This window comes from Lathyrus oleraceus, chromosome 7 (genome assembly GCF_024323335.1).
Source record: "Lathyrus oleraceus cultivar Zhongwan6 chromosome 7, CAAS_Psat_ZW6_1.0, whole genome shotgun sequence".
In the NCBI taxonomy this organism is placed as follows: domain Eukaryota; kingdom Viridiplantae; phylum Streptophyta; class Magnoliopsida; order Fabales; family Fabaceae; genus Lathyrus; species Lathyrus oleraceus.
In genome coordinates, this window is record NC_066585.1 from 56,281,702 (window position 1) to 56,353,790 (window position 72,089).

Below are 72,089 nucleotides of genomic sequence, written 5' to 3' on the forward strand. Positions count from 1 at the left end.
AAAATGAACACTTTTATTAATGATAATGGGAACTTGAAACAAAGCCCAACAAAATACACTTTTGTCTTGGGCAGAACGAAAGAATTTTTGAAATGACAATAAAATATTACTTAGAAACATGAACAATTGTAGGAACATCAACGACTATCCAATTTTGGCAGACCATCACGTGTGTCACGAAGCTTTGTACATCCTCTTCGGGGGTTTCTTCAATAACAACATTTATTTCAGGTTGAGTAGGGTCAATGAATCCTCCACTTCAGAAAGTCTCTTGAATAGAACAGAGAATCGTGTCCTATTGAGCACCCTTTGAAGATGTAGGCGAGAAGCCAAGGCCTTCACGAAATTTGTTTTCAGGGAGACTCACAACTTGTCCCCATCCACTTGTTGAACCATCTTTGACTAACTATCATGCATCATCGAAGGAACAAATGGAAGCTCCATTCTCGTGTACATTCTTGTTAGTAATAGATAGAGTTTGAAATTAGGTTCCAACCTCGTCCTCGGCATCGACGAAAGAAAATGATGATAGGTGACTCACCACTAAAGCTTGTTCTCCATATACTGTGACCAGTTTCCCCTTCCTTACAAACTTGAGGTTATGGTGAAGAGTTGAAGTGACAACCATTGCCTCATGGATCCACGGGCGACCCAACAAACAATTTTAATAAGCATGGATGTCCATCACTTGAAAGGTGAGTTGAAAGGTATGTGGATGAATGGTCATGGGGGGATCCACCTCGGCGGTGACAGTCTTTCTAGAGTCGTCAAAAGCTTTAACAATAACCCCACTAGGTCTCATAGGATCTCCTTGAAAAGTCAACCTAGACAAGGTTAATTTTGGCATGACCTTGAGCGGAGAACCCGTGTCCACCAACACACCGGATAGAGAATCAGTAAGGCAATTCATGGAAATATGCAAAGCCATGTTGTGATTCTTGCCTTCTACTGACAATTCTTCATGAATAAAACTCAAATTGTTACAGGCAGTTATGTTGGTGACGATGCTGTCAGATTGGTCAATCGTTACGTTATGGTTGACATAAGCTTGCTCAAGAACCTTTTGTAGAGCCTTCCTATGAGCCTCAGAACTCATCAGCAGGGATAAAATAGATATCTTGGAAGGGGTTTGTAGGAGCTAATCTACAATTTTGTATTCGCTTTTCTTGATCAATCTCAAAACTTAATCGAACTCTGAGTTGATATTAGCCCAACTAGGCTCTCCCACAACATCAGGTTTATTGTTCACAATCGACACCTCAACTTGCGTTTTCTTCCCAACTGAAGTTTCAACATTTCTTGGCGGTGTCGTAGCGAATACACGTCCGCTTCTCATGACCCCACTTACATCGGCGATGTTAACGATGAAAGACATAGAGGGTTGAGGAACCTCCTTTCTATCTTTGATCATGGTAGCCTGGTACTTGTAGGGTACGACTTTGTCAGATTGGTATGGATTTGGGCCTGGTAAATAGATAACCAAAGGCGAAATCATAGAGTTGTGACTATTGACTGTAATCTACAAGGGTTCAGGAATGTTGAACTGAGGGATTATAACATTGACATCGTTCTCGAGATTTTTAGGATAAGAAACAATGATAGTTATTGCATCCAATAATTTTTGGATATCCTGTCATACAAGGGGACATGCATGTGGGTTTATTGAAAAAATTTCACAGGAAGTATAATCATTTGATAAAACAAAAGCAAGCCGAAACAAACTTTTGTGCATCCTAACCAAAGATCCTCTCACGAATCTCACACTGTAGACTTGGTAATTACCCTTACAACCTTCTACCATATTGATAAGGGCTTCCTCATGTTGGGGTAAAGGATCAGCTTGTACCCTGTTGACTTGAGTGAAGTTCAGGTCCCTATCAACTCGGATAATCCCTGTCTATTTCTCTTTGCAAATATTCCCTTACAATACGAAAACCACAAAGAGTTGTATGGAAAATAATGCAAGCTGCATAGTTGTGTGGTGTCATATGGATGACCTCAGCCAATTTGAGGTGCATCTCAACCAGATCTCCTTATAAATAACGTACATTGTTAAACCTTGAAAGTGCCAGGACAACCTTCCACCATGTTGATAGAAGCTCATCCATGTTGAGGTAGTGGATTGACTTGTACATTTGGGTTGACATCTATGAAAGACAGAATGCCATTTTTGATCAATCTTTGGACATCAGACTTCAAGCCATAACAATCTTCTAAATTGTGTCCGGGTGCCCCTTGGTGGTAGGCGCAAAACAGGTCAACTTTGTACTAATATGGATGTTTCTCTGGAACAGGGGAGGAGGTTTAGTTTGAATGTGCTTCTTGTCGACCAAATATGGGAATAGTTATGTGTAAGTCATAGGTATCAGATCGAATTGCGACCTTCTTTAAACTTGATTATTGTTGTATTGTGGAAGAGTCTATTGTTGAGGCCGTTGCTGCGGTTGTGGGATATTTTGCTGAATGTATTGGGGTTGTTGTTGTGTAAACTATGGTTGTTGTTGTCTTTGTTGAACTTGTGGTTGAGATTGTTGTAAGAATTGTGGCTGGTAGGATGGAGCTACCACTACTAAGTTGAGAATTGGAGTAATTGCTGCAATATGTTGTTGTTGATATCTCTGCCTTGGTCTTCTGTGTACCACCGCACTGACATCTTTCTCTTTCTTTTTAGGGAACCTAACTCCTAACTTTTTGAGGCCACTAGATGAACCACCTTTCTTAACCAGTCGTCCCTCACAGACAGCTTCTTCGAGATGCATCCCCATATTCACCATGTCGGTGAAATCACTTGGTGCACTTGCTTTCATTCGTTCATAGTAGAAAGAACTTAGAGTCTTCAAGTAAATCTTAGTCATTTCCCTTTCTTTGAGAGGAGGAAAAATCTGGGCGGTAACCTCGCGCCATCATTGTGCATATTCCTTGAAAGTTTCCTTGTCTCTTTGGTACATAGCCCGAAGTTGATCTCTGTCTGGTGCCATATCGACATTGTACTTGTATTGCCTGATGAAAGCTTCACCTAGATCATTGAATGTGCGGATATATGCACTATCCAAGTTCATGTACCACTTGAGAGAGACACCAGTCAGACTACCTTGAAAATAGTGAATTAGTAACTGGTGGTTGTAACACCACAAAATTTGCCCTCCTCTTCTTGAGACTAGTTTGGGGCATTGCATTTCATGTTTTAGGGCATTAGGCATTGCATTTTGCATCTCATATGAAAATGATAAGGTCATCCTCCAAAGTCTTTTCAAAAGATGGGGAAGTTAGGTGATTCAAGCCTGAGGGTCTCTATGAATTGATCATCAACCATCTTAGGGTATGGGCTCCAATTAGGGTTTCTTGATTCTTCAAAGGTTTTGAGCATCATCTTATCTGCAAGGATATATCACCATCATCATGGCTATATCATCATCAAGGGTTTCAGAGTTCATCCTCAAGTTCCTCTGGATTAGGGTTGTGACCTTTGGTCCACCCTAATCAATGCAGTTCTTCCAACTAGGGTTTCTCAAAGAGATGAGGTTTTTTCTTGGGATGAGGATCACATGATTATTATAAGGAGCTTACATGATCTAGGGTTTCATTTTGAAGCAATTTCACCAAGTGGTAAAGGCTCAAGTTGATCAAGACATCTCAAGGTCATCTGAGGACCAATAGTCAACTGTGCAGTCAACTGAGGGCTATCAGGTGGGGAAATGAGTTGAGACACCTCAATCATGTTCAAATTGGGTCTATTCATTATTCTACACATCCATCTTGAAGATTCAAAGGTCATGGCAAAAGTTACTAAAAATGGAAAATGACCTATAATTCAAAGTTTCCAAATTTGGGAAGTTTTTGGTCCACTTTCAACTTGACTTTTCAATATCAATTCAAATGGATTTTTGGTGAACATGAAAGTTGTAGATCTTTGTCTCCCCTTTCCAAAAAGTCCTAATTCATGTCCATATGATGAATGGTTGAGGAATTATGGTCATTTGATCACAAAGTGTGCATGGAAATTCAAAATGGCATAACTTTTGATATAATGCTTCAAATTGGTTCATTATTTTTGCAAAGTGCTTCTCATGTTCAAGGCATCTCAAAATGATATCATTTGACTCAATTGTGCAAGCTAAGCCTCAAGGAATCATGGTCAAAAGTCACATTATTTCACATTTGTTCTAAGGATGATATCATGCTACAAATCAAGATTCACAAAGAACCGAGGCAAGGCTTCACTTCAGCCTTCTTCATAGACCATATTTGAGTAAAAATGAGCCCTTGCCATGCATGAAAGAGGCGTGTATGTTCCTTGTTTCACACATGTTCAAAATGAAGCAAATCTTCACCATTCATTCTTGGCTTAAGATGCAAGCAAAACAACCTTCAAATCCTGACCCTTGGTTGCTCTTGAGTGGATTAAAATCCTAGCATGGGGCTGAGCACGTGCATTATGGCCATGGGAACTCAATTTGCATTTTTGCAATTTGCATAACAACTCACTAATCATGATTAGTAAATGGCTAAAGTGATTATCAGTGTTATTAGCAAGAAGTATAAGTAGGGAAACCCTAATCACAAGCCTCACAACTACCATTTCAGATCTAGAATTCAAGAAACTCTCTCAAACTTTCTCTCTTCGAATTTGCTTTTTCTTCACACAAATCTCAAAGATTGTTGCAGATTCTTGATCCTCATACTTCACTGATCAAGAATCATCCATCGTTTGATGTTATTCCTCAAGAAATCAAGCAGTTCAAGTGCATTATCATGATGATCGGATTTGGAAATTGAGGCACATTCAAGAGGTTTCAGCCATTTCTTTTTGCATAAAGCTTCAAAGGAAGTTCAAAGGAGTTGATCTGGAGCAGCTGAGCTCGTGAGATCGTGATTCCATAGATCTCCAGTTTCAGGTGACTCCATTTTCACTCTCTCCTTTTGCTGTTTTTAGGTTATAAAATAGAGGATCTTGCTGTGTAGGTCATGAATATGTGGTTAGAATTGAGATTGAGTAAATATTAAGGATTTCATTGTGACTGGAAGTTTGGATCTGGAAACTTCTCCTCTTCGAATTGCAAAACCTAGGAAGAATTAGATGAATCTAGTATGATATTTGGAATCAGCTTGGAAATCTGAGTGGAATGACACCGGTCTGAGGAATTTCTGGAAAATTTTATGGTGGCGCCACCGCGGGAGCCACCGGGAACTCGCCGAGGAAGACGACCGGAGCGGAGCTCCGGCGTCTGTGTTATAATTAGGGTTTGCTGAGTGTGCGCCATGTGGTTCAATGCGTGGAAGATTGATTGGACGATGTTTGTTTGACTGAGGACACGCAGGCGTTGAATGCTGACTGGGGTGGGTGACTCAATTAGTGAACTGGTGCGTTCCACTAGTTTAAACGTGGACCATTGATCTCAGATGCGCGCCAGATCCAGTGGTCCGTGTTTTTTCCTAATTTAATTCAAATAATTCATTTCCCTCCTTTTTCTATTTTATATTTCAATTATTTTGGTCATTTTGTTTAATTCATAAAAAATCCAAAAATTGTCCAATTGAGTCCCAATTTTTTTTCATAATTTTGTATTTGTGTCTACTTTTTTATGGTGTTAAATTCAAGAATTTTTGATATCTGGATCTTTATGTGGGAATTTTTGAATCAATATTGTGCCAAATTGACCTAGTGCATTCAATGTATTGTGAAATCCTCAATTTTGAACCTTTTGATCCACTCTTTTGCATACATGACATTCATACATGGCATGAACTATTGGTCACTGGTTTGGGTTTTTTCTCACATGTTATCATCATTTTTGACACATAGAGAAGAATGTGACAATTTGTGTCACATTTTTGACATTGAATTGGTGCATTTTTGTTCACATAGCATTTGCATCATTTTGGACTTGATCTTTTGCATATTGAACATTCATGGCATAAGGAACTTATACGAAAAATCCCAAAGTCATTGCATGCATTTCTGATTTGATATTAATTTTCTAAAGTTGAAAGTTCATTTTGTGCATATTTTTGGTCATTACATTGCATAGGCAAGTTGAGACACTTGATCATTGATTTGATGTTGGTCTTTTTGAGGACATTGGAGGGAGTGCTTAAATGTGTGATGTGCAAAAGGATGGGTCCTGGATTGGTCATTTGGTTAGGTTTTGAAGCTTGTCTTTGTACTAGGGTTTTGACCCAATTTTAGGGTTTACTCTTGGTCCATTCTTTGACTTGGTTTGGGGTCTTCTTTGTAGTGTGAGCCTTTGCCTCTTTTGCATTGGTTTGATCCCTGGTTTGTGACTCATTAGAGATGATTTTATAAGCATGACCCTACTGACTTGTGAACTTTGGAATGGTTTGAGGCTTGTGGTGACTTGTTGAAGTGATTTAGGCTTATTTTGGAGCTTTTGAAGTAATTGAATGGTATTTGAGGTATGGTGGGTCTTTGGCCTTGGTGATTGATGTTTAGGGGTTCATATGGTTCTGTTTAGGGTTTGTGATCATTGGTTGGAGTTTATTTGGGGTTCTCACATCTTTTGGAGGCTTTAAGAAGTGTTTGAAGAGGTATGAAGTCATTGTGAGCAAGTTTTGAGTGCAAGCTTGTTCTGCTTGAGTTTGCAAGGGGTTTATGGTTGATTTTTGGATCATTGGAGTATGGATTATTGGGTGGTCATTTGAAGGACCCTACTTCTGACTTGGAGTGATCTTGATTCAATTCATCTCATGTCATTGTTTGTTTATGCTTTGTTGTGTTGATTGGATGTACATAAACTAACTTTGTCTCTTGTTTCAGGTTTGGATACTCATCATTGATGATTGGGTTTGTTCTCACCTTGTGAGATACAAAATGCATTGAGTTCTGACCTATTTTTGTTTTGTAGGGTTTTAATTATTGTGGTGAGCTCGTGAGCTCGTTTGAGTGCTAGGGCACTTATGCATTGAATTGTGTAACTGTTAGAGGGTTTCACTGCTGGTCTTCTGGTTTTATGACTGAAGTACTAACTGTTTAGTCTTTGTACAGGTACCTTAGTTGCTTACTTGCTTTAGCTCTTGCTTGAGCATTGGATTATGGTTGACACACCACTCAGGTAGTTAACTTCTTACTTCATGTAGTCTGGAGTCCTGTCACCTTTTTGGGCAGGCATTTTGCTGGCAAGTCCTCCTTCAGAGGCTCTGTTTGTGTTTGTTTAAAATTGTGCCCAAAGACCTCCAAGAAGAGGCATGTGTTATATTTTATAAGACCTCCAAGAGAAGAGGCAATTGACGGAAGGTAGGGATCTGTAACCGATTCCCCGTTATTCAGTGTGTCGTTCTTTATGCTTGCACTACGTGCTGATGCTTCTGAACATGTGCCCCAGATCTTTTGTCCAGAGTCTGTCAAGTGGAAAAGGATCCCACTTTCTGGATCCCCACGCTTTCTGTGTCATGAGCTCACCCTAGCCAGGGTTAAGAGCATGAGGTCTCATCCTCATTTAAACTTTGATCAGCTTCACCCTGACGTTCAATGTTAGTGGTTAAGAGCTACAGATTACCCCTTACAGTTTGGCTTGTTTGTCGAGGTTGAGCATTCCCTCTTGACTAAAGCCCACCCATTGTTTGAGCCTCTTGTATGGATATAGTGTGTGATGTTTGTTCACTTATGTTGGTGTGGTTATTTGCTTTCCTCTTCTCATCTCCATTTCTGTAGGAGCCGTATGATTAGCTTCGGAGGAAGTTGAACGTATGTAGAGTTTAAACTTGAGTTGACTCGCTTCCAGGGTGAGTTAAGTTCTTGTTAGATACCTCAACTTAGGGATATTGATTGCATGACAACTATTAGGCTTGAGTCTTAGTCTCCCTATTAGTTTGTTGTTTCCCCGGTCTCTGGTTAGTAGAGTGTTTTACCCCTGGTAAGGGGAACTACGTCGCCCTGATTCTCATACCAGATGAGATACGTAGGCAGGAGGTTGAGGGCAATCTCTCCGGGCACCCTTTTCTTTGTTTTCGCGTGTGTTCACCCTTTAGTTGTTTTCTTTTATATTTGTGTTGTTTCCTCTTTCCCTCTTCCATTGTTGAGTCTCTGTTTGTTCACCCTTAATCTCAACTTGTGTTTACCGTTTCGTGTTTTTGTTTCTAGCATTTGTTTTCTTTGGTGAGAGTACCCGTTTTTTCAGCGTGTGTGTGTTGCATGTTCATACCTTGGGGGATTTCTTCTGTTATTATTCGGGGTTCACTAGTTGGGGTTCACTTTGGTTACCTGTTATCCGTTCGGGGCTCACCTATATTGATTTGGGGAATTTCTTCTGTTATTACTTGGGGTTCATATTGGGGTTTCATTTATGGCGATTGTTATTCATTTGGGGTTCATCTTCGGGGTTCATTTGTGACGATTGTTATTCATTTAGGGTTCATCTTTGGGGCTCATTTGTGGTGACTGGTCGTACATATCGGGAGTTTATTCTGGATATTTGGTTACTTTGTTGGGGTTCGTTCTGATAACCTTTTTCTTTGGTGTTCGTTGGATAGCGTTTGTTATTGTTGGGAGTCGGGTGTAAGTCCATGTATTGGCATTCTGTTTCCTTTTGGGTGTTTCTTTTGACGTCTCAGCGCCCCTTTTTGGTGGCTTGTTTCAGCGTGCGTTAGCCGAGCTACGAGTGCTCTGATTCTCCTCTAGATAGAGAAGATACGTAGGCATAAGATGTGATGTCTTAGAGAGCATGTCTCCTTTTCCCGAACTACGTTGACTCTGATGTTTGTTTCTGACAAACTACGTAGGCCCAGGATGCAACATCCTGCCGAGTCCACTTCCTCCGTCTTCTTTCTCTCCCCCACCTGTTTATCATTCCAGTTTGTGCAGTTTCTTTGAGCAGTTTATTAGCAGCCCTTTCCTTTTCTTTGAGCTATCTTTTAAGCGTGGATCCCGTCGAGTACGGCGGACGTGAGGGGGTGCTAATCCTTCTCCTTGCGTAACCGACTCCCGTACCTTGTAATCTCTGGTCGTAAGACCGTTCCTTTCCCTTTCTTAGGTTAGTCCTGCGCTCCCTTTTCGTCATAGGATGAATAGCATCGGTGGCGGCTCTGTATTTTCCCCACCGGTTGTTTTTCGTGTTGCGACAGCTGGCGACTCTGCTGGGGACTGAAGTTGACCTCTTGCTGGTCCATCTTCCCTAAGCGAGTCAATCCTAGCGCTCTCTAGCGTAGTTTTTACTGCTTTATTTATTGCATTTGTGATTATTATACTGTGATTATATGTATATTTGCATATATGTTTGCATGCATCATGTTATCACTGTGCTAGATTCTGGACAGGTGTGGTTCCTCTGATTTGGGGGTGGGTGTTCTGAGTGGGGCTAAAACCCAAGCCCGAGTATACACCTAGGATTAGTGTGGTCTCATGTTTCCTCTCATGTTAGATCAACATGTTGTTGTGACGTAACATACCACAGCCGGACGAGGTTCTTTTGAGAGAGCTCTTCCTTGTGGAGTTTCCACTATGGTTGGGTTATCTCTTTTGAGCTGTTGACTTCGGTGATCGTTCTTTCCCGGATCTTTGGTTTAAATGATCTTATGAGAGTTGCACGGCACTCCCGAAAGGGCAAACCCGTTGAGTATCTCATCCAATTGTCGAGACCGATTATCCGCCTTAGGATGACCTTATTAGAATTCACCTGTGAGGGGAGGGGTTTGGTTCCTACAGGTACAGGTTCTGTTGGTGACTCTTTGATGGTGACTTTGGTTCGGTTCATGATCTGGGTTTCTATTTATAAGTTGGATTTATGGATATTTATTCCTGGCACGCCGGAGTTCTGTCTGTGGTATTTATTAGCGGGTTCCGTTTATTTCGGATCCCCCGGGTTAGATTTGGGGTTACTTGTTCAGATGATCTTATTGCTATCCGTTCAGTGACTTTCCTGTGATGATGGTGATGTATCCTCCGGTTCCTTTTATTTCGGAACCCCCGAGTTGGATTTGTGGTTACTTAGTCCCTTGGATGGTTGTGATCAGTTCTGAGACCGGAATCCAGTACAGTTGGTGTTCAGATGTCTTGGAGGATGGCACTATGAATTGCATTCATGCATATGCATCATTCCCATTTTGCATTTACCCGCATCTAACTCATGTTTATCCATATGCATGGTACATTCTTGATTGAGATTCTGGTTGAGAGACATCCTTGTTCCAGGTAATTGGACCGACTTAAAAGATGATGTTGTCTACAGTTTCATTGATCCAGAGATTAGCGTGCTGAAGGGTATGATAGCATTGATTACGCCTGACCATGTGGGGATGTTCCGTGAGGCTTATGGCAGTATTGCGAAGATGGTTTTCAGGCTCACAGATGGGGATAGGAGTGACATCCATACTCTTCTCCAGTTTTATGATCCAGGTTTGAGATGTTTTGTCTTCCCAGACTATTTGTTGGGACCTTTGATGGAGGATTGTGCCAGTATTCTGGGCATTCGGGTCAGAAACCAGATTCCTTTTTATGTTACTAAGGAAGAACCTGATATTGTTGAGATTTCTCGTGCTCTTTATTTGAGCCCGGAAGTGACTAAGAAAGGTTTGAAGGAGAAAGGAAAGTTGCCCGGTTTTCATCTGAGTTTCTTGGAGGTCAAGGCCAAGGAACATGTTGTTTTGGGTGATTGGAAGACTGTTTGTGCTTTGCTTGCCGTAAGCATTTATGGAATTATTATGTTCCCTAATCAGAAGAATTTTGTGGATATTAATGCCATCCGAGTGTTTGCTCAGAAGAATCCCATTCCTACCTTGATTGGGGATGTTTATTATTCGGTCCATAATCGGAACGAGAAGTGGCGTGGAGGATTGGTTAGATGTTGTGCTCAATTGTTATATAAGTGGTTCATGGGATACTTGCCTTCCAAGGGTGCCTTTGTCTTTCTTGACCATGCTGTAAATTGGGCGACCAAGTTGATGGGTTTGCGAGCCAAGGACATTGCTTGGACTCACATTGATGTGGCTGGACGGGACTTTATTTACAGCTGCGGGAGTTTTCCCAATGTGCCCCTTATAGGAGTTCAAGGGTGTATTAATTATAACCCGACGCTTCTTAAGAGACAAATGGGATTTGCTATGGAGGTTCCTCCCCTCGAGCGTGAGATTCAGGAGTCTTTCTACTTCCCGGTTGAGGGTAATCAGTCATTGTTGGGGAAAGTGTCTGATGCATGGCGCAACATTCAAAGGAAAGGCAAGATTCCTTTTGGTAGAGCTAATAACAGGTCTTTTCCTCCATTTGATAATTGGCTCAGAAAGAGGGTTGAGCTCTCTGGTCTGCCATTTCCTGTGGGTGATCTTTGGTATCCGTTGATTGAGGAGCCACGCTCTTCTGTCAGTATGAAAGAATTTCTTGAGATGAGGAGGGCAAGAGATCAACTGCAAGCAGAGAAGACTGAGTTAGAAATGAGTGTTGCTGGAATTCAACTGGCTAATCAGGAAGTCAAGGGGAAAGCAGAAGACCAGGCTAAGAGATATGCTCTGGAGGTGAAGCGTTTTGAGAAAGACACCGCCTATAACTGTAAGATCAGCCAAGCTTTAGAGTCATCTATGAATGAGCACGACCGTACCAAAGAGCAGTTGGCTAGAGCTTAGAAGGTCATTGAAGATGAAAAGAAGAGACAAGTCCTTGTGAAGACTCAGAGGGAAGCTAGAGCCAAAGCCCTTACCACAGAGTGGGAAGCGAAGATGAAGGTTAAGAAATAAGAGAAAGCGAAGATTATGGCCGAGAGAGATCACTATCTTGCTGAGAGGGACCATTATTTCTGTCAAATGAAGATTCATCAGAAAGAGGTGGGAAGACTTGAACAGGAGAACACTGAGCTCAGGTTCACTATGAAGTTTACCGGGATGGTTGATGAGGCAGAGCCTTCTGTGGGACCTTCTTCGGATTAGACTTTTATTGCAGTTGTTATCATGTGTTGGATTACCGTCAGGCATGTTGACGGAATTCACTTGCTCGTATTTCTTTCTGATTCTGGAAGATTGTAAAGATGATTTGTATTAGATATGATATATGACTCTCGCACGTGTTGCGCACTTTTGCTATATAGTGGTTATTATCATTCAGTGATTGATCTCAAAGCTTTATTTGCTTTTCCGTGTTACTCTAACTTAACACACACATGGTCGGGTGATATCTTTGCTAAAGCACAACTTTATGTTCCGTACGGCAAAGCCAGATGATTGATGTCAGAATGTTGCTGTCGAATTATTATCTGTCTCAATGAAGCCAGGATCGAAGGACAGAATATTCCTCATACGGATAGACATTGCATTCATGCATGAATCATAATAAGTTGTCCTCTATTTTGCAGGTGTCGGTTTCTAACGTGTTTGATTGTTTCAGGAATCATTGCTCGTGCACGCAGAGTCATCCCTCTGCACGTAGCTCGTCCGCACAGATACTTTACCAGACGCAACAAACCCAGACTGATGGATCCATCCAATGCTGACATTCTCGAGCTGAAAGAGAAGATGAGCGAGTTGATCAACGCCATGCAAGGGTTCTCCCTGGGGCAGAAAGCACTCGCCGAGAAAGTGGAGAAGCTTGAGCTGGCTTCAATTGCCAATAATGGCAATAGTCAAGAGGGTAACTCCGACAATGGTCCTGGTGGTTCTAGGGGTGGTGGCGATCCCAGAAAGAAGGCAACTAATGGTGGTGTAGTCATCAACAATGGTGGTGGTCTTGGTTTTGCTGCAGGCAGTGGCCCAGGCCATGTTGGCAACACTCTGAAGGAAACTCAGTTTTCTCCTTTCTTTGGGACTGTGGAGGATAAAGAAGAGGATCAATTATCTATGCTGAATGAGCAGTTCGGTCAGTATGGTGTTCAACCGCCGAACAAAGAGATTCAGGTACTAGCAGAAAAGATTAGGGCTCTGGAGAGCCATACCACTCCTGGGACTATTAACATGACAAATATGGGGCTGGTTGAGGGGATTGTGATCCCACAGAAGTTCAAGGTGCCCACGTTTGATAAGTACAACGGAAGTTCTTGCCCGGAAACTCATATTCAGGCCTTTGTTCGAAAGATATCTGCCTACACCAGGGATCAGAAGCTCTGGATGTACTTTGTCCAGGATAGCTTATCTGGCGGGTCTCTCGAGTGGTACACCAAGCTGAGATCGTCAGATATAAAGAGCTGGCAGGATTTGGGGGATGCTTTCTTCAAACAATACCAATTTAACACTGACATGGCACCAAGCCGTACCTAGTTGCAGGGTATGTCTCAAAAGCCGAACGAGGGGTTCAAAGAGTATGCACAAAGGTGGAGAGAGTTGGCTGCCAGGGTTCAACGCCCATTAGTGGATCGGGAGATGTCAGACTTGTTCATGGGTACTCTTCAGGGGACTTTTACTGAAAGGATGGTGGGATGTCCAGTTACTGGTTTTGAGGATATAGTAGTGGCTGGTGAGAGGATTGAAAGCTGGTTGAAAATGGGAAAAATATAAGGAAATGCTCCATCGTCTGGAGTGAAGAAGCCCTTCGGAAATGGTCAACGCAAGAAAGAGGGTGACTCGAGTGCTGTGTATGCCCAAAGAGGACACAGTGGGGATCATTACTACCAGCATACTGGTGCAGTAACAATTCTTGCTGGTAATCAACCCGTACAACAGCAACAGCAATAACAGCCACCTCAGCAGAGAACACAAAGGGTTGGGTACCAAGTTAGGGGAAGGATGGCAGATCGCCAATTTGATAGGCCACCCATGACTTATGCCCTTCTGTTGAAGAAGTTGAAGGATCTCGGGTTGGTACAGTTGAGGACGTTAGCTCCGTTAAGACCAGATCAGAGGCCTGCAAGTTATGATGAGAACGTCAAGTGTGAGTTCCATTCTGGTGCTCCCGGGCACAATATTGAGGGTTGTAAAGCCTTTAAGCATGTTGTTCAAGACTTGGTGGATTCCAAAGCCATCAATTTTGCACCAACGCCGAATGTTAATGCTAATCCCATGCCGACGCATGGTCAGATGATGGTGAATGTAATTTCTGAGGATAAAAGTAAAATCGGGGTGACGGATGTGGATCAGTTGAGGACCCCAATGTCTGTGGTCAAGAGACATTTGTTAAAGAATGGAGTTTTTCCTAGTTGTGATAATTATTGTGCTGCTTGTACTGTAACTGCAAATGGGTGTGTAATGTTGAGGGAGACGGTTCAGAAAATGATGGATGAGGGAAGTCTCCGATTCGAGAAAGTTGCTTTGGAGAATGAGGATATTTCAACGATAACCATTTATTTCGATCCTGTCCACTTGTCAGGGCCGGCAGATGTGGCTCCAATTACCATCACGGTACCTGGACCTATTCCGTATGAAAGTGATGGTGCTGTGCCCTGGGACTATGGTGGTGATGTGTATTGCAATGGGAAAAAGAAGGAAGATCAGGCTGCAGTTGATACCACCGTTTCAAAGGTGGACAATGCCGGGCTTAGTGGTTTCACTCGCAGCGGGAGGTTGTTTGCACCTAACATGTTGTCGCAACCTGAAAAATACAGTGCGTGAAAAAACAACCGGCGAAAGAAAATGACAGAAGAGTCGCCACCGTGCGTTATTCATCCCAAAGGAGGGAAAGGAAACGCTCGAAGTAAACCTGAAAAAGGAAAGGACAAGACGGGGTCTCGCAACCAAATCTTGGGTTCAGGAGTCGGTTATGCGAAGGGAAGGTATTAGCACCCATACGCATCCGTAGTACTCTACGGGATCCACTTTTGTAGTTCTTGTCTAAAGGGTGTGAGTTTATCTTGTGCTATTTACCAAAAAAAAAGGGTTAAATGAAAATGACTCGCGCGGATGTCGCATCCACTGCATACGTATCTCATCTGAATATGAGAATCAGAGTCTTCGTAGCTCGGCTGACCTATGGGTTAGGGGGATGTATGCTCGCTAAGACATCGCGTCTTATGCCTACGTATCTCATCTGGCCTGAGAATCAGAGCAAGCCGTAGTTCGGCTAACTACTGGGTTATGGATTGGGTTTTGGACGAACGATGTTACTACGCAATCTACCGAATGCTCGACCTTTGGAGACTTACTCGCCTGTAGTAGAAGGAGTTAACGTGTTGCTTTGGGTTTTAGGGTTTGGGATGCTCAAGGGCAAAAAGGCAGTCCTTGACGAAGGAACCGCGCTACCTGCAGGGATACGAACACATACAAAACAAACATGTATAAAGTAAATGTGCCAACAAGGGGCTCAGAAGTAAATAAACAAAAGAAAACAAATGCCTCCTATCGAGGTCTTCCAGCTAAGAAAGCGATAAAATGCGGAAAAGAGGTAAAAGTACCACACGGATAAAGATCCGAAGTAACAGCAATTAAAGGAGTAAGAAACCCAGGGAACTCCCAAGCTAATGCCATCAAAGAAAGGTGAGTCAGTACAGGTAATCGGAATGAACCTCCAGGGGGTATCCCACAAATAAAGTGGGAAAACCACGCAAACCATCTCTGCAAGAGTCTGTGAGCCCTCACAAAAACTCAACAAAAGGGTTAGTGAAACACGATAAGCATTTTTTTCATGAATAACAGTATGGTTTCAGAAACCTCAAACCCTGTGGCATACATTTCAGAAATCATGTGATTAAACATTCAAGGCATAGGTTTCACCCATTCATGCATAATTAAACCCGTGGGCAAAAACATAATGAAATTCATCCATCATACCTCATACATTCAGATGATCCAAATTAAGAGCATAAAATCATGGGAATGAGGCAAACCTGATGGGAGAGACCGGTTAAAATCAAATGGCACGACTGGGTTTGCAAGGCAATGTTAGGGTTTGCGTGAGATGAAAGTGTGTGAGTCAGATTGAATTTTTCAGAGCTTCCTGGGGGTTGCTCTGAGTTCTCTGTTAGGTTTCTCTCCAGGTTTTATCGAGGGTTTTGTTTCAAGGAAACCTCAGAGTATTTTGCTTCCCTTCCTTTTTCTATCTGATCTCCCTCTTTTATAACCTGATTTTCATGGCTTTGTGGGCTCAAATGAGAGAGGTCCAAGTCCAAGTTTTTTCTATTATATTTTATTTATTTTTTTATTATTATTTTTATTTTTATTTTTATTTTATTTTATTTTTATTTTTATTTTTATTTTTTTTTTAAAAAGTTTCTTGGATCTAATTCTGATTGACATGATGAAATGCAATATGAAATGCTAAATGAATGCATGAATGAGGAGGGCAGATTTTGGGGTGTTACAGCTGCCCCTATTCAATCATCAGCTAACCCGAGTAGGATGAAAGCGAACAGCTTATCAAACAAACGGGGTGAGCTGTGATTGAATACCAAAGACAGACCAAAAATTTGCGCTCCGAGAACACCACAAAAACGCGGAAATACACCGCGCTGTTTATTTTTCTTCCGATCATCTGGCTGGATCTGAATCAGTCTTCTGGCTTAATCTGGAGTTTCGATCCTCTGGCTGAACCTATACTCAATTTAGTCCTCTGGTTGGATATTAATTTTGATCATCGGGCTGGATACGATTTTGATCTTCTGGCTAGATCTTCTTCGATCTTCTGGCTAGATCTCCTTCGTTTCGATTCTCTGGCTGAATCTATTTCCTTTGATTCTCTGGCTGAATCTACTTCGATCTTCTGGCTAGATCTGAATTGTTGCGATTTTCGATCTTCTGGCTAGATCTTGTTTGTTTCGATTCTCTGGCTGAATCTACTTCGATCTTCTGGCTAGATCTGGATTGTTTTGATGATAAATTCCCATCATTAGGATCCCGCATCTGAGGCATGCGCTGGTTGACCCTCTTCTGAAATCTACACCCAACCTTCATATTAGATATGCAGCTTCGATAATATTCCACTTTTGGGCTTCATACATATTCTTCGGGCTAGAACATGTTGTAACGACTCCTCAATTGGGCTTGCTGGGGAAATAAAGCTTGTAGGCGACTTCACTGGGGAATCTTCAAATTGAGCCTTAGGCTGGCTTAATGGAACACGATTCTCAGGCTGAATCTTCGAAATGACCCTCAGGCTGGATCACTGGAACACGATTCTCAGGCTGAATCTTCGAAATGACCCTCAGGCTGGATCACTCACGCTTGATCCTCTGGCTGGATCTCATGACCTTGGTTGTAAAGTAATTCTTCAGTATGCTTGGAAGAACCTGTTTATCAGCTTATGTGTATGCTTGATATGATATGCATGCAAATGCAAATGTTATGCATGGTGTAAAAAGAAATCTGCTTGGGGAAGCAAACTCCGGTAGGGAACAGATTCCTGTATCAATCCTTGAATGCTCTGTGGGGAATGATCCGTCTGCCGGGACCAATGAGCCACCAAAAATAAATTGGCTGCTTGAAAAGTTGACCTTGCGGGGGGAGTATCAACTATGGAAACTTTGTTCGGCGAGGCTCTGTGAGGAGAGTCTGTGGGGAAAACACTTCCTGGAGAAATGTCGTAGGAAACAACCTTTGCTGGGGATATGAACTTGCTAATGGCCCTCAAGCTGGGGATTAACAAATCTGTTAAAAATAATCTGCTGGGGAATGAGATGAACACTGGGAACACCACCCTCTCATCTGTTGGTTATGCAACCACTCCGCTGTTGCTAGGAAGATACAGTCTGACACTGTCACCTCCGTTGGGGATATATAGTCTGGATACTGTCAACTCTGCTGGGGAACATGCTCTGCTGAGGAGAGACTTTTTCAACCGCTTGGGGATGAGGATTCATGACTTGGCATCCGGTTCCTGTGACCTGCAACCAAAAATACACGTATGCCTCGGGGGAATTACTCGGTTTGAATTCACCGTCCGGGATTAAGCACATTCAAAGAAATTTTAAATGTTTTCCTGTGCAAATCATCTGCAAAAGCCACCATTAATTTCATATGCAATATGTTTTATCAAAAATTCGGACATTTTTGCAAACAAATTGATAAATGAAAAATAAAGAGGCTCTTTAACTAAATTATTCGACTCTTACTGGGGAGAAAATTTGTGCCAGGAATAGGCGAGGGTATCAGGAAGCTGATCCCTGAAAAGAGGTGATCGCTGTAAAAAGAGAACTGTCCTAATGGCAATGGGGATACGGGGTCCCACCGAGTTTCGACTCTGCTATGGATCGTATGTCCTCAAGACGCTCTGCTCATCTTGCTTTCTGAAGTGGATGATTAGTCGATCTTTAACCTTCGAAGATTGCCGGATTGAATGAAACGGTGATATAACACTAATGAACTCAGATCACAGTCATTCGCTTATTCCCTAACTTTTGCCTGGATCGCCCCCTTTTCGGGTTTTCAATCCATCGGGATACCCATTTTTGCCTGAGCCGCCCTTTTGGGTTTTCGACTCACCAGGTGTACTCCTTTTTTATATCCCTAATTTTTGCCCGAACCTCTTTATTCTTTTTTTTTCTGGTTCGTCGGGATGCCCTTTTTTTGCCTGGACTATTCTTTTTATCGTCCAGCGGGTCTATTTTATGCGAAGTATTTTTTTTAACTGAGTCTGAGTTAATAGGGGACGGGAATCCTTCGCCATCCATGGTTGTTAGCATCAAAGCTCCGCCATAGAAAATCCTTTTAACCACGTGCGGACCCTCATAGTTCGGTGTCCATTTGCCCCTGTGATCTGTGTTGGGAGGAAGAAATCTTTTGAGTACCAATTCACAGACTTGATACCCCCGAGGGTGCACTTTCTAACCAAATGCTTTCTTCATTCGTCTCTGACCGAGATACGTCAATTCTGGGTACGTAGTTCCAGCATAGCACTATTTCCCGTTGGTTTGATTGATGACCAAAGCTGAATCCCCATATACATCCAGGGTTTTAATCTGTATATTGACGGCTTCCTCAAGTCTTAGGATACAAGCTTCGTATTCGGCTTCATTGTTGGTGCAGGGAAAAGTTATTCTGGCACCAAATGGCATATGAACCCCCTTCCGGTGTGATCAACACTACACCAACTCCGCGACCATTGACGTGGACCGTCCCATCAAACATCATAACCCATTTGGATTCAGGGTCAGGCCCCTCCTCCGGGAGTGATTCCTCTCAATCTTTCGATTTGAGAAACATGATGTCCTCATCAGGAAAGTCAAACCTCATAGGTTGGTAATCATCAATCGGTTGCTCTGCAAGATAGTCTGACAAGACACTTCCCTTGATGGCTTTTTGTGAAGTGTATTGGATGTCATACTCTGTCAGTATCATTTGTCACCTAGTAACCTTTCCGGTAAGTGTTGGCTTTTCCAAAATATACTTGACTGGATCCATTTTTGATATCAATAGAGTCGTGTGAGTCAACATATACTGTCTTAGTCGGCGAGCAGCCCATGCCAAAGCGCGACAAGTTTTCTCGAGCAATGAGTATCTTTGTTCACAGTCGGTAAACTTTTGCTAAGGTAGTATATTGCATGCTCTTTTCGACCTGACTCGTCATGCTGACCGAGCACACACAACCCATTGACCTTTTAACACAGTCAAGTACATGATCAACGGTCTTTCCTCTCGGCCTGTAGACTTGCCCCGATCTTGATCTCTTTCTTATCGTCTGCGGTACCGATGTTGACGGTCTCAATCACCTCCTGATAAGGTGTAATAGCTCGGTCCTCCTGTTTCAACAATCTGGCTAACCCTTCAGGCAATTCACAATCTTCCTCAACCCCTTCTTCGGCTTAATAGATAGGATTGTCGAAGTCATACTTGGCCATAGCAGTGTCGTTAGTAGTGAGATCCGGGTGGTCCGCTCTGCATGATGGAGGATCATGCTCTACCTTAGAATGAGAGATTTTTTTTTGGAAAGAAATAAAAAACGAAAAAAGAAACATTGCCATTTTTTTTTGTAAAAGTAAAAAAAACTGAAAGAAAGAGAACACAAAATTGTTTGCAAAAATCGTCCTTTATTGATGATAAAAATAATTGCGAAATGTAACTAAATGGATGGCCCTACAAATGAGCCGTTACACCTTGGGCAAAGTGTAAGACTTTATTATGCATGTAATAAAGGAAAACAATAAAAATCACTCTTTCAGTAGAGTAACCCGGACGGTTTTTTCAGACGACCAATTGTCGAGCTTTTCTCCCGGGACACACGGGCGAATCCAGCTATCTAAGTCACAGTCGCTGTCAGCCTTGTCTTCATCTGCAGCATTGACGATGTGGGGAGAAACCAAACCCCCGCTGGAGAGAGTACCGGTTTCATTCTTCTGAGATCCCGGTGCATACCCCAATCCAAACTTGTCTTCTTTGATGACTGGCTCCACAAATTTGCCCCAGCCTTGGGCATTACCAGCTTTAACCACTTCGACAGCTTGCTTGTAGGAAGAGATAGAAGTCCCGACCTTCTCAAACTCAGGTGAAAAGACAGCTTCGGGCGCGACCTCATTGATGTTTATGGCTTCGAAGCCCTGACACAACATCTCGTGCATCTCGCCGTCCATCTCTACATACTTAAATGTAGACAGGTGGCTAACAAAAATATCCTCTTCACCATAGACAGTGACGACCTGACCTTCTAGTTCATATTTGAGCTTCTGGTGGAGGGTAGAAGTAACAGCATCGGCAACATGAATCCAAGGCCGACCTAGCAGACAGCTGTAGGCAGGCTGGATATCCATCACATAAAAGGTGCTCTTGAACACCTGCGGTCCAATCTTAACTGGCAACTCAACTTCGCCAAAGACAGCTCTCTTAGAGCCATCAAAAGCCCTCACAACTAAGTTACTTGGCCTCAGGATGGTGTCATCGCAATCCAACTTCATTAAGGCTTTCTTTGGAAGAACATTCAGAGAAGAGCCTGTATCAACCAAAACATGGGAAAGCATCACCCCTTTGCACTCCATTGTGATATGCAAGGATTTGTTGTGATTCCTGCCCTCAGATGTCAGGTCATTATCGGTGAAACCTAGCCCCCGGCTAACGTTTACATTGGAAACTACCGACTCCAGCTGGTTAACAATTATCTCTGGTGGAACATAGGCCATATTCAGTACTTTCAACAAGGCTGCTATGTGCGCCTCAGAGCACAGCAATAGTGAGAGAATGGAGATCTTTGAGGGTGTCTGATTTAGCTGGTTGACTACCTTGTAGTCACTTTTCTTGATAATCCTCATAAACTCGTCCACTTCCTTCTCGAATGCGGTCTTAGGAGGATCTTCCTAAGTAGTAACCTCTTCGACGACCATCTGTTTCCCTTTAGCCTTGGCAGCTGCCTCGGCTTCAGTATTCGCGCGTAATGTTGATGGTGCAAATAGGCGTCCACTGCGAGTGAAACCACCAACCCCTCTAACATTGTCTACAGCGGAGCTACCAATGTCAATGTCTTCTTCGTTAACTTTCTGCCCCTGGCAGTAGATATCAGCCCCATAGTGCCACGGGATAGCACTGTCTTTCTCATACGGAACGGGTCCTGGTATTGTGATGGTGATCGGACCAACCAAAGTCGGTTGAGGGCTGTCAGAGTAAATTGCAACTGGTGCTGAACTTTCGATGTTCACCGCTGCTGGTTCTGTACTTTTTGGGAAATATATTGTTGTTGGAGCGAGTCTCTCGGGAACATATATTTCTTCAGGAGTGAAATAAAACGTCACCGTCGATACATCATTCTTCACTGGACGGGCCTGATCGAACTGAAGACAACCTTCATCTATCAGTTGCTGAATACCCCTTCTCAAACTGTCACATCCGTTTTCGGCAGCTTGACAATTTCTGCATTCTTCCTCACAGCCCGAGAAAATCTGTCCTTTCAGAAGTCGGTCTTTAACCACCGATAGCGAAGTCTTCACCTTAGTCACATCAGAAACCAAATTCAAAGTTTCCCCACTATCAACAACATTAATCCTCTGCCCGCCGTGAGCTGGCATCGGGTTCTGGATAACATTAGGCACCGGAGCAAAATTGATAGCCTGGGCATCTCTCAAATCTTGTACCTTTAACTGGAGAGCCTTGCAATTATCTGTAGTATGGCTAGGTGCGTTGGAGTGAAAAGCACATATGGCGTTGACATCATAACCTCTAGGCAAATTATTGGGATCGATTGGTGGGGCCAGAGTTCTCAACGTAACCAGATTCATGTCAATCATCTTGGGAAGTAATACTAAATAAGGCATTGGGATTGGCTCGATGACCCGAGCCGTCTGCCTTGGACGTTGTTGATAGTGTCTCTGCTGACCCGGATTACCTCCTTGTTGTTGATTGTTGTACCTGGGTTGTTGTTGCGGATGATATTGCCGTTGAGGAACAAGTGTTGGAATAGTGACTACGGCCACTTAATCTTGATAATAATTAGGGCGTCCTCTATCCCTGCCTCTGTCGGCATACACAATGCTCGCCTCGCCTTCTTTTCTTCGTTGACCGTTACCAGCAAACGGTCTCTTGGGACCTGATGAGTTGGAAGCACTATTGTCTTAAATTTGGCCCATCTTCAACAGACTCTCAATTCTTTCTCAAGCAATTACTATCTCTGCAAAGCTGATTGACGGGCAAGCATCCAATCTCTCAATATAATTGCCTTGAAGAGTGTTCATGAACATGTCCGCCATCTCCCTTTCAGACATAGGGGGTGGGACGGACACAACAATCTGTCTCCAACGCTGAGCATACTCTCTAAAGGTTTCCTTGGCAGTCTGAGACATACCTTGCAACAAGGTCCGATTTGGAGCCATGTCCAAGTTGTATTGATATTGCTTGACAAAAGTCTATGCCAAGTCTTTCCAGCTCTTGATGGTAGTACGAGACAAATGAGAATACCATTCACGAGAAGCTCCAGTTAGACTGTCTTCAAAATAGTACATCCACAGCTTTTCATCTTTCGTGTGAGCTCCCAACCTTCCCAGATAAGATTGGAGATGAGTGCGTGGGCAAGAAGCCCCGTTGTATTTCTCAAAAGTAGGGGGTTTGAACATGTGAGGAATCCTTACTCCCTGAACCAAACCAAGATTTGTGACATCAAAGCCTAAGGAATTTTGAGACTTCAAAGATTTGAGCTTCTGAGCAAGCTCATCCATACGGCGAGTGGTCTCGAGGGCCTCGTCGTGCAAAGAAAATTGATCATACTGATAATCTTCAGTAACGGGGCGCCCGTTAATCCGAATTCCTTGATTCATATTGTACCTTCCGCCAATACCATTTCCAACATTCCCTGTGTTGCCAACATTACTCGGGTTTCCATCAGCATTTGCGTTACCCGCGTTACCAGTGTTCACAAGGTCATCAGCGTTCCCAGGGTTACCAGGGTTTCCCTCAGCATTTGGTATCTCCACCTCCGGATCGGGTCTCGGTTGCTCAACCAATTCCCTCAGCTTTTCCTGGCCTTCTGTTATACCAGTCATCAATGTCATGAACTGATCCATCCTTTCACGCATATCAGCCATCTCTTTCTGTACTTGGTCCATCGATAGCTGTGGACGATTTTCCTTTGTCGGGTACCTGTGGACTCGCTTGGGACCAATAACTGCCTGATACAGGGAACAAACATGAGACACTGCGGTGACACCTGCAAAACAGACAAGGGTTAATATGCATGGTATGCGATGCACTGCTTGTTCAGTTTTAAGGCACCCCTGTTTTGAAAGGGAATACCCTGCAAATGAATAAGCATGAGATGTTGGATGCAAATATGCAGATGATGTTATGCAATGCAAAGGCATGTCAATCAGAATTGATGGATCCGCTTGAACATCTGTCAGGTTGCACTGCCTGGAGAGAAATTCATTGAGGAATATAATACAAGACCAAAACTCTGCTCCAGAAAACCGGGTTGGTTGGAGGTTAAGGTTTCCTGAATTTAGCCCGCCCCTCACTGGTAGGTTCTAAGAACAGAAGTTCGTCAGCTTCAGCCCTTCAGTCGCGAATAATACGTTTACCACTGAAGGTTTGGTATTATTACGGGACAAAAGACCTCCATTGACTCCCCTCAATAGGACATCCTAATAGCAAGTTCCCAGTCTCGGGATCCTCGGATTGAGCAGCAAGAATGCGCCCACTAGAGCTAACATAGTCACGTCTCGGAGGAGAGGCCTCGACTGAGTTCTCGAGAAATGGTCACCAGAGTCGACGATTTCTAGAAGAACATCCTGCCGTTACGAAACACCCGTAAGACATAATATATCCAAAAGAAACCTCGTCTGGGTGTGGTTCTTCACGAACGACTTAACAAAGCAACACGCCACGCAAGCCTCATGATTATCCACTCTAAAACCTGTGTGTACACTCAAGCATGGGTAATGGGCTTATCTCTCATAGAACACCCCATCCCAACAAACAAACAAACAAACAGATCCAACAGATACAACAGATGCATGCAAGCGGGTAAGCAAATAAATGTACAAAAGCATGAACACCCAATAGACAAGAAATCACACAAGCTAGGAGGGACTCGCTTAGGGAAGATGGACCAGCAAGAGGTCAACTTCTTAGTGTCCCCAGCAGAGTCGCCAGCTGTCGCAACCTGAAAAATACAGTGCGCGAAAAAACAACCGGCGAAAGAAAATGACAGAAGAGTCGCCACCGTGCGTTATTCATCCCAAAGGAGGGAAAGGAAACTCTCGAAGTAAACCTGAAAAAGGAAAGGACAAGACGGGGTCTCGCAACCAAATCTTGGGTTCGGGCGTCGGTTATGCGAAGGGAAGGTATTAGCACCCCTACGCATCTGTAGTACTCTACGGGATCCACTTTTGTAGTTCTTGTCTAAAGGGTGTGAGTTTATCTTGTGCCGTTTGCCAAAAAAAAGGGTTAAATGAAAATGACTCGCGCGGATGTCGCATCCACTGCATACGTATCTCATCTGAATATGAGAATCAGAGTCTTCGTAGCTTGGCTAACCTATGGGTTGGGGGTTGTGTGCTCGCTAAGACATCGCGTCTTATGCCTACGTATCTCATCTGGCCTGAGAATCAGAGCAAGCCGTAGTTCGGCTAACTACGGGGTTATGGATTGGGTTTTGGACGAACGACGTTACTACGCAATCTACCGGATGCTCGACCTTTGGAGACTTACTCGCCTGTAGTAGAAGGAGTTAACGTGTTGCTTTGGGTTTTAGGGTTTGGGATGCTCAAGGGCAAAAAGGCAGTCCTTGACGAAGGAACCGCGCTACCTGCAGGGATACGAACACATACAAAACAAACATGTATAATGTAAATGTGCCAACAAGGGGCTCAGAAGTAAATAAACAAAAGAAAACAAATGCCTCCTATTGAGGTCTTCCAGCTAAGAAAGCGATAAAATGTGGAAAAGAGGTAAAAGTACCACACGGATAAAGATCCGAAGTAACAGCAATTAAAGGAGTAAGAAACCCAGGGATCTCCCAAGCTAATGCCATCAAAGAAAGGTGAGTCAGTACAGGTAATCGGAATGAACCTCCAGGGGGTATCCCACAAATAAAGTGGGAAAACCACGCAAACCATCTCTGCAAGAGTCTGTGAGCCCTCACAAAAACTCAACAAAAGGGTTAGTGAAACACGATAAGCATTTTTTTCATGAATAACAGTATGGTTTTAGAAACCTCAAACCCTGTGCCATACATTTCAGAAATCATGTGATTAAACATTCAAGGCATATGTTTCACCCATTCATGCATAATTAAACCCGTGGGCAAAAACATAATGAAATTCATCCATCATACCTCATACATTCAGATGATCCAAATTAAGAGCATAAAATCATGGGAATGAGGCAAACCTGATGGGAGAGACCGGTTGAAATCAAATGGCACGGCTGGGTTTGCAAGGCAATGTTAGGGTTTGCGTGAGATGAAAGTGTGTGAGTCAGATTGAATTTTTCAGAGCTTCCTGGGGGTTGCTCTGAGTTCTCTGTCAGGTTTCTCTCCAGGTTTTGTTGAGGGTTTTGTTTCAAGGAAACCTCAGAGTATTTTGCTTCCCTTCCTTTTTCTGTCTGATCTCCCTCTTTTATAACCTGATTTTCATGGCTTTGTGGGCTCAAATGAGAGAGGTCCAAGTCCAAGTTTTTTCTATTATATTTTATTTATTTTATTATTATTATTTTTATTTATTTATTTTATTTTTTTATTTTTTATTTTTTAAAAAGTTTCTTGGATCTAATTCTGATTGACATGATGAAATGCAATATGAAATGCTAAATGAATGCATGAATGAGGAGGGCAGATTTTGGGGTGTTACACACGTTGAGAGGTGATGATGTAGAAAAAGAACAGAGAGATAAGGCCGAGGCTTTAGCCAGGGCAAAAGGAAAGCAGGTGGTGAATGAGGATATTCCTAGAGCGGCACAGGCGCCTGTTGAGCCGGAAAGTGAGTTTGACGCTGAAGCCGAGGAGTTTTTGAGAATTATTAAGAAGTCTGAGTATAAACTTGTTGATCATTTGCAGCAGACTCCGTCCAAAATTTCGATCTTATCTTTGTTGCTGAGTTCAGAAGGTCATAGAGATGCTTTGTTGAAGATCTTGAAGAGGGCCTACGTCCCGCAGGAGATTACAGTCAATCAATTAGAGACAGTGGTATCAAGTGTTAATGCCAGCCATGGGTTGGGTTTCACTGATCTCGATCTGACTATGAACGGGCGCAATCACAATAAGGCACTACACATTTCGATGGAGTGTAAAGGAGTTGTGCTTTCGCATGTTTTGGTTGATATGGGCTCGTCACTCAATGTGTTGCCTAAGAAGGCCTTGGCTAAATTGGACTGCGAGGGATTTATTTTAAGGCCTACTGATCTGGTGGTTAGAGCGTTTGATGGCTCTAAAAGGGCTGTGTTCGGGGAAGTTGAGCTCCCGGTAAAGATTGGTCCTGAGGTGTTCAAATCTATGTTTTGTTTCATGGATATTCATCCGGCGTACAACTGTTTCTTGGGCCGTCCATGGATACATGCTGCTGGGGTAGTAACATCTACTCTACATCAGAAGTTAAAGTATATCTTGGATGGGCAAGTCGTGACAGTTTGTGGTGAGGAGGATATTTTTGTTAGCCAGTTGTCATCATTTAAGTATGTGGAAATGGACGGTGAAATATTCGAAACACCAAGCCAGGCGTTTGAAAACGTCAAAGTGGAGAATGCCGTTTTCGCCGAAAGAGAGAAGAAGCCGTCCATTGCTTCTTATAAGCAGGCTGTGGAGGTGGTGAAAAGTGGAGAGGCCCCAGGTTGGGGAAGAGTGATAGATGTTGCGGTGAAGGAGGATAAGTTTCGGATTGGTTATCAGTCAGGCCAAGGCTCGTCTGGACAGAATAAAGGTCGTCGCCAACTGTTCACATTCACCAGTGCTGGAATGCTAGATCCAGGCCGTATCTGTGCTGTGGGTGAAGAGACTGATAGTGACTGCGAGCTCGACTCATGGATAAAACCGTGCGTACCAGGAATGAAGATCCAGAACTGGATAGTCGAAAAGATCATCACTGTCACTCTGCGTGAAGAGTAATATTTCTGTTTGTTAATTCTGTTTGCATGAAAGCCATACGTTTTTCCCGAAACGTAATGGTCCATTGTAAGGGCCACCTCATGTGTTTCATTTTGCATTATTTGCATCATTAATAAACGGATGTTTTTCGCATTAAAAGCGGTGTTCTCTGTTTTTCATTTATTTTTGCAGTTAAAAAATAATATAATAAAAATGGCAATGTTTATTTTCATCTTCCTTCCTTTTAATTTGTCTCGTTCCGACCCTAAAGCAATGCATGAATCAACATTCATGCAGATGCGATTATTCTCCGGATCTCATTGATGACAATTCTGTTACACCCCTATATGACCTCGACAACCCGATCTATCATGCCGAAGAAGAAGGCGAAGAAGATTGTGAACTGCCGGAAGAGTTAGCCAGGTTGTTGAAACAAGAGGAGAAGGTGATTCAACCGCACGAGGAGCAAGTTGAGATTGTTAATCTGGGCACCGAGGAGGTCAGAAAGGAAGTAAAAATTGGGCCGCTTTGGAGATGAATGTCAAGAGCAGAATGGTAGCACTGTTGAAAGAGTATGTTGATATCTTCGCCTGGTCTTATCAAGATATGCCAGGGTTGGATACCAATATTGTTGTACACAAGTTGCCATTGAGAGAAGATTGTCCCCCAGTAAAGCAGAAGTTGCGCAGAACTCGACCTGAGATGGCCATGAAAATCAAAGAGGAGGTACAAAAGCAGTTGGATGTTGGTTTCCTAGCCGTCGCTAATTATCCGTCTTGGGTCGCGAATATTATGCCGGTACCGAAGAAGGATGAAAAGGTGAGGATGTGTGTGGACTACCGGGATTTGAACAGAGCTAGCCCGAAAGATGATTTCCCATTACCTCACATCAATGTGTTGGTAGATAATACAACTCAATTCTCGGTGTTTTCCTTCATGGATGGCTTTTCTGGCTATAATCAAATTAAAATGTCGCCAGATGATATGGAGAAAACAACGTTCATCACACCATGGGGCACTTTTTGTTATAAGGTGATGCCATTCGGTCTCAAGAATGCCGGTGCCACGTATCAAAGAGCTATGGTGACTTTGTTTCATGATATGGTTCATCATGAGATCGAATGCTATGTTGATGACATGATAGCGAAGTCCCAAACAGAAGAGGGGCATCTGGTAGACTTGGCCAAGTTGTTTGACCGGTTGAGACAATTCAAATTGAGGTTGAATCCGAATAAGTGCACTTTTGGAGTGCGGTCCGGCAAGTTGCTGGGGTTTATTGTAAGTGAAAGAGGAATCGAGGTTGATCCTGCTAAAGCAAAAGCGATACAAGAAATGCCTGAATCGAGGACAGAAAAAGAGGTTCGTGGTTTCTTAGGTAGATTGAACTATATTTCACGGTTCATATCTCATCTAACAGCCACTTGTGAACCCATATTCAAGTTGTTGAGAAAAGATCAAACGGTCAGGTGGAATGATGATTGCCAAGCGACATTTGAAAAAATAAAAGAATATTTGCAGGAGCCTCTGATTCTGATGCCTCCTGTGGAGGGGCGACCGTTAATCCTGTACTTGACAGTCCTTAAGGGGTCTATGGGGTGTGTACTGGGGCAGCATGACGAGTCTGGTCGAAAAGAGCATGCAATTTACTACCTTAGCAAAAAGTTTACCGACTGTGAAACAAGATATTCACTGCTCGAGAAAACTTGCTGCGCTTTGGCATGAGCTGCTCGCCGACTGAGATAGTATATGCTGGTTCATACCACTTTGTTGATTTCCAAGATGGATCCGATCAAGTATATATTTGAGAAGCCAACATTGACCGGACGGGTTGCGAGATGGCAAATGATTTTGACTGAATATGATATCCGGTACACTTCTCAAAAAGCAATAAAGGGGGAGTGTATTGTCTGATTACCTCGCCCAACAACCCATTGAGGATTATCATCCGATGAAATTTGAGTTCCCCGATGAGGACATCATGATTCTCAAATCGAAAGATTGTGAGGAACCTATCCTGGAGGAGGGGCCTGACCCTGAGTCCGAATGGATTCTGATGTTTGATGGGGCCGTTAACTATAACACCCTAAAATTTGCCCTCCTCATTCATGCATTCATTTTTAGGTCATTTAACATTTCATATTGCATTTCATCATGTCAATCAGAATCAGAACCAAGAAACTTTATTTCTAAAAAAAAAAAAAAAAAAACGAAAAAAGAAAACGAAAAAAAAGAGAGAAAAAGAGAACGAAAAAATAAAATAAAAATTTAATTAAATAAATAAATAAATAAATAAAATATAATAGAAAAATCTTGGACTTGGACCTCTCTCATTTGAGCCCACAGGTCCACAAAAATCAGGTTATAAATTCAGAGTTTCAGTGAAACAAAATTTCATTCTATTCCTATTACCCTGGCTGGAGGAAAAAGATAGTGAGAGAAGAGCTAACAGAGTTCAGAGCAACTGCACAGAATCACCTCCGCCTCACATAAACCCTAAAGATTGTTTTGTAAACCTCACGGGTGCAACTCAATTTCAATCAAGCTCTCCAATCAAGTTTGCCTTATTCCCATAATTTTATGCTCTTAATTTGAATCATCTGAGTGTATGAGGTATTATGGGTGAATTTGATACCCTTTTGATGCATGTGTTTGACCAGAGGTTTAGGCCTCCTACCCTTGGTTGCTTTTTGTGAGCTTTTTGTGAATTGAAAGGGCATGATTCATGTGGTTACATTTTGATTTGGGGGCAACTCTTGGTTACCCTATTTTGTTTCTCTAACCTGTTTGTTGAGTTTTATTTTGTGAAGGCTCATATGACTCTTGCAGAGATGGTTTGCCTGGTGTTCCACTTTATTTGTGGGATACCCCCTGGAGGTTCATTCCGATTACCTGTACTAACCCATTTTCTTTGATGATGTTAGCTTAGAAGGATCTCAGGGTTTATCGTTCCTTTAATTGTTGTTACCTCGGATCTTCATCCGTGTGGTACTTTTACATTTTTCTCGCATTTTACTGCTTTCCTAGCTTGAAGACCTTGATAGGAGGCAATGTTTTTTTGTTTACTTTATGCAGGTTCCTTTGTCCAGGACTCCTTTTGCATGAGCATCCCTAACCCTACAAACCCATTGATTTTTCTTCTCCTAACACGTCAACTCCTTCTACTACAGGCGAGTAAGTCTCCAAAGGTCGAGCATCCGGTAGATTGCGTAGTGACGTCGTTCGTCCAAAACCCAATCCATAACCCCGTAGTTAGCCGAACTACGTTTTGCTCTGATTCTCAGGCCAGATGAGATACGTAGGCATAAGACGCGATGTCTTAGCGAGCACACATCCCTCCAACCCCTAGGTCAGCCGAGCTACGAAGACTCTGATTCTCATATTCAGATGAGATACGTATGCAGTGGATGCGACATCCGTGCGAGTCATTTTCTTTTGACCCCCTATTTTTAGTAAATAACACATTAGATAAACCCACACCCTTTAGACAAGAACTACAAAAGTGGATCCCGTAGAGTACTACGGATGCGTAGGGGTGCTAATACCTTCCCTTCGCATAATCGACTCCCGAACCCAAGATTTGGTTGCGAGACCCTGTCTTGTCCTTTCCTCTTTTCAGGTTTACTTCGAGCGTTTCCTTTCCCTCCTTTGGGATAAATAACGCACGGTGGCGACTCTTCTGTCATTTTCTTTCGCCGGTTGTTTTTTCGCACACTGTATTTTTCAGGTTACGACAGCTGGCGACTCTGCTGGGGACCCAGTTTCCCTAAGCGAGTCCCTCCTAGCTTTTGTAGGTTGTTTGTTTATTGGGCGTTTATTCTTTTGTACAGTTATTTATCTTTCAGCATTTACCTGCTTTATTGCATTGTGTACATATGACTGCCGTATCTGTTGGTTCTGTTTGAGAGATGAGTTCTATACCCGGACTCGAGTGCAATTAAGATAGGAGAATGGCATAGTCTTGTTGACTTGTGTGGAGTTATTCCTTAGCAAGTTGACTTGCAAGCCCATTCACTTGGTGGAGGTCATGTTGGGATCAATAATGTCACACAAGTAAGTTGTGGTTAGACATTACTTTTTCCAATATAGACCTTAGAAGCCAAGGACCTTAGTTTACCAAACCCATCTTGGCCTATTCGTAGGATGTAGTGCGAAAGTCGTTCAAGTGTAAGATTTGATACGATTGTTACGCGATACTACACTCATAAGAGTCTCTCTTGAGAATATTTTTGGAATACGAGTAGTCGTTCCTCCGATAATATCTGAAAGATGGGATTATGACTATGGGAACCTTTTTGTAGAACATGTTTCGCAGGTTTAAACCGTAGTACACTCCCTTTGGGTGGTTCTTAACCTAAACTTCATGCTCGTGACTTGCAACAAACCCTTGATTCATGGTTGATCCGTTCAGGTATCCTTAATATCAATGAACCTTAGGTGTTGATAAGGTGTAAACCATAATCCACCAAAGATGGATGGTTGATATTAAGGATAACATGATCCATCCCATGACCTTTGTTTGGTGTGCTTTGCTTGATCCTCTTAATTTCTCTCCAGGCAGTGCAACCTGACAGATGTTCAAGCAGATCCAGCCATCCTGATTTACATGCCACTGCATCGCATCACATTAGTTTGCATAACATCATCTGCATATTTGCATCCAACATCTCATGCTTATTCGCTTGCAGGGTATTCCCTTTCGAAAGGGGGTGCCTTAAAATTGAATAAGCAGCGCATTGCATACCATGCATATTAACCCTTGTTTGTTTTACAGGTGTCACCGTAGTGTCTAATGTTTGTTCCCTGTATCAGGCAGTTATTGGTCCCAAGCGAGTTCACAGGTACCCGACAAAGGAAAACCGTCCACGACTAGCAATGGACCAGATACAGAAAGAACTGGCTGATATGCATGAAAGGATGGATCAGTTCATGACACTGATGACTGGTATGGCAGAAGGCCAGGAAAAGCTGAGGGAATTGGTTGAGCAACTGAGGCCCGATCCAGAGGTGGAAATACCAAGTGCTGAGGGGAACCCTGGTAACCCTGGGAACCTTGGTAACCCTGGGAACGCTGATAACCCTGTGAACACTGGAAACGCGGGTAACACGAATGTTGATGGAAACCCGGCTAATGTTGGCAACACGGGGAATATTGGAAATGGTATTGGCGGAAGATACAATGTGAATCAAGGATTTCGGATTAACGGGCGGCCCGTTACTGAAGATTGTCAGTATGATCAATTCTCTTTGCACGACGAGGCTCATGAGACCACTCGCCGTATGGATGAGCTTGCTGAGAAGCTCAAATCTTTGGAGTCTCAAAATTCCTTAGGTTTTGATGTCACCAATCTTGGTCTGGTTCAGGGAGTAAGGATCCCTCACAAGTTCAAACCCCCTACTTTTGAGAAGTACAACGGGGCTTCTTGCCCACGCACTCATCTTCAATCTTATTTGGGAAGGTTAGGAGCTCACACTGAAGATGAAAAGTTGTGGATGTACTATTTTGAAGACAATTTAACTGGAGCTTCTCGTGAATGGTATTCTCATTTGTCTCGTACTACCATCAAGAGCTGGAAAGACTTGGAAGAGGCTTTTGTCAAGCAATATCAATACAACTTGGACATGGCTCCAAATCGGACCTTGTTGCAAGGAATGTCTCAAACTGCCAAGGAAACCTTTAGAGAATATGCTCAGCGTTGGAGACAGATTGTTGCATCTGTCCAACCCCCTATGTCTGAAAGGGAGATGGCGGACATGTTCATGAACACTCTTCAAGGCAATTATATCGAGAGATTGGCTGCTTGCCCGTCAATCAGCTTTGTAGAGATAGTGATTGCTGGAGAAAGAATCGAGAGTCTGTTGAAGATGGGCCAAATTCAAGACAACAATGCTTCCAACTCATCAGTTCCCAAGAAACCGTTTGCTGGTAACGGTCAGCAAAAAAGAGAAGGTGAGACGAGCGTTGTATATGCCGACAGAGGCAGGGGCAAAGGACTCCCTAATTATTATCAAGATCAAGTGGCCGCATCCACTATTCCAACACCTGTTCCTCAACCGCAGTATCATCCGCAACAGCAACCCAGGTACAACAATCAACAACAAGGAGGTAATCAGGGTCAGCAGAGACTCTATCAACAACGTCCAAGGCAGGCGGACCGGGTCATTGAGCCAATCCCAATGCCTTATTCTGTATTACTTCCCAAGCTGATTGACATAAATCTGGTTACGTTGAGAACTTTGGCCCCACCGGTCGATCCCAACAATCTGCCTAGAGGTTATGATGTCAACGTCATATGTGCTATTCACTCCAACGCACCTGGCCATACTACAGATAATTGCAAGGCTCTCCAGATAAAGGTACAAGATTTGAGAGATGCCCAGGCCATCAATTTTTCTCTGGTGCCTAATGTTATCCAAAACCCGATGCCAGCTCACGGTGGGCAGAGGATTAATGCTGTTGATAGTGGGGAAACTTTGAATTTGATTTCTGATGTGGCTGATGTCTACTTCCAGGGGCGGAAAGTTAATGAAGAAGACTTTGACATTGGTAGCTCCGCTGTAGACAATGTTGGAGGAGTTGGTGGCTTCACCCGCAGTGGACGCCTATTTGCACCATCAACATTGCGTACCAATACTGAAGTTGAGGCAGCTGCCAAGGCTAAAGGAAAACAGGTATCCACCGAAGAGGTTACTACCGAGGAAGCTCCTCCTAAGACCGCATTCGAGAAGGAAGTGGATGATTTTATGAGGATTATCAAGAAAAGTGACTACAAAGTAGTCGACCAGCTAAATCAGACACCCTCAAAGATCTCCATTCTCTCACTATTGATGTGCTCTAAGGCACACAGAGCAGCCTTGTTGAAAGTACTGAATATGGCTTATGTTCCCCCAGAGATAACTGTTGACCAGCTGGAGTCGGTAGTTTCGAATGTACACACTAGCCATGCGCTAGGTTTCACCAATTATGACCTAACATCTGAGGGCAGGAATCACAACAAAGCCTTACATATCATAATGGAATGCAAAGGGACAGTGCTTTCCCATGTTTTGGTTGATACAGGTTCTTCTCTGAATGTTCTCCCAAAGAAAGCCTTAACGAAGTTGGATTGCGATGACGCCACCCTGAGGCTGAGTAATTTAGTTGTAAGGGCTTTTGATGGCTCTAAGCGAGCTGTTTGTGGCGAAGTTGAGTTTCCAGTTAAGATTGGACCGCAGGTATTCAAGAGTACCTTTTATGTGATGGATATTCAGCCTACCTATAGTTGTCTGCTAGGTCGACCTTGGATTCACGCTGCCGGTGCTGTTACTTCTACTCTCCACTAGAAGCTCAAGTATGGACTAGAAGGTCAGATCGTCACTGTCTGTGGTGAAGAGGATATTTTTGTTAGCCACCTGTCTACGTTTAAGTATGTGGAGATGGATGGCGAGATGCATGAGATGTTGTGTCAGGGCTTCGAAGCCATAAACATCAGTGAGGTCATGCCCGAAACTGTCTTTTCACCTGAGTCTGAGAAGGTCGGGACTTCTATCTCTTCATACAAGCAAGCTGTTGAAGTGGTTAAGGCTGGTAATGCCCAAGGCTGAGGCAAATTTGTGGAGCCAATCATAAAAGAAGACAAGTTTGGATTGGGGTATACTCCGGGGTCTCAGAAGAATGAAGTCGGTACTTTCTCCAGCGGGGGTTTGGTTTCTCCCCACACCGTCAATGCTGCAGATGAAGACAAGGTTGACAGCGACTGTGACTTAGATAGCTGGATTCGCCCGTGTGTCCCAGGAGAAAAGCTCGACAATTGGTCGTCTGAAAAAGTCGTCCGGTTTACTCTACTGAAGGAGTATTTTTTATTGTTTTCCTTTTATCACATGCATAATAAAGTCTTACACTTTGACCAGGGTGTAATGACTCATCTGTAGGGCCATCCATTTAGTTATATTTCGCAATTATTTTCATCATCAATAAAGGATAGCTTTTGCAAACAATTTTGTGTTCTCTTTCTTTCAATTATTTTTACTTTTACAAAAACGGCAAGGTTTCTTTTTCATGTTTCTTTTTCGTTTTTCTTTCCAAAAAACACCTCGTAAAACTGATCACTCGGATCTCACTGCTAACGACACTACTATGGCCAAGTATGACTTCGACAATCCTATCTATCAAGCCGAAAAAGGGGTTGAGGAAGATTGTGAATTTCCTGAGGAGTTAGCCAGGTTGTTGAAACAAGAGGACCGAGCTATTACACCTTATCAGGAGGTGATTGAGACCATCAACATTGGTACCGAGGACGACAAGAAAGAGTTCAAGATCAGGGCCAGTCTACAGGCCGAGAGGGAAGACCGTTGATCATGTACTTGACCGTGTTAGAAAGGTCAATGGGTTGTATGCTCGGTCAGCATGACGAGTCAGGTCGAAAAGAGCATGCAATATACTACCTTAACAAAAAGTTTACCGACTGTGAACAAAGATACTCACTGCTCGAGAAAACTTGTCGCGCTTTGGCATGCGCTGCTCGCCGACTAAGACAGTATATGTTGACTCACACGACTCTATTGATATCAAAGATGGATCAAGTCAAGTATATTTTTGAAAAGCCAGCGTTTACCGGAAGGGTTGCTAGGTGGCAAATGATGCTGACAGAGTATGACATCCAATACACTTCACAAAAAGCCATCAAAGGAAGTGTCTTGTCAGACTATCTTGCCGAGCAACCGATTGATGATTACCAACCTATGAGGTTCGACTTTCCTGATGAGGACATCATGTTTCTCCAATCGAAAGATCGCGAGGAATCACTCCCGGGGGAGGGGCCTGACCCTGAATCCAAATGGATTATGATGTTTGATGGGGCGGTCAATGTCAATGGTCGCGGAGTTGGTGCAGTGTTGATCACGCCGGAGGGGGTTCATATGCCATTTTGTGCCAGAATAACTTTTCCCTGCACCAACAATGAAGCCGGACGAAGCAGAATGAGCCCGTTCTCGATACAATCAGCTGAGCCTAGTTGAGGAAAAGAGACTAGCAGCTATATGTGATGGCCAACTATATCGGAGACGGATGAAGAGAGCATTTGATCAGAAAGTGCGCCCTCGGTAGTATCAAGTCGGTGAACTGGTACTCAAAAGAATTCTTCCTCCCAACACAGATCATAGGGGCAAATGGACACCGAGCTATGAGGGTCCATATGTGGTTAAAAGGGTTTCTCTGGCGGAGCTCTGATGCTAACAACCATGGATGGCTAAGACTTCCCGTCCCCTGTCAACCCAAACGCAATTAAAAAATACTTCGCATAATAGACTCGCTGGACAAGTAAAAAGAATAGTCCAGGATAAAAAGGGCATCCCGACAAACCAAAAAAAAAAAGAATGAAGAGGTTCGGGCAAAAATTAGGGATATAAAAATAAAAATGTACTCCCGGTGAGTCGAAAACCCGAAAGGGAGGCTCAGGCAAAAAAGGGTATCCCGGTGGATTGAAAACCCAAAAGGGCGGTCCACGCAAAAGTTAGGGAATAAGCGAATGACTGCAACTTGAGTTCACCTGTGTTATATCACCGTTTCATTCAATCCGGCAATCTTCGAAGGTTAAAGATCGTCTAACCATCCACTTCAGAAAGCAAGATGAGCAGAGCGTCTTGAGGACATACGAGCCATAGCAGAGTCGAAACTCGGTGGGACCCCGTTTCCACATTACCATTAGGATAGTTTCTATTGTTCAATTTATAGCAATTGCCTCTTTCCAGGGATCAGCTTCCTGATGTACTCGCCTATTCCCGGCACAAATTTTCAACCAACAAAAGTCGAATATTCAATTAAAAAGCCTCTTTACTTTTCATTTTTCAGTTTGTTTGCAAAAGATGTCTGAATTCTTGAGGAAACATATTGCATCTGAATATAATGGTGGCCTTTGCAGATGATTTGCACAGGAAAACATTTAAAACTGCTTTGAATGTGCTTAATCCCGGACGGTGAATTCAAACCGAGTAATTCCCCGGGGCATACGTGTATTTTTTGGTTACAGGTCACAGGAACCGGATGCCAAGTCATGAATCCTCACCCCTAAGGGTTGACAAAGCCTCTCCCCAGTAGAGTTGACAGTATCCAGACTGTATATCCCCAGCGGAGTCGACAGTGCCAGACTGTATCTTCCCAGCAACAGCGGAGTAGTCGCATACCCAACAGACAGGAGGGTGGTGTTCCCAGTATTCATCTCATTCCCCCAGCAGATTATTTCTAACAGATTTGTTCTAATCCCCAGCTTGAGGACGATTAGCAAGTTCATATCCCCAACAAAGGTCGATTCCTACGACATTTCCCCAGGAAGTGCTTTCCTCACAGAGCCTCGCCAAACAAAGTTTCCATAGTTGATACTTCCCTAGCAAGGTCAACTTTTCAAAAAAGGCCGATTTAATTTCGGTGGCTCCCCGGTCCCGGCAGACGGATCGTTCCCCACAGAGCATTCAAGGATTGATACAGCGACCCGTTCCCTACCGGAGTTTGCTTCCCCAAGCAGATTTCTTTTTACACCATTCATAACATTTGCATTTGCATGCATATCATATCAAGCATACACATAATCTGATAAGTAGGTTCTTCCAAGCAGACTGAAGAATTACTTTACAACCAAAGTCATGAGATCCAGCCAGAGGATCAAGCGTGAGTGATCCAGCCTGAGGGTCATTATGAAGATTCAGCATGAGAATCATTTTCCAATGAGCAAGCCTGAGGTTCAATTCGAAGATTCAGCCTGAGAATCATTTTCCAATGAGCCAGCCTGAGGTTCAATTTGAAGATTCAGCCAGAGAGTCGACTACGAGCGTTATTTCCCCAGCGAGCCGGCTAGAGGAATAGATTGACAGCTCAACGGAAAATCAGCTTACAAGAGGATCCAGCCCGAGGATTTCATTTAAAAAACAAAGTCTAATCGAAGATTCGTTATAACATGTTCTAGCCTGAAGAATATGTACGAAGCCCAAAAAGTAGAGGGTCAACCAGCGCATGCCTCAGATGCGAGATCCTGATGATGGGAATTTATCATCAATTCAATCCAGATCTAGCCAGAAGATCGAAATAGATTCAGCCAGAGAATCGAAACGATTCAGATCTAGCCAGAAGATCGAAGTAGATTCAGCCAGAGAATCAAAGAAAATAGATTCAGCCAGAGAATCGAAACAATTCAGATCTAGCCAGAAGATCAAAGTAGATTCAGCCAGAGAATCCAAGAAAATAGATTCATCCAGAGAATCGAAACAATTCAGATCTAGCCAGAAGATAGAAATAGATTCAGCCAGAGAATCGAAATAATTTAGATCTAGCCAGAAGATTGAAGTCAGGTCTAGCCCGAAGACCGGAAATAGATTCAGCCAGAGAATCGAAACAATTCAGATCTTGCCAGAAGATCGAAGTAGATTCAGCCAGAGAATCATGGATTCAGCCAGAGAATCGAAACAAAATCGTATCCAGCCCGAGGATCAAAATTAACATCCAACCAGAGGACTAAATTGAGTATAGATTCAGCTAGAGGATCGAAACTCCAGATTAAGTCAGAAGACTGATTCAGATTCAGCCAGAGGATCGGAAGAAAAATAAACAGCGCGGTGTATTTCAGCATTTTTGTGGTGTCCTCGGAGCGCAAATTTTCGGTCTGTCTTTAGTATTCAATCACAGCTCACCCTGCTTGTCTGATAAGCTGTTCGCTTTCATCCTGCTCGGGTTAGCTGATGACTGAATAGGGGCAGCTGTAACACCCCAAAATTTGCCCTCCTCTTCATGCATTCATTTTTAGGTCATTTAACATTTCATATTGCATTTCATCATGTCAATCAGAATCAGATCCAAGAAACTTTATTTTTAAAAAAAATCAAATAGATAAATAAATAAATAAATAAATAAAATATAATAGAAAAATCTTGGACTTGGACCTCTCTCATTTGAGCCCACAGGTCCACAAAAATCAGGTTATAAATTCAGAGTTTCAGTGAAACAAAATTTCATTCTATTCTTATTACCCTGGCTGGAGGAAAAAGATAGTCACAGAAGAGCTAACAGAGTTCAGAGCAACCTCCAAACCCTGAAGGGAACTCAACTGCACAGAATCACCTCTGCCTCACATAAACCCTAAAGATTGTTTTGTAAACCTCACGGGTGCAACTCAATTTCAATCAAGCTCTCCAATCAGGTTTGCCTTATTCCCATAATTTTATGCTCTTAATTTGAATTATCTGAGTGTATGAGGTATTATGGGTGAATTTGATACCCTTTTGATGCATGTGTTTGACCAGAGGTTTAGGCCTCCTACCCTTGGTTGCTTTTTGTGAGCTTTTTGTGAATTGAAAGGGCATGATTCATGTGGTTACATTTTGATTTGGGGGCAACTCTTGGTTACCCTATTTTGTTTCTCTAACCTGTTTGTTGAGTTTTGTTTTGTGAAGGCTCATATGACTCTTGCAGAGATCGTTTGCCTGGTGTTCCACTTTATTTGTGGGATACCCCCTGGAGGTTCATTCCGATTACCTGTACTGACCCACTTTCTTTGATGATGTTAGCTTGGAAGGATCTCAGGGTTTATCATTCCTTTAATTGTTGTTACCTCGGATCTTCATCCGTGTGGTACTTTTACATTTTTCCCGCATTTGACTGCTTTCCTAGCTGGAAGACCTCGATAGGAGGCAATGTTTTTGTGTTTACTTTATGCAGGTTCCTTTGTCCAGGACTCCTTTTGCATGAGCATCCCTAACCCTACAAACCCATTGATTTTTCTTCTCCTAACACGTTAACTCCTTCTACTACAGGCGAGTAAGTTTGCAATGGTCGAGCATCCGGTAGATTGCGTAGTGACGTCGTTCGTCCAAAACCCAATCCATAACCCCGTAGTTAGCCGAACTACGTTTTGCTCTGATTCTCAGGCCAGATGAGATACGTAGGCATAAGACGCGATGTCTTAGCGAGCACACATCCCCCCAACCCCTAGGTCAGCCGAGCCACGAAGACTCTGATTCTCATATTCAGATGAGATACGTATGCAGTGGATGCGACATCCGTGCGAGTCATTTTCTTTTGACCCCTTGTTTTTAGTAAATAACACATTAGATAAACCCACACCCTTTAGACAAGAACTACAAAAGTGGATCCCGTAGAGTACTACGGATGCGTAGGGGTGCTAATACCTTCCCTTCGCATAATCGACTCTTGAACCCAAGATTTGGTTGCGAGACCCTGTCTTGTCCTTTCCTTTTTCCAGGTTTACTTCGAGCGTTTCCTTTCCCTCCTTTGGGATAAATAACGCACGGTGGCGACTCTCCTTCCTTTCTTCGCCGGTTGTTTTTTTCGCATTCCATTTTCCAGGTTACGACATTAACGTGAATGGTAGCGGAGTTGGTGTTGTTTTGGTTACGCCGAAGGGATCCCATATTCCTTTTGCGGCCCGACTAACATTTGAATGCACCAACAATGTGGCTGAATACGAAGCTTGTATCTTGGGTGTCGAAGAGGCGATTGATTTGCGAATCAAGAACCTTATTATTTATGGAGATTCAACTTTGGTTGTGAACCAGGTTAACGGGAAATGGCATACGCATCAATCCCACTTAATTCCATACCGGGATTATACGAGGAGATTGTTGACGTTCTTCACCAAGGTGGAATTACACCATGTGCCGAGGGAAGAAAATCCTTTAGCAGATGCCTTGGCTACTCTTGCCGCTTTGATTAAAGTGTAATGGTGGAATCAAGTTCCTAGTGTTGAGGTGGGACGGCTGGATAGACCGGCTTAGGTGTTTGTCGTCGAAGCAGTGCCTGATGATGAAAAGCCGTGATATTATGACATCAAGCGTTATCTGGAGACCCAAGAGTATCCCGAAGGAGCGTCTAAGAAGGACCGAAAGACTCTGAGGAGGTTGGCCTAGGCGTTCTATCTGAATAAAGATGGGGTTTTATACAAGAGGAATTTTGATTGGGTTTTGCTCAGATGTGTCGATGACAAAGAAGCAAGCCAATTCATGAAAGAGGTGCACGAGGGATCGTTTGGCACCCACGCCAGCGGGAATGCGATGGTGAAAAGGTTGCTAAGGGCTGGATATTACTGGATGACAATGGAGTCTCAGTGTTTCAACTTCGTGCGGAAATGTCATAAATGCCAGATTTATGCTGACAAAGTGCACGTGCCTCTAAATCCGTTGAGTTTGATGTCATCTCCGTGGCTGTTTGCTATGTGGGGCATTGATATGATCGGAAAGATCGAGCCTACGGCTTCGAATGGGCACCGGTTCATATTAGTGGCTATTGATTACTTCACCAAGTGGGTGGAAGCGGCGTCTTATGCAAATGTGACGAAACAGGTCGTGGCTAGGTTCCTGAAAAGGGACATCATTTGCAGATATGGGGTTCCCGAAAGAATCATCACTGATAATGGTTCTAATCTCAACAACAAGATGATGGTAGAACTGTGTCGGGAGTTCAAGATCGAGCATCACAATTCTTCTCCTTATCGTCCAAAGATGAATGGGGCGGTCGAGGCGGCTAATAAGAATATTAAGAAGATTGTGCAAAAAATGGTCGTGACCTATAAGGATTGGCACGAGATGTTGCCGTTTGCATTGCATGGGTATCGAAATTCAGTGTGTACATCTACTGGGGCAACGCCTTTCTCGCTTGTGTATGGGATGGAAGCTGTGCTACCAGTTGAGGTCCAGATTCCGTCATTGAGAGTCCTGATGGATGTGAAATTGGAAGAGGCTGAATGGGTAAGGACTCGGTATGAAGAGTTAAGCCTGATTGAGGAAAAGAGGTTGACGGCCATTTGTCATGGGCAGTTATACCAGCATCGAATGAAGCGTGCTTTTGACCGAAGGGTGCGACCTCGTGTGTACCATGTGAGAGATATGGTGTTGAAAAGGATCCTTTCTCCTCAGAACGATCGTCGGGGCAAGTGGACACCCAATTATGAAGGTCCATTCGTGGTCAAGAAGGTTTTCTCTGGCGGAACCTTGTTGTTAACAACCATGGATGGTGAGGATTTTCCATCCCCTGTGAATGCGGACGCAGTTAAAAAATACTTCGTATAGGAGACCCGCTGGACGAAAAGAATAAAATAGTCCAGGAAAAAATGGGCATCCCGGCGAACCAAAAAAAAAATGAAAATGAAAAATGTTCGAGCAAAAATTAGGGATGAAAAGAAAAAAAAACTGTACACCCGGCAGGTCGAAAACCCCAAATGGGCGGCTTAGGCAAAAAGGGGTATCCCGGTGGAATGAAAACCCGAAAGGGCGGTCCAGGAAAAAGAGGGAGTGAAACGAACAACTGCGTCTAGCATGGTTGTTCGTACTTTGGATATGACACATGGATAATCTAAAAGCGGAGATCGGTCGGAAGCGTCTTGTTTCGGAAGGCAGAAAGCGCGGAGAGTCTTGAGGACATATGGGTTGTAACCGGGTTGGAACTTGATGAGATCACGGGTTCACATTTCCATTAGGATAGATTTTCCTTTTGTGCGCAACCTCTTTTCAGGGATTGCTTCCTGTGTACTGCTCAGTTACGAGCCACCTTTTTCAATCAATAAAATGCCTATTCAGTCAAATAATTTTGTTTTTGTTTTCATTACCGCTTTGATTGCAAAAACATCTGTTTATTTTGATAAGAATATTTGCATTTTGAGATGAAGGGGTCTCTTCCAATGCATGTTTAGACGATTGAAACTTGAAATCTTATTCGGAAGGTAGAGTGACCTGGGTGTTGAAATTTTGGCGCGCCTGGGGTACGTTTTATCTGACGATCTCTTTTGCAGGTGCTGTTGGTTATTTTCACTCACTTGTAGGTGGTGGTGCGAAGCGTTTCTTTTTGACAAAAGATTCCTTTGTGTAAAGACAAAGTCTCATACAACATACGATGTCAAGTTTCGATGATGACAAAAGACCACCATGCAAGTCTACGAACAAATGCATCACGTTACCTACCATATCCTTTTTCACGTTATCCTAAAGCTACTATAATCATTAAAGACATATAAACAAAGCGTGATCATGACCAAATATGTGAAAATCACTAACCACATCCTTTTTGCAGATTTAAAGGCTTTTAGTCGACCATAGGGGTCAGCTCAAAGCTCACGGGTCGGTGCAAAGGCTCTGGCCAAACTGGAGGGAGTCAGCGCAAGAACCCTTTGCGTCGACGCATAGGGTCGACGCTTAACTCACGGGTCGGCGCAAAAATCCCTTGCGTCGACGCATGCAGTCAGCGCGTGCCCCACGGGTCAGCGTGCGCTGACCCTATGGTCGACCGTTCGCGCGCAAACTCAGTTTTCTGAGTTATTTCAAAGTTTAAATTTCTGTTCTGTCTGTTTGGTTTTGTCTGTTACTATAAATAGAAGTAAAAACACTTCTATTAACTAACATTTGAATTTTTGAGTACAAGTGTTCAAGGAAACAAGAAAGAGTGAAATAGTTGTCAAAGATTCATCATCTTCATCTTCAACAGTCCAAAATTCATCAACTGCACACAATAACTATTGATGCGATTTGTGATAGTTTGAAGGTGATAAGGTTCGAGGTAGCGATTGAAGAATCGAGTTCGAGTTGAAGTCTTGGCAGGTTCTTTCTTGAATAAAACCATTAGGGTTTTATCCTCCAATACCGGTTTGCGTTTGGGGGTTTTTGGACGGGTTGCTTCATTATCATTCAGCTGAGCGAAGGTAACTGATAAGAGAAAGTCTTCATCAGTTTAGTAGCGGAGTCGGTGATTGAGCAGTGAAGAATCCGGGTTTGATTCGTTCGTGTTCGTGATCAGCCGGGCCAAGGGGTTGAAGAACGGAAGGTTCATCAACGAGCGGCAGGAAACGGAGGTCAAACATCAACAATCAAAGGTCTTGATTCATCTTGAATCAAGGGGCAAGGAGAAGAAGTATCATTCAACATATTGCGAAATTCTGTTGTTTACATACTCTGCACTCCTTGTAAAAACGATTAAACATCACAGGTTATATCTATTGATCATCTCAATTCTATTTTTAGAATTGAGGGCAGACGTACCCCGAAGCGAGGACGGCGGGGGAACTGCCTCATCAAATCTCTGTCTTCTTTAATTTTCTGCACAAGTTAATTTTCAGCTTAAAACTTAAGTGATTTTAGTTTAAGCAATTTTCTGACAAACATTGATTTAAGTTGAGAAAGTGTTGCAAACTGTTGTTGGAATATTAAGTACAATAACATATTGTACTAGGATAAATCGAAACACTTACTCAACTCAAAAATCACTTGGAGCGTTTGTGCACACCAAGTGTTTGTAAAATTGCCTAAGCCAAAATTGCCTTAAGTTTGCATTGAGTTTCAAGTTGGTATTTTGATTCATTGGAACTAGGCTTGCAAATAAGTGAACTATATAATTGATTGTGCTTTGTGTGTAGTGAATTGTATCTCTTTTAATCAAATATCCATTAGCTTAACGCATATCCGGTTTTCCAATAACGGTTCATTTTTAGACTAATTTTCCTCGGCCGCTTCCGCACCTAAAAACATTTTTAAAACCAATTTTTCTTTTAAATTGGTAGCGCCGACTAAAGTTTTTAATTGGGATCTATTCAACCCCCCCTTCTAGATCCGTGCCATAGTCTAACAAGTGGTATCAGGAGCTCCGGTTCACTCCGTGCTTCAAAAATACAACGTTGATAGAAAATGGCTAACGAACCTAAAGGGGCTTACAATAGAGCTCCCGTTTTCAATGGTGAAAATTATAGTTATTGGAAAGACTGTATGCGGGTGCACATAAATTCCATAGATAGAAAAATATGGAATGTTATTCTCAATGGTCCAATTGAAATAACCATGACCAATGAGAATAATGAAATAGTGCCTAAGCCTGAAGCACAATGGACCGATGATGATGAAAAGAAATACAACTATGATTGGAAAGCCAAAAACATCTTAATCTCCTCATTAGGGGTAGACGAATACTATCGTGTATCCCATTGTCCTACTGCTAAGGCCATGTGGGATTCACTTCAAATTGCCCATGAGGGGACGAACGATGTTAAATTGGCTAGAATCAATACACTAACGCAAGAGTTTGATCTCTTTTTCATGGAGCAAGGGGAAACCATTGCCGACATGCAAAAGAGATTCACTCATCTAATCAATCGATTACATTCACTAGGTAAACCTATTTCCAATGATGTTGCTACTAATAAAATCTTAAGATGTCTTAACAGGGAATGGCAGCCAAAAGTGACCGCCATAAAAGAGGCAAACGATCTTACCATTTTGGACTTAACAACATTGTTCGGCAAACTACAAGAGCACGAACAAGTTCTATTAAGCTTGGAACAACATGAAAGGAAAGATAAGAAAGACAAAGCCAAGGTGAGCGAAAAGAAATCAATTGCTCTAAAGACTTCCTCCTCAAAGTCTCAAGCAAAAGAGCAAAGTGATTATTCTACAAGTGACGAAGAAGAAGAGGACAAGAGTGAAGATATGGGGCTGTTCGTCAAACGCTACAACCGTTACGTGAGAAAGAACGGCATCCAACATTCCGAGAAGAACTTAGTTAACTTCCGGAAGCAATCTAGGTTCTCCAAAAATGATGACTTCAAAGGAAAAACAACTAGAGGGTCGTGCTACAAGTGTGGAAAGCCGGGTCACTACAAACCGGACTGTCCGATGAATAAAAAGACAAAAGAAAAAGATTCATACAAATCACATAAGAAACCATCAAAGCCAAGGAGGGCATATATTGCTTGGGAAAGCGATAGCGACTCCTCCGACGATGAAAGCTCAAGTGATGAAGATGAAAATGCAAATCTATGTCTCTCTGCTCATCAAAAGAATAAGAAGAAACAGGTACGACATTCTAAATACGAAAACTCCTCTAGTATGTCCCATCAAGAATTACAAACTGCTTTTGAAACTTTACACTATGAAGCAAAAGAGGCCTTTAAAAGGCTTGCCTCAAATAAGAAATTTTTTTCTCATTTAGAACAAAAAATCCAAGAATCCGAAAGGAAACTTGAGGCACTTAAGGCTTCTATAGTGGAAAGCACAAAAACTAGTTATGAGGACCTTAAAAGTAGAATGATGAACTTTGGGTGTGATACTTGTTACATTTGGCAAGGTGAAGTAAGGAACCTAAAAGCCAAACTTAACAAGGCTCTTGAGCCCAAGATTACTTTTGCTATTGATAAATCTAATTTTCGAACAAGTATGGTTAATCCATATCAAAAGTACAAATATGTTATAAAGGATGAAGATAGCAAAAGTAATCAAAATGAAAAGTTCTCTTGTCTTTATTGTTGCAAGAAAGGTCATTCCATTGCTAAGTGTAGATTTAGGAGATTTTTAGTTCCTAAAGGCATTTATCAATGGATGCCCAAATGCAACCAATTTGCTTCTCACCACTCAGGACCCAATAAGCCATTGGGTACCTCCTTTTGTTAATTATCTTATCACAGGTACAATGCCTCGAGACTACCGAGAGAAGATGGGTTCTCGATAGTGGATGCTCAAGGCATATGTCAGGAGACATATCTCTCTTCATTGACTTCGTGGCTAAGAAGAAGGGATATGTAACTTATGGTGACAATAACCGAGGAGCAATACTTGGTAAAGGTAGTGTAGGTAATCCCTCTTCCACTACTATTTCTGACGTATTGCTTGTCGAAGGTCTTAAACATAACCTACTTAGCATCAGTCAGTTATGCGACAAAGGATACAATGTATCATTTTCAAAAGATTGTTGCAAAATTGTGCATACTGATGATAAGAAGAGCATGTTTAATGGTCTTCGTGTGAACAATGTCTATATGCTTGACTTAAATGAAGTATCGTTAACAAGTGACAAATGTCTTGTAACAATGAATGAAGATTCATGGTTATGGCATAGACGTTTAGCACATGTTAATTTCGACTTACTTAACAAAATAGTCTCAAAAGATCTAGTCCTAGGTCTCCCCAAAATTAAATTCACCAAGGATCACCTTTGTGATGCTTGTCAAAAAGGGAAGCAAACGAGGATCTCTTTTAAATCCAAAAACATCGTTTCAACAACGAGACCCCTCGAGCTTCTCCACATGGATTTATTTGGGCCATCTAGGATTAAGAGTCTAGGAGGAAACTATTACGGTTTCGTAATAGTGGACGACTACTCTCGATTTTGTTGGACTATTTTCTTAGTAAGTAAGAGTGACACATTCGCCGCCTTTGAACGATTTGCTAAGCTTTCTCAAAATAAACTAAACACAAACATTGTTGCAATTAGAAGCGATCATGGAGGTGAATTTGAAAATCACCTATTTAAAGAATATTGCGGTAACCATGGCATTGATCATAACTTCTCCGCTCCACGTACTCCTCAACAAAATGGGGTTGTGGAGCGTAAAAATCGAATTTTGGAAGAATTGGGAAGAACAATGATCAATGAAAGTGGCTTACCAAAATATTTTTGGGCCGACGCCATTAGTACGGCTTGTTACGTTTTGAATAGGGTGCTCATTCGCCCCATTCTAAACAAAACACCGTATGAACTTTTAAAAGGGCGAAAGCCAAATGTTTCTCACCTTCATGTCTTTGGTTGCAAATGCTTTGTGTTAAACAATGGAAAGGAAAACTTAGGGAAATTTGATTCCAAGGCCGACGAAGGTATCTTCCTCGGATACTCTCAATCAAGCAAAGCATATAGAATTTACAACAAGCGATTACTTACAGTAGAAGAGTCTGTGCATGTTACCTTTGATGAATCCAATCCGAGAAACGTCGGAAAGGATAGTGTTTTTCATGGTGCAGGTACATCTACCAAAGACATACTCAATGATGGCGAGCCGGGGATTGATCAACCCGACACAATCAAAATTGAGGAGGACAAAGATGTACTCCATGATGAAACAGAAGTAGATCATCCGCCTTCAAACGATGATCTTCCTCAAGCTTGGAAGTCTTCCAAAGACCATCCAATCGACAACATTATCGGAGATATCTCAAAGGGCGTAACAACTCGATCTAAGATAAGTAATTTCTGTTATCACTTCGCTTTCGTTTCGCAGATGGAACCTAAAAACCCTAAAGAAGCCCTACTCGATGAACACTGGTTTTTATCAATGCAGGAGGAACTTAATCAGTTCACCAGAAATGAGGTTTGGGACCTTGTCCCTTCTCCGCGAGATCATCGAGTAATCGGCACCCGATGGGTGTTTAGGAACAAGCTGGACGAAAACGGGGTAATAACCCGTAATAAGGCGCGTTTAGTCGCGCAAGGGTATAACCAAGAGGAAGGCATCGACTATGAGGAAACTTATGCGCCGGTTGCCCGACTCGAGGCTATACGCCTTCTCCTTGCCTTCGCTTGTGCAAAGGATTTTAAGCTATTCCAAATGGATGTTAAGAGCGCTTTCCTTAACGGTCACATTAATGAAGAAGTTTATGTCGCACAACCTCCGGGTGTCGAATCCCATGAGCATCCTGATCATGTTTATAAACTAAAAAGGGCCTTGTATGGTCTCAAACAAGCTCCTAGAGCTTGGTATGAGAGACTAAGCAAGTTCCTACTAGATCAAGGTTACTCAAGAGGAAAGGTTGACACAACCCTCTTCATTAAACGTCAAGGAAAACACTTGATACTAGTGCAAATTTATGTAGATGATATCATTTTTGGATCTACTAACATGAAGCTTGTGAGAGAGTTTTCTGACCTTATGCAGGGTGAGTTCGAGATGAGTATGATGGGGGAGCTCACATACTTCCTCGGTCTACAAATCAAACAGCTCAAAGAAGGAACGTTCGTGAGCCAGACAAAGTATTGTTTGGACCTTATCAAGAGATTTGACATGGCAAAAGCTAAGGCCATAGACACCCCCATGCCTACGTGTACCAACTTGAACAAAGACGAAGACGGTAAGGAAGTAGATGTAAAACGGTATAGAGGTATGATTGGTTCACTCCTTTATCTTACTGCTTCTCGTCCCGATATTATGTTTAGTGTTTGCATGTGTGCAAGATACCAATCATGTCCCAAGGAATCCCATTTAAAAGCCGTTAAAACGGATACTTCGATATTTATCCGGTACTCCGAAGTACGGACTATGGTATTCCAAAGGTAACGATTGTTCTTTGGTAGGTTTTTCCGATTCCGACTTTGCCGGTTGCAAATCGGATAGGAAAAGCACAAGTGGCACTTGTCATCTATTTTCAAACTCTTTGGTTAGTTGGCATAGCAAGAAACAAGTTTCTGTCGCTTTGTCAACCGCCGAAGCTGAATACGTTGCAGCCGGTAGTTGCTGTGCCCAAATCTTATGGATTAAGCAACAACTATTGGATTTTAACCTAAAACTGGAACGTATTCCCATATTTTGTGACAACACGAGTGCTATTAACCTAACCAAAAATCCTGTGCTACATTCTCGCACTAAGCATATCGAAATTCGACACCACTTTCTTCGGGATCATGTAGAGAAAGGTGACATCGTGTTTGAACACGTAAACACTGAAAATCAACTAGCGGACATTTTCACAAAGCCACTAGCAAATGAACCTTTCTTTCATATTCGCCGAGAACTTGGCATCCTCGATATTTCGGAACGGGCAGTCTAAACTGCTGTTTACATTCTCCCATCTTAAGCCTTAATACTGTACTTCTAACAAATTTCTGTTGTTGCAAGCACATGTCTAATGTTCACTGAGTCACTGTGGTATTAAGGTGATATCGTTCCTTTCTCTATATCTCTGCTAAAGCTCATGACTTCAAAATTTCTTCTCAAAATGATGTGGTTTATATATATATATTCCCTTAATATATCCATTTGGTTGTGTATTGATGTATATACTGTTGCTTATGCATCAAACTAGTCATTGCATGTGATAAACAGTGGAAAATGAAAATTTGTAAAGTATGAGTCGACCGCACCAGGGTTATGGTCGACGCATGATAATTAATTTCTGCATATTTTCAAAAATCAAACAATATGCGTCGACGCATACAGGGGTATGGTCGACGCATCGCTCGAAAATTCCGTTTTTCTGCAGAAAAATTTGAATCATCACTCATGCATTCCATCATTAAATGTGCAATTACATTCCATTACCTTTCAAACTACCCACTACTTTGTAACTTGCATCTACCTAGTGGCTATTGCTCCTTGATCTTCCATCTTCCCAAAACCCTAAACCTTTCCACTATAAATTGGGAAAAACCCCTCTCTTGAAAAATCACTCTCAAAACCCTCATTAAACCTTCTCTATACATCCAAACACTCTGTCTCAAACCCACTCAAATGGCTTCTTCATCACGCAGACCTTCCGGCAAGAGACCACGTGAATCATCCGGTGTATCCCTTCCCATATCTGCCGTATCTCTCGTTCCACCTGCTCGTGTTGAAATCTTCAACAAAGACATAGGTAAACGAGGAGTTGTGCCACAACATGCGTTCTACAAGCTTACCGCTGAACGCATGCAACTCGCTCGAATCGTGGGCCTATTGCAGCATCAAGGCTTCATAAATTTCTTGGAGTGCAACTCTCAATACAGTGAAGACCTTGTCCGAGTCTTCTACTCCGGTCTTCATGAGAATTTTCGCGGACACAAACTCTCCTCCAAAGTTGGCTCTGCTAAGGTATCAGTTAAATCAAACTTTTGGAATAGATATTTTGATTTGTCTGTGGATGATGCTGGAAACCCCCTGCCTGAGGTGACTGATTCTCACCACATTGATGGCTATGAGTTTAAGAGTGCATTAAATGACATGTTGGAAGAGCCATATCCTGACGAGTTTGTGCAGAGTGACTTGTTCCCACGAACCGTCACTGCAGGCAAACTGGGCGCCGGGGAAAGGATACTCCACTGGATTGTCTCACGCATCCTGCGGCCCAAGAAGGGCGGTCTCTCTAGAGTCGAACAGCCCGAAGTTCATTTGCTTTACATTCTGAAAAATAAGATAAAAATTAACTGGCCATACTACATTGCCAGTAGAATGTATGGCCTTCGGGATTCCGGACGAGGAACCGCTCTTACCTACGGATCCTTCATCCAAGAAGTCCTCACATCTGCCAATGTTAGTCATCCATCCTTCCCGCTCAAATCAATCTCACCTGACAAAGAGTTTAGCACAAAAACCATGTCTATGATGGGCTATGTATGGTGCAAGGAGCAGAAGAAATACAAGTTTGTTAGAAGAGGATATGTTTCTCCAAGGGTTGATAGTGATGAAAGTGAAGAACAAGATGATGAAGTGGAAAGAGAACAAGAAGACGAAGAAGAAGAAGAAGAAATAAGGCACAATGATGCTTACATTGGTGGAGACGCAAGTCCTTCACCAGTTGGCATGCATGATCACTCCGGCTCTGCTTGGGTACAGCAGCCGGATACATATGAAGAAGATGCTCCAAAATGGGGTGGCTGGGGTGAATGGCAACATTCAGGTTGGACAACACAACGTGAATTTTACCAGCCATATCACCAGGTTGAGGAAGAACTTCCTCCATCCCCTCCACATCAAGCTGATTCTTCAGAGCTGTTGGAGATGATGCAAAGCATGCAACTTGCCCAACAAACATTCATGCAATCCCAAGATGACCGACTTGCTCAAATCAACAGTCAACTTCAAACCCAAAATGAGCGGCTCGAAAATCTCTCCACAAGCCTAAATGAACGGTATGCAGATTTGGATCGGCAAGTCACCGGGAGTCTTAGGCATCTGGAAGGTGTCACCGATTACCTAGAAACTCTGGCTGACCCCAGCAGAAATCCAGGCGTATGCTACCATCCTGGACACCGTCACTTAAGACAATAGCCATTCATATGCACTTTACATCTTGCTTGTTGTTTTTGCATGTATTTTGTTGTTGTTTTGCCTGTCTATGCACCACAACTTCATTATGTATTTTCTCATTCTTAATTAATGACTACTGCTAAGAAATGATATTTGTGTGATATTATTTCGTTGGTATCTACTACTGCCTGTGAATTTATCGTTGCAACCTTGAATAATTACTCTGTCTCTCTTTTTGATGTTGTCAAAGGGGGAGAAAAATGCTGACATTGCTGACAAACTAACAGTCTGACAAACTGCAAATGGCCTTAGATTACAAAAGAAAGGGGGAGTGTGCAAAATGTGTTAATACTGCATGATGTTCGTCACGCTGAGTTATACGGGTTGTCATCATCAAAAAGGGGGAGTATGTAAAGACAAAGTCTCATACAACATACGATGTCAAGTTTCGATGATGACAAAAGACCACCATGCAAGTCTACGAACAAATGCATCACGTTACCTACCATATCCTTTTTCACGTTATCCTAAAGCTACTATAATCATTAAAGACATATAAACAAAGCGTGATCATGACCAAATATGTGAAAATCACTAACCACAACCTTTTTGCAGATTTAAAGGCTTTGAGTCGACCATAGGGGTCAGCTCAAAGCTCACGGGTCGGCGCAAAGGCTCTGGCCAAACTGGAGGGAGTCAGCGCAAGAACCCTTTGCGTCGACGCATAGGGTCGACGCTTAACTCACGGGTCGGCGCAAAAATCCCTTGCGTCGACGCATGCAGTCAGCGCGTGCCCCACGGGTCAGCGTGCGCTGACCCTATGGTCGACCGTTCGCGCGCAAACTCAGTTTTCTGAGTTATTTCAAAGTTTAAATTTCTGTTCTGTCTGTTTGGTTTTGTCTGTTACTATAAATAGAAGTAAAAACACTTCTATTAACTAACATTTGAATTTTTGAGTACAAGTGTTCAAGGAAACAAGAAAGAGTGAAATAGTTGTCAAAGATTCATCATCTTCATCTTCAACAGTCCAAAATTCATCAACTGCACACACTAACTGTTGATGCGATTTGTGATAGTTTGAAGGTGATAAGGTTCGAGGTAGCGATTGAAGAATCGAGTTCGAGTTGAAGTCTTGGCAGGTTCTTTCTTGAATAAAACCATTAGGGTTTTATCCTCCAATACCGGTTTGCGTTTGGGGGTTTTTGGACGGGTTGCTTCATTATCATTCAGCTGAGCGAAGGTAACTGATAAGAGAAAGTCTTCATCAGTTTAGTAGCGGAGTCGGTGATTGAGCAGTGAAGAATCCGGGTTTGATTCGTTCGTGTTCGTGATCAGCCGGGCCAAGGGGTTGAAGAACGGAAGGTTCATCAACGAGCGGCAGGAAACGGAGGTCAAACATCAACAATCAAAGGTCTTGATTCATCTTGAATCAAGGGGCAAGGAGAAGAAGTATCATTCAACATATTGCGAAATTCTGTTGTTTACATACTCTGCACTCCTTGTAAAAACGATTAAACATCACAGGTTATATCTATTGATCATCTCAATTCTATTTTTAGAATTGAGGGCAGACGTACCCCGAAGCGAGGACGGCGGGGGAACTGCCTCATCAAATCTCTGTCTTCTTTAATTTTCTGCACAAGTTAATTTTCAGCTTAAAATTTAAGTGATTTTAGTTTAAGCAATTTTCTGACAAACATTGATTTAAGTTGAGAAAGTGTTGCAAACTGTTGTTGGAATATTAAGTACAATAACATATTGTACTAGGATAAATCGAAACACTTACTCAACTCAAAAATCACTTGGAGCGTTTGTGCACACCAAGTGTTTGTAAAATTGCCTAAGCCAAAATTGCCTTAAGTTTGCATTGAGTTTCAAGTTGGTATTTTGATTCATTGGAACTAGGCTTGCAAATAAGTGAACTATATAATTGATTGTGCTTTGTGTGTAGTGAATTGTATCTCTTTTAATCAAATATCCATTAGCTTAACGCATATCCGGTTTTCCAATAACGGTTCGTTTTTAGACTAATTTTCCTCGGCCGCTTCCGCACCTAAAAACATTTTTAAAACCAATTTTTCTTTTAAATTGGTAGCGCCGACTAAAGTTTTTAATTGGGATCTATTCAACCCCCCTTCTAGATCCGTGCCATAGTCTAACACTTTGGGGTCCAATCAGGGATGAGGAAGTGAAGAATGGTGTAGATACGGCGAAAGAATTCTGACGATCCTAGAGGGTTAATCAAGAAGACTCTTCAAAGTCTGAAGACGGGAGAGTTGGCACGAATCTAAGGAGGTTGATTCTCTTGAAGTAGGGAGAAGTCAAGAATACAAGGTGATGAATCGGAAAAGACCAGATGAGTCTGGGAGCTCTCAAAAGTGGAAAGTTGACACTGTGGTTAGATGGTGAATACCAGTGTTCGACGAGTCGACGAGTGTTCCGTGTCAAATATTCCATATCTCCCCAGCGGGTTTGAGGTTGGTGTTTCCTCAGCAGCCAGGCCTGAAGGTTGTTGTTCCGCCGGCAGGGGTGTGTGTTCGTAGATTTTCTTCCCCATGCAGATTGAGTTCAGTGGAGGTCATCCCCAGTGAGGGTTACTCTTTCCTCGGCATCGGTGTTATCCCAAGCAGGGTTGGAGATTGGAGCGATATCGAGTTCCTCAACAGAGTTGCTCGTGCCGTCCCCTGAGGGGGATACTTTTTATGCATTCATCATTTAGAGAAGCATAGCATATTGCATAACTAATTGCGTAGCATTTCCATGGTTATGGAGCATTACGCTGTAAAACTCATGCATCGGCATTGCAAGCATAAGCTAGTCTCGAGTCGTGGTTACCGTTTGAGAGTTGGTTTAGCTGGTTGGTGAAGATGTTACTCTGAGGAGTTTGGCATCATGATTTTGAATCAACAGTATTCCCCAGTAGCGCGATACTGGAGGAAGAGATTCCGTCGTGCGGAGATGGAAATGAAGATTGGAGCACGTTACGCGATCAGCGCGGAGATTGGGGTCCACCAGGAGAAAAGGAAGTGTTGGGCATTTTCTGAAGAACGGGGTTCAACTAGAGATAGAGATTGGAATTGAAGATTGTATCCGGGATGAGGTCCTCAGGATTGTCTTCTGATCATGTGTCACCTTAGACTTTGGCGAGGCCAAGAGAAGTCGTTATGGGTGTCTTCAAGGGAAGAAATGCACATGTTACCTTCCTTTTGTGAAGGTGTACCCTCTGGTATGTCGCCATCAGAGTGGTGGTTGGTGTTATTTCCGACGTTGCCAACGGAATTATCACAAGAGAATGGAGAACGGGGTTCAAATGGAGAAAAGGAGACACAAGGTGTCTTCTGGAGAATGGGGTTCACAACGACGATTGAGAGTTATCGTCAGGCGACTGGGGTTCAAATGGAGAACGGGGTTCATTGTTTGGAAGCAAGAGTAACATGAAGTTGTCGGGGTTTAAATGCGGTGATCAGGGATTATCCGCGCGAAAGAAAAATATTTGTGTAGGGGTCCAAGAAAAAATCAAAGAAGTTTTTGGGGTTCAAGAAAAGCAAAAAAAAATATAATAACAAAAAGAAAATTTCCAGTGGAGCGCAAATTGTTCGTTTGTTCTTGGTATTCAACCACTCTTCACCCTGATCATCTGAAAGCCGAGGTTGTTCATATCGATAGGTTCACAGTGGATTGAATAGGGGCAACTGTAACACCTCAAAATTTGCCATCCTCTTCTTGAGACTAGTTTGGGGCATTGCATTTCATGTTTTAGGGAATTAGGCATTGCATTTTACATCTCATATGAAAATGAGAAGGTCATCCTCCAAAGTCTTTTCAAAAGATGGGGAAGTTAGGTGATTCAAGCCTGAGGGTCTCTATGAATTGATCATCAACCATCTGAAGGTATGAGCTCCAATTAGGGTTTCTTGATTCTTCAAAGGTTTTTAGCATCATCTTATCTGCAAGGATATATCACCATCATCATGGCTCTATCATCATCAAGGGTTTCAGAGTTCATCCTCAAGTTCCTCTGGATTAGGGTTGTGACCTTTGGTCCACCCTAATCAATGCAGTTCTTCCAACTAGGGTTTCTCAAAGAGATGAGGTATTTTCTTGGGATGAGGATCACATGATTATTATAAGGAGCTTACATGAGCTAGGGTTTCATTTTGAAGCAATTTCACCAAGTGGTAGAGGCTCAAGTTGATCAAGACATCTCAAGGTCATCTGAGGATCAATAGTCAACTGTGCAGTCAACTGAGGGCTATGAGGTGGGGAAATGAGTTGAGACAACTCAATCATGTTCAAATGGGGTCTATTCATCATTCTACACATCCATCTTGAAGATTCAAAGGTCATGGCAAAAGTTACTAAATATGGAAAATGACTTATAACTCAAAGTTTCCAAATTTGGGAAGTTTTTGGTCCACTTTCAACTTGACTTTTCAATATCAAAGAAGTTTCAAATGGATTTTTGGTGAACATGAAAGTTTTAGATCTTTGTCTCCCCTTTCCAAAAAGTCCTAATTCATGTCCATATGATGAATGGTTGAGGAATTATGGTCATTTGATCACAAAGTGTGCATGGAAATTCAAAATGGCATAACTTTTGATATAATGCATCAAATTGGTTCATTCTTTTTGCAAAGTGATTCTCATGTTCAAGGAATCTCAAAATGACATAATTTGACTCAATTATGCAAGCTAAGCCTCAAGGAATCATGGTCAAAAGTCACATTATTTCACATTTGTTCTAAGGATGATATCATGCTACAAATCAAGATTCACAAAGAACCGAGGCAAGGCTTCACTTCAACCTTCTTCGTAGACCATATTTGAGTAAAAATGAGCCCTTGCCATGCATGAAATAGGCGTGTATGTTCCTTGTTTCACACATGTTCAAAAGGAAGCAAATCTTAACCATTCATTCTTGGCTTAAGATGCAAGCAAAACAACCTTCAAATCCTAACCCTTGGTTGCTCTTGAGTGGATTAAAATCCTAGCATGGGGCTGAGCACGTGCATTATGGCCATGGGAACTCAATTTTCATTTTTGCAATTTGCATAACAACTCACTAATCATGATTAGTAAATGGCTAAAGTGATTATTAGTGTTATTAGCAAGAAGTATAAGTAGGGAAACCCTAATCACAAGCCTCATAACTGCCATTTCAGATCTAGAATTCAAGAAACTCTCTCAAACTTTCTCTCTTCGAATTTGCTTTTTCTTCACACAAATCTCAAAGATTGTTGCAGATTCTTGATCCTCATACTTCACTGATTAAGAATCATCCATCGTCTGATGTTATTCCTCAAGAAATCAAGCAGTTCAAGTGCATTATCATGATGATCGGATTTGGAAATTGAGGCACATTCAAGAGGTTTCAGCCATTTCTTTTTGCATAAAGCTTCAAAGGGAGTTCAAAGGAGTTGATCTGGAGCAGCTGAGCTCGTGAGATCGTGATTCCAAAGATCTCCTGTTTCAGGTGACTCCATTTTCACTCTCTCCTTTTGCTGTTTTTAGGTTATAGAATAGAGGATCTTGCTGTGTAGGTCATGAATATGTGGTTAGATTTGAGATTGAGTGAATATTAAGGATTTCATTGTGACTGGAAGTTTGGATCTGAAAACTTCTCCTCTTCGAATTGCAAAACCTAGGAAGAATTAGGAGAATCTAGTATGATATTTGGAATCAACGTGGAAATCTGAGTGGAATTACACTGGTCTGAGGAATTTCTGGAAAATTTTAGGGTGGCGCCACCGCGGGAGCCACTGGGAACTCGCCGGGGAAGACGACCGGAGCGGAGCTCCAACGTCTGTGTTATAATTAGGGTTTGCTGAGTGTGCGCCATGTGGTTCAATGTGTGGAAGATTGATTGGACGAGGTTTGTTTGACTGAGGACACGCAGGCGTTGAATGCTGACTGGGGTGGGTGACTCAATTAGTGAAACGGTGCATTCCACTAGTTTAAACGTGGACCATTGATCTCAGATGCGCGCCAGATCCAGTGGTCCGTGTTTTTTCCTGATTTAATTCAAATAATTCATTTCCCTCCTTTTTCTATTTTATATTTCAATTATTTTGGTCATTTTATTTAATTCATAAAAAATCCAAAAATTGTCCAATTGAGTCCCAATTTTTTTTCATAGTTTTGTATTTGTGTCTACTTTTTTATGGTGTGAAATTCAAGAATTTTTGATGTCTGGATCTTTATGTGGGAATTTTTGAATCAATATTATGCCAAATTGACCTAGTGCATTCAATGTATTGTGAAATCCTCAATTTTGAACCTTTTGATCCACTCTTTTGAATACATGACATTCATACATGACATGAACTATTGGTCACTGGTTTGGATTTTTTCTCACATGTTATCATCATTTTTGACACATACAGAAGAATGTGACAATTTGTGTCACATTTTTGACATTGAATTGGTGCATTTTTGTTCACATAGCATTTGCATCATTTTGGACTTGATCTTTTGCATATTGAACATTCAAGGAATAAGGAACTTATACGAAAAATCCCAAAGTCATTGCATGCATTTCTGGTTTGATATGAATTTTCTAAGGTTGGAAGTTCATTTTGTGCATATTTTTGGTCATTACATTGCATAGGCAAGTTGATACACTTGATCATTGATTTGATGTTGGTCTTTTTGAGGACATTGGAGGGAGTGTTTGAATGTGTGATGTGCAAAAGGATGGGTCCTGGATTGGTCATTTGGTTAGGTTTTGAAGCTTGTCTTTGTACTAGGGTTTTGACCCAATTTTAGGGTTTGCTCTTGGTCCATTCTTTGACTTGGTTTGGGGTCTTCTTTGTAGTGTGAGCCTTTGCCTCTTTTGCATTGGTTTGATCCCTGGTTTGTGACTCATTAGAGATGATTTTAGAAGCATGACCCTACTGACTTGTGAACTTTGGAATGGTTTGAGGCTTGTGGTGACTTGTTGAAGTGATTTAGGCTTATTTTGGAGCTTTTGAAGTAATTGAATGGTATTTGAGGTATGGTGGGTCTTTGGCCTTGGTGATTGATGTTTAGGGGTTCATATGGTTCTGTTTGGGGTTTGTGATCATTGGTTGGAGTTTATTTGGGGTTCTCACATCTTTTGGAGGCTTTAAGAAGTGTTTGAAGAGGTATGAAGCCATTGTGAGCAAGTTTTGAGTGCAAGCTTGTTCTGCTTGAGTTTGCAAGGGGTTTATGGTTGATTTTTGGATCATTGGAGTATGGACTATTGGGTGGTCATTTGAAGGACCCTACTTCTGACTTGGAGTGATCTTGATTCAATTCATCTCATGCCATTGTTTGTTTATGCTTTGTTGTGTTGATTGGATGTACATAAACTAAATTTGTCTCTTGTTTCAGGTTTGGATACTCATCATTGATGATTGGGTTTGTTCTCACCTTGTGAGATACAAAATGCATTGAGTTCTGACCTATTTTTGTTTTGTAGGGTTTTAATTGATGTGGTGAGCTCGTTTGAGTGCTAGGGCACTTATGCATTGAATTGTGTAACTGTTAGAGGGTTTCACTGCTGGTCTTCTGGTTTATGACTGAAGTACAAACTGTTTAGTCTTTGTACATGTACCTTAGTTGCTTACCTGCTTTAGCTCTTGCTTGAGAATTGGATTGTGGTTGACATACCACTCAGGTAGTTAGCTTCTTACTTCATATAGTCTGGAGTCCTGTCACCTTTTTGGGCAGACATTTTGCTGGCAAGTCCTCCTTTAGAGGCTCTATTTGTGTTTGTTTAAAATTGTGCCCAAAGACCTCCAAGAAGAGGCATGTGTTATATTTGATAAGACCTCCAAGAGAAGAGGCAATTGACGGAAGGTAGGGATCTGTAACCGATTCCCCATTATTCAATGTGTCGTTCTTTATGCTCGCACTACGTGCTGATGCTTCTGAACATGTGCCCCAGATCTTTTGTCCAGAGTCTGTCAAGTGGAAAAGGATCCCGTTTTCTGGATCCCCACGCTTTCTGTGTCATGAGCTCACCCTGGCCAGGGTTAAGAGCATGAGGTCTCATCCTCATTTAAACTTTGATCAGCTTCACCCTGACGTTCAATGTTAGTGGTTAAGAGCTACAGATTACCCCTTACAGTTTGGCTTGTTTGTCGAGGTTGAGCATTCCGTCTTGACTAAAGCCCACCCATTGTTTGAGCCTCTTGTATGGATATAGTGTGTGATGTTTGCTCACTTATGTTGGTGTGGTTATTTGCTTTCCTCTTCTCATCTCCATTTCCGTAGGAGCCGTATGATTAGCTTCGGAGGAAGTTGAACGTATGTAGAGTTTAAACTTGTGTTCACCCTTTAGTTGTTTTCTTTTATATTTGTGTTGTTTCCTCTTTCCCTCTTCCATTGTTGAGTCTCTGTTTGTTCACCCTTATTCTCAACTTGTGTTTACCGTTTCGTGTTTTTGTTTCTGGCATTTGTTTTCTTTGGCGAGAGTACCCGTTTGTTCAGCGTGTGTGTGTTGCATGTTCATACCTTGGGGGATTTCTTCGGTTATTATTCGGGCTTCACTAGTTGGGGTTCACTTTGGTTACCTGTTATCGTTCGGGGCTCACCTATATTGATTTGGGGAATTTCTTCTATTATTACTTGGGGTTCATATTGGGGTTTCATTTATGGCGATTGTTATTCATTTGGGGTTCATCTTCGGGGTTCATTTGTGACGATTGTTATTCATTTAGGGTTCATCTTTGGGGCTCATTTATGGTGACTGGTCGTACATATCGGGAGTTTATTCTGGATATTTGGTTACTTTGTTGGGGTTCGTTGTGATAACCTTTTTCTTTGGTGTTCACTGGTTAGCGTTTGTTATTGTTGGGAGTCGGGTGTAAGTCCGTGTATTGGCATTCTGTTTCCTTTTGGGTGTTTCTTTTGACGTCTCAGCGCCCCTTTTTGGTGGCTTGTTTCAGCGTACGTTAGCCGAGCTACGGGTGCTCTGATTCTTCTCTGGATAGAGAAGATACGTAGGCATAAGATGCAATGTCTTAGCGAGCATGTCTCCTTTTCCCGAACTACGTTGACTCTGATGTTTGTTTCTGACAAACTACGTAGGCCCAGGATGCAACATCCTACCGAGTCCACTTCCTCCGTCTTCTTTCTCTCCCCCACCTGTTTATCGTTCCAGTTTGTGCAGTTTCTTTGAGCAGTTTATTAGAAGCCCTTTCCTTTTCTTTGAGCTATCTTTTGAGCGTGGATCCCGTCGAGTACGGAGGACGTGAGGGGGTGCTAATCCTTCTCCTTGCGTAACCGACTACCGTACCTTGTAATCTCTGGTCGTAAGACCGTTCCTTTCCCTTTCTTAGGTTAGTCCTGCGCTCCCTTTCCGTCATAGGATGAATAGCATCGGTTGCGACTCTGTATTTTCCCCGCCGGTTGTTTTTCGCGTTGCAACAGTGGTTATCATTTTGAGTGGACATTTTTCGGGCATAAATAGTTAAGTGGCTCCTCGGGCAAGAATTCCCCTTGTACTTTTCAAAGTCAGGTACATTGAATTAGGTAGGTATTTTGACATTTGGCACAAGGCAAAGATCATGGGCATTCTTCCCAAATAGATCTTTTCCCCTAAGGGCTTTAATCTTGTTGGTTCTATATGTTGGCAGCAATTTTGGTAAAACCTAGAGTGTTCACAAGTTGTCACAAGTGTTGTCTTGACATAAGATAACATGTACCTGCAGGGTGTCTAAAATATGAATATGCAGGATTTTACTGAGATGTCAGACCCGATGTCATGACATCTGTATACAGAACATTCAGTCTGAATATTATGTATTATGTGATTGTGTTTTTTATGCTAATCTATGGGTGATTGATGTAATGATTGGACGCGCCCTCAATCAGTAATTACAACCAGATTGACTTATTTCCCAACGAGATATAATCAGCTGTCATGAGAAGATATGAATGGAAAATAGTTTTAGGGTTTTATGATGTCCAAGCCCAGCCAAAGGATTCTATAAATAGGGCATGGAATATCTGGTTTTATACACAAGAAATAACGAACGAAATATTGAGAGAGAATAAGGGTTTTTAGTCTTGTGTGGTCGTGTGTATTATGAGCCATTCATTCATCCATAGATGATTTAATTGGACTGACTTTTGAGTTGTAATTTGTCCACTCTAAGCTTTGAAACATGAGTGTGTGTTTACTTGATTGAAGCTTTTAAGCAAGATCAAGTATGTGTTCTTGAAGAGTGTCTTCTTTTCATTGTAATTCTTGTTTTATATCACTACTGTGATTGAGGGGGAGTGAGTAGGATCTCATATCTAAGAGTTCTTAGATAGAAGTCACACGGGTAGAGATTAGGTGAAAAGACTGTAACTTGAAGTTGTTTACTGAGAATCTTTGAACTAATTCTGTTTAATGGATTTCCTTCCTGGCTTGGTAGCCCCCAGACGTAGGTGAGTTTGCACTGAACTGGGTTAACAATTGCTTGTGTCTCTTGCATTACTGTTCTTTATCTTTATCCTGTTTATATTGTTCAGATATCAGTGTCGTGACATTACCTTCGACATCTCATATCTGATACCAAAATTTCAATTGGTATCAGAGCAGGCATCCTGCTCTGGTTCTGGGTGAGATCTAGGGACGGTACTTTCTGGTACTATGGATAGAGACGGAGGATCTGTTCACAGACCACCTATTCTGGATGGGTCCAACTATGACTACTGGAAACCTCGAATGGTAGCCTTCCTGAAATCTTTGGATAATAAGGCTTGGAAGGCTGTTTTAACAGGCTGGGAACATCCAGTTATTACTAAGGAAGGAGAAGCTACAACTGAGAAAAAGGCTGAGGAACAATGGACCAAGGAGGAGGATGATCTAGCCCTTGGAAACTCTAAAGCATTGAATGCTATATTCAATGGGGTTGACAAGAACATCTTCAGATGGGTGAACAATTGTTAGGTGGCTAAAGATGCTTGGAATATTCTCAAAACCACTCATGAAGGCACCTCTAGAGTGAAGATGTCTAGACTGCAGCTGCTCACTACCAATTTTGAAAATTTGAGGATGAAAGAAGATGAAAATATCCATGAATTTCATATGAATATCCTTGAAATAGCTAATGCCTCAGGAGCCCTGGGTGAGAAGATGTCAGATGAAAAAATAGTGAGGAAAATACTCAGGTCACTTCCTAAGAGATTTTCCATGAAGGTGACAACCATAGAAGAGTCTCAAGACATTTCCAATATGAGAGTGGATGAACTAATTGGATCCCTCCAAACATTTGAGTTGGGAATGTGTGATGGATCTGAAAAGAAAGTCAAAAGCATAGCCTTCATGTCAAACACGGAAGAAAAAGAGGAAGAAAGTGGTCAAGATACTGATGAAGAACTGGTAAATCATGTAGCATTACTGGGAAGACAGTTCAACAAACTTCTATAAAGGATGGATGTAAGGTCTAAGTCTAATGTCAAGAATATCTCATCTGACATCAGTAGGTCCAATAATACTGGAAGAAGAACCAGATCTGATGAAAAGTCCAAAGATGGAAAAGGAGTTCAGTGCCATGAATGTGATGGGTTTGGACACATTAGAGTTGAATGTGGGACCTACCTCAAGAAACAGAAGAAGAGTCTTGCTGCTACTTGGTCTGATGAAAGTGAAACAGAAGAGTCTGCAAATCTTGTGACTGCCTTGACTGGAAGATGGGGTTCTGATGAAGACTCAAGTGATGATGAAGTAACCTTTGATGTGTTAGCCAATACCTACAGAAAGTTGTGTAACAGAAGTGAAGAAGTGTGTCAACAAGTTGAAAGTCAGAAGAAAGTGATAACACAACTGGAGAATGAGAAGGCAGAACACTTGGAAACCATCTCTAAGTTGAAGACTGAAGCTATGTTCTTGAACTCTAAACTGAATCAGATGGAAAAGTATGTCAGAATGCTAAACAATGGATCTGACACATTAGACAAAATTCTCCAGACTAGAAAAATGGCAGGAGACAAGTCTGGCCTTGGGTTCAATGACTCCAGTCCTGAGTGTAGTCACACTGATAGCAAACCAAAGATGTCACATCATGTGTCACAACATCATAAGGGAAAACAACATAAAGGAAAACACCAAAGATGGAGATGTCATTACTGTGTGTAAGACCCCAATTTTGTCCCTAAGATCTCTCATGGCATCATATCATATCATATCATTGCCTCAAGGATCATTGGACACCTTGCTTTCTTTCTTAGTGGGTGGGCCATCTTTTGAGAGTGTTTCTTGATCACCAAGCATGTTTTACATTTGTATATCATTTCTTTTCATTTGTTCACTAACCTAAAGTACAAAAATATGTCATCTAACCTTGTTACTTGCAGATGAAGCAACTCTAGGTCAAACCAGTCAAAGGCATTCATTGAGCAATGGATGGTGGCCATTCTTGAGAATTTGGGCACCATTGATCATTCACAAGAGTTCATATGAATCATGATATCATTTTGAATCAAGATCTCAAGTGGTAGAGGCTTGAATTTCATCTGAGCATAGCTAGGTTAACTGAAACCCTAGAAAAGTCAACACAAGTCAATTGTGCATTCAATCATGGATTTGAAGGTGGGAGATGGTTAGAGAGGCCTCATTCATGACCATACAAGTCTCATTTAACATTTCAAACATCAACAATGGAGAATTTGAGGTCAGATGAAAAGTTGCCAAAAATAGTAAGTGACCTGTAATTTCAAACTGCCAAAAATGGAAAGGTCTTCTCCTCAAGTTTACATCATCATGCAAGCTTCAAATGAAATTTTGTCCAACATGAAAGTTGAAGATCATGCTCTCACCTTTCAAAAATGTCCAAGAACATCCATTTCTCATGTGTGGTTAAGAATTTATGGATCAATCATTGCCAAGCAAATTTGAACTTCAAGAAGGCATAACTTTTGAACCAAAAGGCCAATTGAAGTGGTTCTTTTTGGATCATTTCTCTCTTGATCTCTACTATCCAAATCATGCATTAGATTTCATCAATTCTCATCATAAAAATATTGGCATTTTCACTTGAAATTCATTTGAATTTTGGAGGGAAATCTCCAATTTAAAAAACATGCATTGCCTTTACTTTTTTCTAATGGCATTTGGTTCTAAACAGCATTTTGCAAGTGAATTGGCACAAAAACCGTGCACTGTAGCATTGCCATGCATGCATAAGGGGTGAACTTGCCATTTTGCATAAACACTCCCATTTCCTTAATTCACTTGGCATTTTGATTAGAGCTTAATCTAAACATGATTAACAGTTGATATATAAAGCTAATCATAACAGAAAATCATAACAACAACTTCACAAATTCAGATCTGAAAATTTTCGCTCAAATTTCTCTCAAACTTTTCTTCATTTTTCTTCATATCTTTTGCATTATTCTTGTTCTGTTCATCATCTACAAGCATCATTGAGGATTGTTGAAGCAAGATCAAGGAGAATTCATCAAGATTTGTGGACTGTTGAACCTTGCATCATCCATGGCAACTGAAATTTCTGGACAAATCAAGCACGATTGAGTTGTTCTTCATCATCCATTCATCTATCCAAGCATCGTAGAACATCTGTTTCAGCTTGCCAAGGCCTAGATCTACTGATTTCACTTCTGTTGCATCATTAAGGTACATTAGTTGCTTAAGTTCATTTTGAACTTACTTTTGCTTGGTTGCTTAACCAATTAGGTATACTTTCTCTTCTTCTGTTACTTGGCCAGGCACCTGTCTGAAGTCCTCCTTAAGAGGCAATGCTTGTGATTGTTTATCTTTGTCCCCAAGCAGGAAAAGTCCTTTGATAAGGCAATTGGTAGATAAAAGAGATGTTTAGTCCATCTCCTACTATTCTGTGTGTCATCCCTTTGCTCACATTACATGTTGATGCATTGTGGATATTAACCCAAGATCTATAGAGTCATTAACTTGTGGAGAGAGTTCCAACTTTCTGAACTCCCACACCTTCTATCATTCAAAGCTCTCGCTGACCAGGGATAAGAGCAATGAGGCACACCCCTCATATCCTTTCATCTGCTTCACCTTAACTCTCAAGGTTAAGGTTAAGAGCACCACTTACCCCATTCCAGTTGACTTTAAAGTCTAACCCTTGCTTGAGCCTAATTGCTTGTATATAGTGTGTACTAACTGAATCATTGATTGCTTATTGGTTCATCTGTACATGTTTGATTGTTTGCCTTTGTGCATTTATTATCATTAATTGTTCATTATTGCATGATCATCATTTCATATCTTTGTGACACATCTTTGTTTGCCCATTGAGGAATCAACTGTAAGTCCATTCATTGGCCATTGTTCCTATGATTTGGAAGGGATTGAGTGTAAGACCATTTCATTGGCCACTTATGTCCTCTTTGCTTAGTGCTTTTGTTTGTTTGTTGTATGTGAGGATTCAATTGTAAGTCCATGTTGTTGGCATTTGTTTCCCCATGATCATCTGTTGGAGGTTAGAGTAAGCCCAGATAGATTGGCATCTGACATCCATGTTTTGTTTTGCTTTAGGAGATTGGAATAAGTCCATTTATTGGCATCTGATATCTCTGTTTGTTTTAGGAGACTGGTGTAAATCCATTGATTGGTATCCGGTATCCACCTTTGTTTGTGAGATTGGTATAAGTCCAGCAATTGGCATCCGATATCATTTGTTTTGCTTATTTGTCATTGCTCATTTGCTTATTCCTAAGGAAACACTTGAATCATCTTTCATATGATCTCAAGAGGTGAACCTTTTTGAGAAGTTTTACACTCCATTACCCATATCCTCTTTGTCCTAAACCTTTTCACATATTGCTTTCAAACTTGAAAATAATTGTTGTGCAAACATCTTCATGTCTTTTCAAATTAGAAACCTGGACCTTAAGTCCTTGACTTTCAAACTTCACTTTTGATAACACTTCTTTCTGAATTGAATCTTAATCATACCTTGACCATATTTTGTGAATACTTATAATCAATTAACTTCACTCATTCAATTGTTTTGTAGCTTTGTCCATTCCTGATATGTTTTCATACATTAGCCATAGGTTTGATTTATCCTAGTTGGTTGATGTTAATCTCACCTTTTGTACTTAGTGATCGAACTGTAAGACTTCCGTACTGAAAACAGGGTTAACCCCTCTAGTACGTCGAAGCTTTTCTCACATGGTGGACTTGTTGTTTGTATAAGGTTGAGTTTTCTCCCGTGGATAACGAAAGACCTTAGGGCTTTTGTTTTAAAATGAACCCACTCATATTTTGGAAATCTTTTAGCCGAACTACGGTGTTTTGATCCTTACCTTTCATGGAAGGTACGTAGGCAACGGGTTCATCCGTTCAAACACAAAAACAATAAAAATTGTATATTCTTTTCTCATCCCTTCATTCATGTTGGCACAATAATATTTTCATAACAAATAACATTTCATTCAACAAGTGTGAAAAGGGCTCCCTAGGAGTACCTAGGACGTTTTGGGTGCCTAACACCTTCCCATTGCGTAATTTACCCCTTACCCAGATCTCTGATCTTTTCATTAGTTTTCTATGTGTAAAACTTCTTAGGCTTTTGTTCGCTTTTTAGCCATTCCTTAGGATAAATAAAAGTGCGGTGGTGACTCGATTCTTTGTATGCTTTGCTTTTGGTTTAATCAATAGACCATATAGTGACGAATACACCGCTACAGAAAAGTGGCGACTCCACTGGGGACACATCCTTGGTGGTATTGCCTACTTTTCACCCTTGTTGTATGATATTTGTTTATTTGTTATATGACATATTTTTGTACAATTTGGGATAACTGTATTGATTGTAATGTTTGAATTGCTTGATATACAATTGCTGTTTGCTTTGGTGATCTCTGTGAGATGAGTTCTATACCCGAACTCGAGTGCACCTTAGGATAGGAGAATGGCATAGTCTTGTTGACTGGTGTGGAGTATTCCTTAGCCAGTTGACTTGCGAGTCCATTCACTTGGTGGAGGTCATGTTGGATTAATAATGTCACACAAGTCATTTGTGGTTAGGCATTATTCTTTCAATCATGTGCCGTAGAAGCCAAGGACCTTAGTTTACCAAGCCCATCTTGGCCTATTTTTAGGACGTAGTGCGGAGGTCGTTCAGATGTAAGATCTGATGCGATTGTTACGCGATACTACACTCATAAGAGTCTCTCTTGAGAAATTTTTTGGAATACGAGTATTCGTTCTTCCGATAATATCCGAAAGATGGGACGATGATTATGGGAACCTCTGGTAGAACATGTCTGGCAGGTTTAAACCCTAGTACACTCCTTTGGGTGGTTCTTAACCGAGACTCCATGCTCGTGACTCTCAGCAAACCCGTGATTCATGGTTGAGTCGTTCAGACAACCTTAATATCAATGGAACCTGGGTGTCGATAAGGTGTAAATCCTAAATCCACCAAAACGGATGATTGATATTAAGGATGTTCGAGCCGGTTCATGTACCGTTAATATCAATGGAACTTGGGTGTTGATAAAGTGAAAACCATAATCCACCAAAATGGATGATTGATATTAGGGATACAATGAGCTTTCCCATGACCTTTGTCTGGTGTGTCTTGCTTGATCCTTGAGTGTGATTGTTGCATTCATGCATTCATGCATTCATCTGCACTTCATGTCATCAGAAAATGAGAAAATTTTCAAGGAACTTAAAAGGGTTTATTTGCAAAATTTTCAGACATGGAGAGACCAAAAAGGCATACAAAGAAGTACAGCTTTAGGCAACCTGATGTGAAAGAGTTAAGAAATCTGACATCTTATGTATTAGATCCCTTGGGTTTCAAAGCTCGGTATGGGAAGCTTCTGCCTTTGTTGACTACTCAGGTTGATGAAGGGCTGATGAGTACTCTGGCGCAGTTTTATGATCCTCTGTATCACTGTTTCTCTTTCCCGGACTTCCAGTTGTTGCCTACCTTGGAAGAGTATTCTCATCTTATTGGGATTCCGATTCTGGATCAGGTGCCGTTCAGTGGCTTGAAGAGTATTCCGACTGCTCGAGAGATTGCAGACTTGTTGCACATAGATGAATCTTTGATTAAAGCTAACCTGACTACCAAAGGTGGAATTCAGGGTCTTCCGTCCGACTTCCTCATCGCTCAAGCTACCGTTTATGGGAAGGCCATGAGTGAGGATGCCTTTGAGGCTTTATTCGTGCTGCTCATCTATGGTTTGGTATTATTTCCCAACATCGACAAATTTGTGGATGTGAACGCCATTAGGATCTTCTCCGTTCTTAATCCCGTTCCGACTCTGTTGGGTGATGCCTATGTCTCTTTGCATCTGAGGAATGCAAAGGGTGGAGGAGTTATCGTGTGTTGTCTGCCTTTGCTGTATAAGTGGTTTATTTCTCACTTGCCGCAGACGCTTGCTTTCAAGGAGAACAAGGGATGTCTACGGTGGTCTCAGAGACTCATGTCTCTCACTAATGACGATATCTCTTGGTATGATCGCGTGTATGATACTGTGCAGATCATTGATTATTGTGGTGAATTCCCTAATGTGCCTCTTCTTGGTACATGTGGTGGGATCAGTTACAATCCTATCTTAGCACGTCGTCAGCTTGGGTTCCCCCTAAAGGATAAACCTCATAACATTCTGTTAGAAGGTGTATTCTTTCAGGAGGGTAAAGATCCCCAAGGCCTGAAAGCCAGATTTGTCCGCGCTTGGCGCAATATCCATAAGAAGAGTAGAAATGAATTGGGTCTGAAGAATTGTATTGCTTTGGAGCCATATACCTCTTGGGTCAGACAGAGAGCTGTTGTGTACCTTATGCCGTATGATCATCCGAGACCTACACCGTTGGATGTGGCTGGGCCTTCAACCCTCCCTAACCAACGTGTAGAGGAGTTGAGAGAAGAAGACCTTTCACGTGCTTGGATCCGTGAAAGAGAAGAGTTGCTTCATCAGCTTAAGGGGAAGGACGCTCTGATTGAGTTTCTCGAGCATCAGGTGATCGATGATCCGAATGATACTTGGACTTCTCTGCTTCCTCAGTCTTCCAAGTTTTGGAAGAGGAAGTATGATCAGCTTGCTAAGGAGAAAGCGAATATGGAAGCAGCCTATGAGAGAGAGATAAAGAAGCTTTGTGTTTCTCGTCTTCCAGCATCCCGAGCTTCTAGGGATCCATAGGATGTTTATTTTCCTTTTCTCTTTGTAATTTGATCAAAAAATGGTGTACTTCTTTGTCTTGGATATATATTTGATGAGATATTTTCCATATGAGGTTAAAATGCTTTAAAAATTCAAAATTTGCAAATAATGCCTAAAAGTTCCTTGAAAATAAAAACAAAGCATATGCACGAGCATTACATGCATCATTTTGCATAAGCAGGTATCTTGTTCTTGGTCTTCTTGTCTGTGGCCTAACTCTGTGCTCTTTATTTATTTTGAAGACAAGCTGACTCACCGGTACTATACAAGAGCCAATTCTGCCAGAGTGATGGATCAATTGGAACAAGAGAACCGTGAATTGAAGGAAGAGGTCGCTCGTTTGAGTGCTTTGATGGAGCAGTTTCTGTCTGCTCAGAATCAACCTTCTCCGCCCCCTGCAACTCCTCCCCAGAGGACGGTTATATCTGAAGTCGTTGCTCCGACTATGCCAGCTGCTAGTGCTCACTTCATGCCTAATGCCATGCCAGCCGGGTTTCCGTGGGGTATGCCTCCGGGTTTCATGCCTGATATTCCTGCTCCGACATTTGCTTCTATGCCAGCATCTAGCCCGGTCCTTGCTACTGCTCCTCCTGTCGTGCATACCGTTCCCAGGGTAGACGACACCATCTATCATTCTGAGCCGTCTGAGGGCCCAGATGTTAATGAGAAGATGGAAGCGATGAATGATCAATTCCTTGAGCTGCGAAAGGAATTGAAGACCCTCAGAGGGAAAGATCTGTTTGGCAAGTCTGCTGCTGAGCTTTGCCTAGTTCCCGGTGTTTAAATTCCAGTCAAGTTCAAAGTGCCTGACTTTGAAAAGTATAAGGGGAACACCTGCCCTCTTGCTCACCTGGTTATGTACGCCAGGAAAATGTCTACACAAACAGATAATGATCAGCTTCTGATCCATTATTTCCAGGATAGTTTGTCTGGTGCGGCTCTTCGCTGGTATATGTGCCTGGATAGTGCAAACATCCGATCCTTCAACGATCTTGGCGAAGCCTTCATCAAGCAGTACAAATACAATGTTGATATGGCGCCTGACCGTGATCAACTCAGGGCCATGTCTCAGAAGGATAAAGAGACATTTAAGGAGTACGCCCAGAGGTGGCGAGAGCTGGCAGCTCAGATTACTCCTCCGCTGGAAGAGAAAGAAATGACTAAGATCTTTTTGAAGACTCTTAGCTCATTCTATTATGAGCGGATGGTAGCTAGTGCTCCCTCTGATTTCACCGAGATGGTGAACATGGGGATGCGTCTGGAGGAAGGAGTCCGTGAAGGACGGTTGAGTAAAGATGAAGGCTCTTCTAAACGGTATGGGGCGTTTAAGAAGAAAGATGGGGAGGCACACGCCGTGCAGTCCCATGCTAAATCCAAGAGACCCTCTGATAAGAGGAAGCCAGTGCGTCATCAGCACCAGGTGGCTAGTGTAGCACCTGTTTTCCGGGATAATTATCAGCATCAACAACATCAGCAATATCATCAGCAGCAACACAATCAGCAACAATCTTCTCAACAGTATCATCAGCAGCAACAGCGTCCACAGCAACCGGCTTACCAGCCTCGTGGTAGCACCAGTAATCAGGCCAATATGAACTATGATAGGAAGAAGATCAGTTTCGATCCGATTCCCATGTCTTATGCAGAGTTGTATCCCTCTTTAATAGAGTGGAAGCTGATTACTCCAAGAGATCCTCCGGCTATACCGGTCAACCCCCAGTGGTGGTATAAGCCTGACCTGCACTGTGTCTATCATTCTGGCGCTCCGGGCCATGATGTAGAGAACTGTTTTCAGCTGAAGACTAAGGTTCAAGACCTTATGCGATGCGGCATACTGAGCTTCGAGGACTCAGGCCCCAATGTTACAAAGAACCCATTGCCCGAGCATGGGAAGTCAGTGAACATGGTCCAGGGGTGTCCTGGGAAATACAAAGTCAAATATGTCTGTCATATTAGAC

At 42.2% G+C, this 72,089-nt stretch overlaps 1 protein-coding gene across 1 annotated transcript; it reads left to right on the top strand.

Annotated features, from left to right (window-relative positions):
• The first annotated feature begins 13,926 nt into the window (after positions 1–13,926).
• On the top strand, positions 13,927–43,124 carry LOC127101988 (uncharacterized). The gene is made up of 4 exons (XM_051039413.1): positions 13,927–14,407; positions 26,040–26,467; positions 26,558–27,200; positions 43,078–43,124. Exons 1-4 carry the CDS (start codon positions 13,927–13,929, stop codon positions 43,122–43,124), a joined length of 1,599 nt encoding a protein of 532 aa, XP_050895370.1.
• Positions 43,125–72,089: the final 28,965 nt, after the last annotated feature.

Bases quoted from the DNA above. Each gene is read 5' to 3' on its own strand.
- LOC127101988 (XM_051039413.1), top strand. From the start codon at position 13,927: ATGCCGACGCATGGTCAGATGATGGTGAATGTAATTTCTGAGGATAAA. The intron at 14,408-26,039 runs GTTTCACTCGCA...TGAGGAGGGCAG, and splicing joins GGACAATGCCGGGCTTAGTG to ATTTTGGGGTGTTACACACG. The intron at 26,468-26,557 runs GCACTACACATT...TTGCCTAAGAAG, and splicing joins ACGGGCGCAATCACAATAAG to GCCTTGGCTAAATTGGACTG.